The sequence below is a fragment of the Budorcas taxicolor genome, chromosome 2 (assembly GCF_023091745.1).
Source record: "Budorcas taxicolor isolate Tak-1 chromosome 2, Takin1.1, whole genome shotgun sequence".
Taxonomy (NCBI): domain Eukaryota; kingdom Metazoa; phylum Chordata; class Mammalia; order Artiodactyla; family Bovidae; genus Budorcas; species Budorcas taxicolor.
The window spans coordinates 175,108,024-175,168,971 of NC_068911.1; the positions used below are offsets into that span (position 1 = coordinate 175,108,024).

The 60,948-nt window shown below is 40.1% G+C and overlaps 1 protein-coding gene and 1 non-coding gene across 3 annotated transcripts; both read right to left on the minus strand.

Annotated features, from left to right (window-relative positions):
- Positions 1-6,190: 6,190 nt before the first annotated feature.
- Positions 6,191-6,297, minus strand: LOC128044122 (U6 spliceosomal RNA). The gene has a single exon (XR_008199090.1). It is a non-coding gene; the product is annotated as a U6 spliceosomal RNA (small nuclear RNA).
- A 4,948-nt stretch (positions 6,298-11,245) lies between these two features.
- On the minus strand, positions 11,246-60,535 carry CDC42 (cell division cycle 42). Of its 2 annotated transcripts, none has more exons than XM_052659440.1 (6): positions 60,462-60,535; positions 30,973-31,127; positions 28,172-28,244; positions 17,736-17,845; positions 17,406-17,603; positions 11,246-12,775 (listed from the first exon to the last, which is right to left on the minus strand). In XM_052659440.1, the coding sequence occupies exons 2-6, from the start codon at positions 31,075-31,077 to the stop codon at positions 12,686-12,688; spliced, it is 576 nt and encodes a 191-aa protein (XP_052515400.1). In that variant the 5' UTR covers positions 31,078-31,127; positions 60,462-60,535; the 3' UTR covers positions 11,246-12,685. The 2 variants fall into 2 exon arrangements, with proteins under 2 accessions (XP_052515400.1, XP_052515409.1); XM_052659449.1 differs by lacking the exon at positions 11,246-12,775 and adding an exon at positions 14,122-14,263.
- Between the last annotated feature and the right edge of the window lie 413 nt (positions 60,536-60,948).

The following is a 60,948-nucleotide window of genomic DNA, read 5'->3' on the forward strand; positions in this document are numbered from 1 at the left end:
TTCACAGTCCAACTCTCACATCCATACATGACCACTGGAAAAACCATAGCCTTGACTAGACGGACCTTGTTCCTCACAATGAATTACCATCCTAGTCAAGTGGATGGTACTGCAGCCTCCTCCAGCCACAGAACACATTGGGCAAAGCACTGGCAACTGAGCAAATCACCCGACTCAATCTCTCTGTCTGAAAATTGAGAGGCCACACAAAACATCTACACAAACACTCACAAAATCATTATATATAATAGCCAAAACGTGGAAACAAGAGTCCATCAGGTGATGAATTATACAAAATGTTGTCCATATAGCAGAATATTAGCCATAAAAGAGAATGCATTTCTGATATAAGCTAAAATATGGATGAACCTTGGAAACATTACGTTAAATTGATGAAACCAATCAAGTAAGAACACACAAAACTGTACGATTCCATTTATATGAAATGTCCAGAATAGACAAATCTATAGGAAGAGAAAGTAATATCAGTGGTTGCTTAGAAATGGAGGCATTGGGGGCAGGAAGAGGGCTTAGGCGGCGATAGCAAGATTTCAGGGTTTCTTTTTGAGGCAAAGAAAACATCTTAGGGACCTCCCTGGTAGTCCAGTGGTTAAGACTCCACTCTTCCACTAAAGGGGATGTGGGTTCGATTCCTGATAAGGGAACTAAGATCCCACATGCCGTGTAGCACAACCAAATAAAAAGGTCACAGTAGCACAACTGAACAAACATATGAAAATCATTGAAATTTTCAGTTATAAGTACCAGGGATGTAATGGACAGCATAACAAATAAAACTAACAACACCGTACGTTATATATGAGAGAGCGCATGCCGAGTTCCCATCTCAAAGGAGAAAATTTTTTCTATCTGTATGAGATGATGTTCACTAAACTTACTGCGATCATTTCATGCTGCGTGTCAGTCAGTCAATGCACTGCACACCTAAATTTATACAGTGCCATATTGTCAATTCTATCTCAAAATAAGGGGAAAAAAACCCACTGAATTTGTACACCTTAAATAAACTGTAGAGTATGTGAATTATCTCTCAACTGTCGCATTTACACACACACACACAAAATGAGAGGGTTGGTCTAAATAATCTCTCAAGGCCCTTCCAGTTGTCACTTAGAGGACAGGGTCATCTATCACTATCAGCCCAGCCCTGATCACCTGACCTGAACAGATGCAACCTGATATTAAGACTGGTTCCATCAAAGGCCACCTGAAGAACTTTGCTCCGCCCTCTGGAGCAGCCTCTGCCTCCAAATGGTAGATGCACTCTCTTCCTACCTTGAGGAACCCACATGGTGGACATCTACACACCCACTCATTCTAGGGGGAAAACACAGGGCAGTGCAGCCTGCTTCAGGCTCTGGAACTTTCCCTTTTTACAGAGGTCCTCCAAAGGTGTGGCTCCAACTGGAGCTCAACCCTTCTGAGAATGTTCATTCTCACTTGAAGGGGGCAAGCATGTCTTGTAGGAAACACATTGGCTTTTGGAATCAGACAGCTCTGGAGCTGAAACATGGTTTCATTATTTTGAAGCTGCAGAATCTTGGGCAACTGGCTGAGCTACTCTGAGCCTAGACTTCCAGTTAGATGAGTAAGTCCCCACGTCTGGTACGGCAGTAGCACGTGCATCATTTGAGAACACCATTCCGTAAGCCACGCACACTGCACTCAGAAACCCCCTCCCCTGCGAGCCCTGGCTCAAAACCTCTACCCACTTGAGTCCTGTGTGGCAGCTCCACCTCTCACCTTCAGTCTTCTAAGCACTTAAAGAGAATCTGATGGCCCACAACCTCTGGGGGGAAACCCCATGTCCTCAGACTTCCTGTTTCCCTGTAATTTATTAAATACTATGTTTTGTTACTTTTCATTAATAAGAACTGTTTATCTGGTCTTTCTAAAAAGTGAGTCCTTTGTTGTGTAACAGGGACAAAGTCCTGAACTACCTATAGGATCCAAGTTGGTTCTGCCACCACATATGCTGTGGCTTGTTAGTTAAGCTTACACCCTCCCCTGCTCCGTATGTAAAATGAGGGACTGAAGATAATTCCCTATTTCTTCTAGGTATATGGGACCCTCCCCCAAACCTGTGCTTGCTAACATTTATTTAAAAAACAACTGAATAAACCAACAGCACGTTTGAATGAGGCAGAAAAGATGTCTATAACCAGAATATAGAAACATGCTGCTGAGGACAGACGAGCCGCCTGCTAAATTTCGAGCTGCTATCACTGGTGCTGCACTACCAGACTCTCCCTCCAATCTGTGCTCTAACTTTTCTCTTTCTACAAGACTGGACAGGAATTTGTCACCCCAGTGTAAAAAACAAAAACAAAACTCCTGAGGAGGTAGGCATTATTATCCCCACAAGAAAACATCAAGTAACTTGCCCAAGATTATACAGCAGGTAAACAGTAGAGGCAAGCTTCAAACCCAGGCAGGCTGGCTCTAGAGTCTCTATAATGGCCCCTGCAAAATGAACAGTATATAAACAAGTGTTTCCTGAAGTGAATAAATGCCCAAGCTCAAGGATAAATCACACTGGGTGACTTACCATTTGAACCCACGAATAACATAAAATTGGATGCTCTTCTATGAGAGTAATTCTGTAACAGACCAATCTTTGTCCTTCTGTCTGACACAACATTCATTGGCGGATGAAGATACATTCTTCCTAATCTTTATGACAATTCTGCTAAAAAGTCAGCAGGTGTCACCGGCTCAACTTACAAATGTGTAAATCAATACTGAAAAACTGAAGTATTAGTTTGCTCTGACACTGCTAGTTACTGACACAGTCGAACTCATACTTAGGTTCCCTCTATTACAAAGTATATGTATTTTTCTTTTTATTCCATCCTGTTTCTCTTTAATATTAGCTGCTTAAATCACAGCAGCTCTGTTCCCCATGATACATTTTCAGTCTCTATAACAGGACTCTATGCAAGATTTTACTTGGAATAAAAGAGGCCTACTGCTAAAAAGATATAAACCAAAAAGGAGTTGAACACCATTTTATCTACACATGGAGAAACTGAGGCTCAAAAAAAGGTACAGCAACTTGTCCAAGGAAATTCTGATGCCCCAACTAGAACCTGCACCTCCAACTCCCAATCCAGAGCTTTTTCCAGTAGAGATGTCCCCTACCATGGGAGAAAAGAAGAGGTAAGATCCAACACCATAATGCAAGCTAGAAGCAAAACATCACATTTATCAGGGTTCAAGAATCTTACAGGTTAGGGAAAGATTGGTCTTAAGAGGAACTGGCGTTTAAGACAGAGGAATTTAACAGTAGCAGGCAAGAGAACTACCAATGGCATCCTAGGGTGAGGTCATTCTCACATGAGGCAAGGAGCTCACAGGTGCCTGCCCACCCCTCACAAGCTGCCAAGGGATACACCGAACTCCCTGACACCAATATAGCTGTGAAATACTAAAGTGATAGAGAAGAAGCGGCAGTTCTTAAATGAGTAAGAGATTCAGAATCAAGCCAAACATCCCTCCCCCATTTGACCAGTGCAGATCTTATAGAGCTTTTACAAAGGAGGCCCAGGAAGCTAGCACTAAGGCTCCACTGTGGGCCTGGCACCGAGGACAGCCAGCCCGTGCTACCCCAGAGTAGGCCAGATGTGAGACGGAAGGGGCAACACGATAGACGCCCAAGCTCCCTGCAAGGATTTCCTATTCCTGGCAGTGCGGCGGAAGCCCCCTCATTCACAGCAACCCGAGACCCAGAAGCCAAGAGGGTTCCCTGGCCCTGGTTCAAAGTGAGCCAATGGTGATGAGAGCTTCAATTCATCCCATTTACTCCTGAGTATCTACTACTTCCCCAGGACCATGCTAAGTGCTTCACATATAGCATTTTATTTAACCCTCACATCTTTCAGGTAACAGAATACATTTATTTCACAGAGGAGCATGCAAAGCTCAGAAGGCTTACGTTACTTGTCTAAGGCCAAAGGTCAAGTCAGTGACAGAGCCAAAGCTGTGTAGCTTCAGTCCTGCCATCTGGCAAGTGATGTCATCCACCTTCCCTCCCTTAGGGGTCCCATTAAAGACCAAGTGAAAGCGCTAATATAAACATAAACCCAAATCTGTGAGCTTACTACGTAAACTCAAGACAGATGAGGAACCCTGACCCCTGGAGAGAGGCAGCCCCAGAATTCCAACCGCTTTTCCTTTATTTGGGTCAAGCTAATGAGAATTTCGTTATCTAGTAACAGAGTTCCTTTCTCCTGATCAGGCCCATGCTAGATACATGGAAACAATGGTGTGATTCTAAAGATCATCCTGTGAGTTAAAGAGCACGGGCTTCCCAGGTGGCACTAACGGTAAGAACCTGCCTGTCAATGCAAGAGATTTAAGAGATATGGGTTTGATTCCTGGGGTCAGGAAGACCCCCTGAAGAAGGGCTCGGCAACCCACTCCAGTCTTCTTGCCAGGAGAATCCCGTGGACAGAGGAGCCTGGTGGGTTATAGTCTATATGGTTGCAAAGTTGAACACAACTGAAGTGACTTAGCACAGCACGGCACCAGGTTTCATGGTACTCCCATCATCTCCCTGGCCTTGGTTACTCTCTAAGGTCCAGCTTTCTCATCAACAGACCCTGCTCTGCCAACCCACAGGGCTGCTATGATGAAAAAAAAAATCTCTACAGTTGAGCAGGGACTACAGGCAGACTATCCAAAATCAAAGGCATCTCAAGATCCTCTAAATCTATGCAAAGGAAAAGGGAATCATTCTCTCAGGCCAGAACTGTTCCTAAAGTCACCTTCCCCAGGTCCTACCCAATAACCTGCCATGCTTGCCCTCCGCATTACACGATGCTTGAACTACAGTTCTTCAGCTTTGTAATTAGTCACATACATTTGATTTTCACAATATATGTATGGTTAAGCACACAGGTTCCAGAATCAGGCAGACCTGAGTTCTAATTCTGGTTGGAGATGTTAAGCAATTATGAAGTCTCAGAGTCCTTATCTGTAAAACAAAGTTGCATGTATGCTCAGCCACAGACTGCAGTCCATCAGGTTCTTCTGTCCGTTAAGTCCTCCAGGCAAGAATACTAGAGTGGGTTGCCATTTCTTACTCCAGGGGCTCTTCCTGACCCAGGGATTGAACCTACATGCCCTGTGTCTCCTGCTTGGCAGGCAGATTCTTTACCACTGAGCCACCTGGGAAGCTCCATAAAGCAGCATAAATCTCACAGGGCTGTTCTGAGCATCAAATATGATAATACCGTGGGTTCAACAGAGTGCAAGCACAGAGTCTGTAGTCAGTAAACATCGCTTTCTTTTACCGAAGAGTATGTTCCATTTCTTTTATGAACCTCAATAATTAGAGCCCTCCTGGAGTGATCAGCGCTCCCTCCTTAACACTCAGATGTTTGTGGGGGCCCCTGAGAGCTACCTCTCTTCATACTACCCCCATCCCTAACCTGGGCTCTTGTCTACCCCAACAGGCCAGGTGCCTCTCTTCTGTGTCTCCTTTCCTTCCTCCCAGAAATCCACACTCATGCACCTGACCCCTCCAGCCTCGTGTCTCTCTCCACATCCAAATCAGACCCAAACCTTTTTCAAGAAGCCTTTTCTGATTTACTTCTGCCTCCTACCTTTCTTCTCCCCACCACCACACCCACACAGCTCAATGTGATTTCTCTTCTTGGTGTGTTCAGTTCCCCTCCCTGACTTTCATTCTCATTAGCACCATCCTCATTCGTCCCGCTATCTAACAGAGGGCCTCTTAGTACTAAATGAACATGTAAAACTGACATTACACAAAAGCATGGGGGAGACTTGAGTTCTTAATCATGTTTCTGAATAGTTCTTATCCGTTGATATTCACAAAACGGCTTGGAGCAGCAAGATCTTCACACTTAGCTTCAGGGATATGGCCAACCTGGGACAACAGTCCTGGTAATTCTGGGGCACGGAGGAAACTGCATGGCTGACCTGATCTTCAGAGGGGTTTTTTTGTGTGTTCCTGCCTCCCGAGTGTCCGAGAAGGAAAGCAACTTCAGAGACGAAGCATCTCCAGCTCTTGGGATACAGACCCTATGAACATGAAGTTATTTCTATGAAGTTGAGAAGCTTGGGTCTTAGATTCTTTTTTTTCTTTTGGCGATTCGTTTCATATATGATACTATACATGTTTCAACGCCATTCTCCCAAATCAAAAAATATGGAACGCTTCGCGAATCTGCGTGTCATCCTTGCACAGGGGCCATGCTAATCTTCTCTGTACCGTTCCGATTTTAGTGTATGTGCTGCCGATGCAAGCACTTCGATTCTTCTTAAAGAAAGCTCTAAACTACCTGGAGCTCTGCCACCTGAGCTCTATAAACAGTGAACCTGTACTCCTGTAACTACGCAAACATCAACTCCCCAACATACACCCAGTAGCAATGTCACCATGGTGTTGGTAAATACTCCCTCCCATAAACCTAAACTCTCCCCAGTGCAAAGCAAATCTGGTAGCTGGTAATATCTGCATTGCACTTATGTGTTTACAGAACAGTCACATATATGACATAATTTCTCACACTCACCACCTGAGATGTAGAATTTATCATTATTCCTATTTACAGATGAAGCAAATAGAGCCAACGGACATTCACTGACAAAATCACACAGCTAGTACAGTCTTATAATTCGGGGCAATTATTTCCCACCAGCACACACCACCTCAGATTTTTTCATTCTGACTGGCTACAAATTCTGACTCCTAATGTTTCCTAGATAATTCAGAAATTTCCCTAGTCCACCAGGGAACTGGCTCAGCCACTGTTCGTTTCTACCTCACCACCTTCTCCCTACCTTCTGCCACCAAGACCCTACACTGGAGGTCCCTGGCGGTCCAGAGGAGCCTGGGAGGGTTACAGTCCACGGGGCCATGAAGAATTGGACGTGACTTAGCAACTAGACAACAGCAAAACCAGTGGTGAGGGCCCCACACTTCCACTGCAGGGGATATGGGTATGATCCCTCATTGGGAGACAAAGATCCCACACACCCAGCAGCCAGGAAAAAAAAACAAACACCCACATACAGGGATGTTGTTAGGCAGAGTCCACCTGGAGTCACTGTCAGTTTTAACTTAAATTCACCACTAGGCGGAGTTAATCTCAACAATCCAAGAAATCCATGGGCTACAGAACAGAGGGTCCAGAGTTAAAAATAGCTCAACAAATTGTTTAAAAAAAGAGACAGCTGGATACTGGCACAAGTTTTCCCACTTACATGAGGCTATACCCCAAACAGCCAATGGCCCATTATCAGGGAGTAAAGAAAGAATTTTCAGTTTAGACTTTATGGCTCAAAAGCAATGACCATCTGTAAACCCACCCAGACACTCTGCTCCAGTTGCTGCCTCTGAGAGGACTGGTCACATTGGGCTTTGCATCAACTTACACCTAAACCACAAACCAAGAAACTAAAACCCCATACAACCAAATATTAATGTATCAGAATACGGCTAATACAAAGGAAACGACTACCTATTTAACCACTCAAAAAAAAAAATCAACCCACTTGCAACTATACTCACTGACAAAAGAGGAAATAAAAGCCAAGTGACACTGCCCAAAGGTCTGACAAAAAACCAGGATGGGTGTGGGGGTGGGGTGGAGTTGCAGCAGAGGAAACAAGTGGCCGTGAGTTAGCAAGCGATTTCATCTCCCCAAGTCCAATGTACTCTGTTGGAATAACTTCAATTTATACTCATTTCTCGGAGAAGGCAATGGCACCCCACTCCAGTACTCCTGCCTGGGAAATCCCATGGGCGGAGGAGCCTGGTGGGCTGCAGTCCATGGGGTCACGAAGAGTCGGACACGACTGAGCGACTTCACTTTCACTTTCCACTTTCATGCACTGGAGAAGGAAATGGCAACCCACTCCAGGGTTCTTGCCTGGAGAATCCCAGGGACGGGGGAGCCTGGTGGGCTGCCGTCTATGGGGTCGCAGAGTCGGACACGACTGAAGACGCAGCAGCAGCAGAATACTCATTTCTAGCACTGCCTTATATTCTTGAATCTGGACCTGTGTACTCTCTGCAGGTGAATTAGAATATTCCTGGAAGAGTGAAAAAGATCTCCATCTTCAATGAAATGTGTACAGTACACCTGTCTTGAAGTTATCAGGGAAATACAGCCTTCCTCTACATTCTAGCTTTCACTTAGAAAACCTTAGCTGAACTCTACAATTCAAATACCTGCCCCCTTCTCAAACTGCTGCCTAAGCAACCTAACCGCTGAGATGACTGCCTAAACTATCTCAGTGTCAGTCCACCAGTAAGACTATGACTATGAACTTTGTAAACCTTCTTTCCGACTAAGGCTTACGAAGAACTGAGTGCCAGCTTGGGACCACAAGTGTGGAGACCTCTTCCTCAAAGGAGAAAAAAGCTGTAAAGACTGTAGTCTAAAATTACTCTAAAACTCATGTCAGATATAAATGAAACCTTAAAGAGACAATCCAGTGCCACAGTTCTGAAACCTGGGGCATATTAAAATAGCAAATGAGCTTTAAAGCCATGATGTTCCTACAAAAAATAATTTGAAAAAAATTCTGATGCCCAGACCCTATTTCCAGGGACTGCCTAAAATTGCTGCAGGCATTATTTTCCTTTTTTTAAATAAGCTCCAAAGGTGCCATTCACACAGTCAGAGTTAAGAACCACTGAGGCACACACTGGTCCCCAAACATAACGAATCAAAGGTCTATCTTGGGAATATCTAAAAACTAGATTGATTCCCAGGTCCCACCCCACACCTATGTAGACTTGCACTTGAAACCTCAATGACAGTTAAGTACAGACTTATTTTATACACAAAGGGGCCAGGAGAGTGAAGCTGCCCGCACACGGAGTTAGGACTGTCATTCTCCAATGGCTCCAGAGCCTAGTACAGAACAAGAGCTCTGACGAATGAATCTATGTTGTGGGCATGCACGTGCAGAGAAGTTTTACTCTCTCATATGGTTATTCAAAAAAAAGGCAGGTATCAAAACTGTAAAGGAGAGAAAATTCCAAGCAGAAGTCAGGAACTCACATCTGTTTTATTCTCTGCTAATATCCTCAAGAGCCTTATTAGGAAGGAAAGAAAGAAAACCATACTTTTTAACTACTAAATCTGAGGGAAATGAACGTCTTGAGTGGCAGGCTTTGGGCTTGGCTATGTGGAACCCTCTGGACAATGGAACGTGAGGGATTTTCAATGTGCTTGTTCCTGCACCCACTCTGGCTCACTACCTGATGTCCTCTCCGGAAGAGTCTGGAACAAGAAACATGAAGCCAACCTAAGCCCAATCTGAAGCTTGGAGGCAAAATCCAACTGACCCACAATCTAGAAAAATAAATGCTGTTGCATAAGGCCAGCTGAGAGTTAGCATGGTTTGTAATGCACTATTATTGTAGGAATAGTTAATGGGTTTTTTTGTTTTTTTGTTTTTTTTAAAGAGGAGGGGCACTTCAGAAAAAAATACAAGTAATATATAAACGAAGTATTGTAACAGTCCTGGAAAGAAGAAAATATTAAGGTGAGGTCTTCTGTTGAGCTTTTTAAGTTAAATCACCATGCTCTGAAGTTAAGGCAAACTGGGTAAGTCTTACAGAAAACAATGAGAGCTAAATCAGGAATGTGATTCAAAGACACTCCCCTCACATATTATTCAGATATCCTAACCATGAGGAGCTCAGTCTTTCCTGAAAAATAAGAGTTGCTACTTCTTGGTGAAAAACCATCCAAATTTTCAATGTATGTTAGCTGTACCCAGAGAAGACTAAGTTTCAAACCTCAAGAAGCAGGGTCCCTGTACACCAGTTTCTTAGCATTCAGCACCCTCCAATAACCACTAACAACATCAAAATGGGAGGAGAAAATTAAGAGAATAGTCCAAATCTAACAATGAAGAAAAAGTAGTATCTTATCCATTCTATGAAGATATTGTGAAGATAATTAGAAGACACCAATGATCTAACGACAGCTTTTCAGAAAAAAGCACCACTACACTAAATGTATAACAAAAAACTTTCAGAGGTATTGATTATATTCAATACTATGAAAATAGGCCCTGCTTCAGAAAAAGGAAATATAACATTTTAGAAAGCCGAAGAATTGATGCTTTTGAACTGTGGTGTTGGAGAAGACTCTTGAGAGTCCATTGGACTGCAAGGAGATCCAACCAGTCCATTCTGAAGGAGATCAACCCTGGGATTTCTTTGGAAGGAATGATGCTAAAGCTGAAACTCCAGTACTTTGGCCACCTCATGCGAAGAGTTGACTCATTGGAAAAGACTCTGATGCTGGGAGGGATTGGGGGCAGGAGGAAAAGGGGACGACAGAGGATGAGATGGCTGGATGGCATCACGGACTCGATGGATGTGAGTCTGAGTGAACTCCGGGAGTTGGTGATGGACAGGGAGGCCTGGAGTGCTGCGATTCATGGGGTTGCAAAGAGTTGGACACGACTGTGCAACTGAACTGAACTGAACCTCTTCCCAACCAGCCCAGCTAAGTTCTAGCACAGAATAAAATCAAGTCAAACATGACTCCACATAGAAAACTATGAAAATGAGGCTACACACTGTACCAGCCTTATTAACTGAATTAACAGCCCTTAGTTTCTAAGATTCTCATATAGATCAGTATAATGCTCTTAAAAATAAATGAATCATTCTTGGCACCTACAGAAAATGTGCCCTATATTCAGATACAAGGCATGGAATCTGTAATTTGATAGAAGCAGTTTGTGGTTAACACCTTTGGAGCAGTGATTCTCAAACTTGGCTGCATAATGGAAGTACCTGGAAAGCTTCTAAATAATCCCCTGCTCAAGCTGTACTCTACAAAGCAGCAAAGTTTGAAAACCACTGACACAGAAAACTTGGGAGAAAAAATAGCTGCTTTCCCACTAATCCATGGATTGGAGGTACACTGTCATTTCAACAACATGAGCAGTGAGCTGTCAGAGCACTTCTCTATGGAACCCACTTGATAGTAAAGAGAAGGAGTTGGCAGGCTACCTGTCAAACTTCGGGGAGAAGGCAGAAATCTGAATATGAGGAGAGGAAAAAATATCTCAACCTGAATTCCAGAAAACAAAGTACATTAACTCTTTATGCTCTAAATTTTTATCCTGAAATCTGTTAGAAAATTGATGTCAATGAGAGTCAAGTTCCCACTCCTAAATGTCTAAAGATTAAGAGGCGGAGGGAAAATAACAATCCCCAGGCTGTCTTGTGAAGGGTTTTTTTGTTTGTTTAATACATCTGAAAAGAATGCATATACAAAGAATTGAGACATGAGAAAGCATTGGTTCAACACTAACGAAATCTACAAGAATTAGGATTTGGGGAAGGTGGGGAAGATAACCTAACATTTTTAAAACTTGAAAACTGCAACCAAAATAAGCTGATAAAATCCTTATTAACACTTCTGAAGAGTCTTCATAAGACTCTCCCTAGGATTTTTACTGAACTAGAGAGCCTCACCTGGCTGCTCTAGGGTTCCTTGTATGCAAAACAGAAATAAGGGGATTCCCCTGACTGGTCCCCATGTTGTTAAAGGTTCTCCCCCCACACCCCACCCCCAGCTTCTTAATGAAGCAGGTCTCCATCCTCGAGACTTGGAAGAGGATGTGAATCATCCCAGGCATCTGTCTTCCAGCACCACCCCCTTGGATTTCCTCTATATACCAGGTCTTCAGCTGTGTTCTAGGAACACCATATCATACACTATTAAGCTGCATGTCTATCCTAAGCATATTAAGACAATGACTGACAGGGGGGAAAAAAAAGTTTTTTAATTATGTACTCAATCCATTTGGTGTATTTCAAAAGGTGCAATACTTTTCTTCATTTATCAGTGAAAGAAGTTAGAAATTAACTTCCAAAAAAAATCAGCAAATGGCAAACGAATTTCCTTGAGAGTCACAGTCACATATATAGTGCATCCTAGAAAAGAGGAGGGGCAAGACAGGTTCCACCCACTTTCATGAGTTTCATCAAATACTGGACCTACTCAAGGGTGGAGAGAAAAGGCAACTTTCAAAAAGGAGTATATTATTAAATGAGGCGTTTACTATACTCCTTCCTAAGAGCACCAGGTGGGGAACATGTTCTCTAAACTAGATCTAGGAAGTGGAACATGGAATCAATCCGTCCTCCTCCCCTAAGGGCTGCCCAATGGTTAATGGATTTAAAAAAAAAAAAAAAAGACTAAATATAAACAAATCCCACACACACTCCCCTGCCCAAACAAAAAAAAAGAAAGAAGGAAAAAAAAAAAAAAACACTAGATATCCCAGATTACTCGCCAGAGTGGAACCCGGGAACAGCTTTAACAGCCCAAATTAGTCTGTTACAGAGTCATCACAAGCATGCCTTGCTTTTAAACAAACAAAAAAAATAATAATAATTTTTTTGAAACGACAAAACAAAAAACTAGTACTGATCACTTTTCTGACAATACACAATTACTCAAAATTAACTAGTATTGAGAGGGGAAGGGGCCATACCTACGGGCCTTGTCTCACACAAGTGCATGTGGGTAGGTGCAGGGCATTTGTCATTATTGCAAAAACGAATTTTAATTTTTAATCTTTAGTTTGATTTAAACATTGCTTTTAGTATGATGCCGACACCAGCTGTGCAGAAAGGGCTCTGGAGAGACGTTCATAGCAGCACACACCTGCGGCTCTTCTTCGGTTCTGGAGGCTCCAGGGCAGCCAATATTGCTTCATCAAATACATTCTTTAGGCCTTTCTGAAAAGGGGTAGAAAGAAAAAAATTTGCAGTCTGATATTCAGTATAATAAAATTGAAGATCAAATTTAAAACATTCAAGCCCCCAAGAGTTGGCAAAGAACGAGTCATTGAAAAACCCTGAATCTCAACACAATTATCTCACTTCACCAAGTTCTGTCCAGGCAGGGCACTGGAAGGATCCAGCAATTCAGGAGCAGAGGAGCAGATATTCATGAGTGAGACAGTGGTTCTTTGAGAAAGCTTTTTGCAGACCAATGTATGTCACAAGAAGCAAACAAGCACACGTGTCATTTGCTCATTCAATGAGTTTTGTACAATGTGCCGCTGAAACATTTTCCATAAAAACAACTAAGCAGCTCTGCATTCAAACAAAACAGCTGAATATGGAACAGGAGTGACAGGTCGGGCACTGGGCAGTGGCACCCTTATCACATGAAAGGCGCAGGCAAAGATGGAGAGAGCAATTACAGTGGCTGCATCAAAGGTATTCACTCTGAACTCCCTTTTTCCCACCAATTAAGAGCCAGGGGGATTCAAGGAAGCAGAAATGTGGGTACCTTATACACATGTGAAACTAGAGCCAGTCAGTGCAACAGGAATAAAAAGCTTCATCAGGCATTTATACAAACAATTGTATATTTTTAATTTCAAAATTTGAAGGTAACCACAATTGTACGTTTCCCCTCACAACAATAAAATCAGAAGCAGGAAAATATAAAGGTGGCAGCTTTACATCTCAACATTAACAAACCTTCAGTCAACTGTTAAAATGGATGCTATTCTTAAAAGAGTGTAACAAATGATCTCATAAAGCAGTAGCAGGTACATCAATATCTTTCCCACCCAGACTGACAAAACACTCCACTACAGCACAGACAGCCAAAGCAATAGCAACACAAAGTTTCACTGCACAAAGGAAAACCAGAAAAGAATCCTCCCTTCCCCAGTACACTCTACTAGCAGGCCACCCTTTCCCATAAATTTTGTCATGCAATTACAATTAACAATGGATCACAAGAGTAAAATGATGTTTGTGTTATTTTCTCCATCAAGAACTAAGATCTGTAAGTGTTAAAAACTCTTAATTTTCTCCAAGGACATTCTTAATGCCAGACCAAGTTCCCTTTTGCAATAGTAATCCAAACCAAAAAGCTCTCAGCATCAGGCAACTCAAGCAGCAGAAAGTTAAACAAGTCTACCTTGACTACTGATCACAGAAAATACTCTATGAGATATTGCGTTCTTGATCAAAAACTAATACAGAGGTTGCTCTAAGGTAGAGAGTAAAAAGACGCGGAGGCTTTCAAACAGGATGGTTTTATTCCTTTGTTTTTAAACGATCTTTCTACAGTAGTGGGACAGGAAGCAGCAGCAAAGAGGGGAAGGAGAAAACAGTTTAGAATATACAGCACTTCCTTTTGGGTTGAGTTTCCGGAGGCTCGAGGGCAGCTAGGATAGCCTCATCAAACACATTCTTCAGACCTCTCTATAAGACAGAGGGGAGGAGAGAGAATAGCAGCCAGGTTAGAGGATTAGAAAGACGAGCAGATACAACAGCAGTCCGGATTAAATGGGCTGAATTCACAGAAGCAATGCACCTTTAGAAAAGTAACTGCCAGAAAGCTAGATCTTAAGTCCATTATCAAGAGAGTAAATAACTGAACAAATGTCTTACCTCAAAAAAGGTTAACTGAGCAAGAAAACAATTTTTGTGACAATGCCATATGTTGATTTCTAGAACAATCACACTTGGAAATCTAACATTACAACATATTAATGAAAACAGTGCCAGAGGAAGAAAATGGATATGTAAACACGAGATACATGCCTTAAATTAGGATTAGTACTTGCAAAACACCCAAGTACTTCTAATGACAAGAATGGCACACGCATTTTGGAACTAAACCTACTACAATTTCAGGCTTCTGTGAATTCATCCCCTGAATAACTGAAGGGCACAAACGGCAGACTAACAAGCATGCTACATGTTTCTAGATTCAATGACACATCTAGATGGGATTCATCAGGATCTCAGATTAAACAAGTTTTCCAGAACAACAGGTTCAGGCATTTAGAAAAAGTGTTAATTGTTCAGCAGTACCAACTGGGAGAAGTTTAAAGAAAAGACTCTAGAAACAGCATACACTTCAGTTATTCAGTAATGTGTTAGAACAAGTAACCACCACCCAATAGGAAAACAAAGAATGGGGTCCTAGAATGAGTTTTAGCAAGCACATCAATGCTTTTAATGTCCGCATGGGGTATCAGAGCATAAAGCATGGAGTGAAAACAAAGAATATTCTCAGCTCTATAAGGAGTAAGATGCAGAAATACACTTACACCTCAGCCAGAACTCCAGCGTGACAGTATGACTCAGCAGTACTGGTACCAGGTCTATAGACTCAACCTAAACTCAACCTAAATCTGAAGCCACAGATTTACCACCCAAAGAAGTTTCACATGTCCTTTACGTCAGCTGGATCCCAAGTAAACATGCCCCTCAAGGCCCCAGAGCACAGCTCTGGTAGCAAATGTGCGAGCCCCAGACGGCCCCGCTGGCCCTATTTTGCTCACCGCCCCAACAGAGTATCTTAGAAGACTGGCACCACATATTCCATTAGGTACAAAATAAATGAGAAATAATAAGCACTTGAAAAGAAACAAAGGTTAAGTTTTCTTCCTTCTGTGTCTTTCACAAACTAGAAATGCTAAACAAGTCAAAGGTTCCTCTGAAATTCTTTCTACATATCTAGGAGCAAATTCTGGCTGTCAAACATAAAGGAGGAAAGCTATCAAGGAGAAATAAATTTTATAAGGGGAAAAAAAGAAGAGAACAATTAGTAACTAGGGCATCCCTTAATAAGAAGCAAGTATGTTCCTGCTTATTGACAAAGATCAACTAATCCCCTACAAGACAAACCTAATCTTTGCTTTAATCACACTATCTGATTATATAAAGAGTTCAGTTTTAGAGGAACCAACAAATTCTGGAGTCCTAAAAACTTCCGGCTTCCAAACTGCACCAAGGGACCCCATTTTCTGTATTCTCTTTTGATTTCTCCAAACTTCAAAATCTGATAAGAAAAATATATTTGCTAAGACTTTTTCAAATTTCTGTTCTCTGAAAAGGGACTTCCTAAATAAATCTGCTCATATTGTAGAACACCTTGTATGGAAGCATCCAATTCTCTAAAATAAGCTTCTCTTGGGACCTAAAATTGGGCCCACATGGCTTACCTGCCTCCACTTCCCCCAAAAGCAACCCATATTCAGAGAATGGGGACATGCAACAGTTAGCTGACTCAAGTGTTCCACACACATCCTTCTTCAGTACACACACATTTTTCTAGCAAAACACAGAGGCGTTAGGCATTTTTTAAAGTCTCAGCCAGCTGTACAATTATGCATTTTTTAAAATCTCAGCTGTACATGTAAGAAAATATAAAATCATCTCAACTTGTAAATATCTGCAATGTCAATACAACAGAACTGAACTGTCAGGAAAAACTGGGCTTGGAAGAATAAAATTAGGCCTTGAAGCTATCCTGTGAGATATCCAGCTTCGAACACAAATTTTGTCTTTACATATCCAGCCCAGGGCTAAATTGGAGATTTCTAAGTTATGTCTACACCCTACTTACTACATACCTAGTACATGTAGAATATGTAACTATATGCCATTTACTTTAGTATATATATAATCAAGAATCTGTCTTTTTAACTTAATTTTTAAAAAAAACCTATCTGAAAAAGCAGTGTGAGAAATATAAGTGAACTTCACATAACTGTAAGAAATCTCTACCCTTCAGTCCTGCCTTATTTTAATTAGGCACGTCTGCTCACTGTTCAAACGTCAAAAAACAGAATAAAAAAGTTCTGGGCTAATTATTCACATAATCCTTCCTTCCACCCCCCAACAGAACAATTCTCAAATGGGAGAATAGGTTGGCGATACCATGAAGGCAGAGAAGGTGAAACCACACAAGCCAGTTGTAACTCTCACCCAAAATACGCTCAGCACTGCTCACTGTCCTCAGAATCTGAAGTTTCCCATCAAACTACGAACAGAGTTCCAATTAAATCATTCAGAAAGAAAAGTGAACAGTGTAAGGAAGGAATGCCTCCCAAAATCTAGGAATAGAGACATTATATAAAGGCAAACTTGAGAAATGGCCAAGGTAGCTTTCTCTGAAAGTCTCAATGATTACGATCAATTTCCGATTTCAGATGAATTACCCCAGGAGGCTATAGCATCAACTGTCAGTACTGATAAAAGATGAGATTTACTTAGATGAAATTTTAAGTTGGGGACAGGGGGAAGAGGGGAATCATTCACATACTCTTTTAAATTTGTGCTAATATGGACCTTACCATTAATTAAAAAAACAACACACACAATCCCTGACCACTACAAATGATACATAAAACAGGGAGCTCACCAACACAAGCACTTTATTTAGAGACGAATAATTTTCTTCATAAAAACGGAGACCTCTAACAAGACTTCTAACAGTCTTCCTGGGCAGCTTTCTTGAGCACTGCAGACCACTGTCAGAAATAACCCGTGTCCGAAATGCTACTCAAACCACTCCACTGTTAACAGACATGGGGCTCCGCACAGTCCTCACCTGTGTGAGTGCAGAGCACTCCACATACTTGACAGCCTTCAGGTCACGGGCCAGCTTTTCAGCAGTCTCTGGAGTGATAGGCTTCTGCTTATTCTTAGCAAGTTTCTCAATAGTAGAGGGGTCATCTCTGAGATCAATTTGGGTCCCAACAAGCAAGAAAGGAGTCTTTGGACAGTGGTGAGTTATCTCAGGCACCCACTAGAGAAAAGATATTTTAAAAAAAAGAAAAAATACACCTGCATTAATCCACAAGCCTCCAAAGCTATTTACAAGTCAACAGAAATTCTACGATACCCTTTTTTTCAGGGAGAAAGTATCTGACTAACTCACCTTCTCTTTCACATTTTCGAATGAGGATGGAGAGACCACTGAGAAGCAGACCAGAAACACGTCTGTCTGTGGATAGCTCAGCGGTCGCAACCTGTCATAGTCCTCCTGCCCTAAGGGGGAGAAAAGCAGAGAAATCAGCAAGTGAGTCTTGGTGCCTAACAGCATTAACATCACAAGCAGCCAACAAATTAAGCATGTAGTTAACAGCACACTTACTAATGAGAATGTAACTTATCTAATAAAATGTATAGCTTTGTAACAGAATATTTAAGCAATACTCTCAACTCAGCTAATTCTAGTTAAGAGGTACAAGCTATCTGTGATAAAATAAGTCACAGGAATGTAGTGCTCAGTACAGGGAATATTGTCAGTGACAGCTCAGTAACTTTGCATGATGTGCATAAAAATATCAAGTTACTATGTTGTACACCTAAAACTTATATAATATTGTGAGTCAACTATACATCAGTAAAGAAAAAAAATGGAGAAACTGTTTTCACTGCTTTAGAACAGCAATGAATTTGTTATGTATTATTTGCCTTGTTATCAATTTACAGTTTTCAACAAACTGCTGCCAGAAATGATTAAAAATCAGATCTACTCAGATCTAAGAAACAATGACAGTGAAACTGTGTAGGCAGGGGTCCCCAACCTCCAAGCCATGAACCAGAACCTCCTGTCAGATCAGCGGCAGCATTAGATTAGAAATGAAGTGCACAGTAAATGTAAGGTACTTGAATTATCCTGAAACCATCCTCCCTACCCCCAATCCATGGAAAAATCTTCCCTGGTGCCGAAAAGGCTGGGGAGTGCTGACCTAAGCGAACAAAAACCTCAGTAAAATCCAGCTGACAAAATCCACTGCTCATGACTACCAAATCAGGCTCACATGTTTAGTTAATGGGTACGTGTAAGACACCAGTACTTGAAACTGAAAACACATAGAAAAAAAAGAATTCAACAAGAATCAATGTGATGTTAAATTAATATGGAGGAAACTCTGGTGAAAAGGAGAATATTTACATGGTCTTAAAGATTATTTATAAATCACAAGGGGGGAAAAAAACATAAGCACACTATGAAGAAATGACATCACCTGACTGAGTGATCAAGATTACCACCAATGAGTGGCAGGTGAATATCATATGCCTCTACATTCATATACTAAGGAAGACATCACTAAGGTAATATTCCAACCAAAACAGCATAGTTTGTACCTAATCATGAGAAAAGAGACCAAAACCAAAATGAGGGGAGGAAGGTGAGGATTCCTAGGTCTGTAGTATATTAAAATGTCATGAAACACCAAAAAAGAGGTTGGGGGCAGAAGAACTGATCCAAATTACAAGAAACTAAAGAAACATAACAATTAAATGCAATACATGGTCCTGGACTAAAAGCAGAACAAAACTGGACTTAGATCAATTGACAAACTGGAATCTAGATGTTAGAGTACAGTATCGATGCTAAATTTCCTGAAGTTGATTACCATTATACAAAAATCTCTCTCTCCTTAGGAAATTCATACTTATTCAAGGCTGTGTGTGTTAGTCGTTCAGTTGTGTCCAACTCTTTGAGACCCCATGGGCTGTAGCCCACCAAGCTCTTCTGTCCATGGAGTTCTCCAGGCAAGAATACTGGAGAGGTAGTGATTCCTTTCTCCAGGGTATCTTCCGCACCCAGGGACTGATCCTGGGTCTCCTGCATTGCAGGCAGATTCTTTACCATCTGAGTCACCAGGAAAGCCCTAATTCAAGGATAATGACAACGTACTCTCAAACAGTTCAGGGGGGAAAAAAAGTATGTACAAATATGTTGAAAGAGGAAAAAAGCAGATAAAACATTAACAACTGGTAAATTTTGTTAAGGATATATGTGGGTTCCTGGCACTATTTCTGCAACTGTTCTTTACGCTTGAAATTATTTCCAGATAAAAAGTGTCTTAAAATATCCATACACATTTCCAAAACTGTGAAGGAAAGGGAAGAGTCACAGAGAAAGGATTTCATAATCCAATTTCAAAACTGAACTACAACAATCCTATGTATTAACAAGAACAGTTCACAAACAAAAAACAAAAGGGAATCCCTGGCGGTCCAGGTTGGGTCTCCACACGTTCACTGTGGAGGGCAAGGGTTCAATCCCAGGGGAGGGGAGAGTAGGATGCACACAAATCATGCAACCACAAAACAAAGAGAAGAACAGGAAAGTACTTGATGACACTGAACTGGATGCTAAAAATGATCAAAATGGTAAACTTTATGTTATATGCATTTTACCACAGTAAAAAATATTTTAAGGGGAAAAAAGGAAAGTTAAATATTTTGTTGTTGTTGTTCAGTTGCTCGGTCATGTCCTACCACCTGGGAAAACCCAAATATTTTCTATGCCAGTGATTTTTTTTGCCACCAATGAGAAAGAATATAAGAATTTAGGGTAGCTATCAAAACATGGTAATTAAAGATGTCAAGGAAGCCTGGCATGCTGCAGTCCATGGGTTCGCAAAGTCGGACAGGATTGAGCGACTGAAGTGAACTGAAACAATACATAAGTAGACAATAAAGGTATTGTCAGGAGAATACAGCAAGCAAGTGAACAAGGTTTAAAGAAGTCAAAATAGAGATTACAAAACAACAACTACAAAACAATAAAATCACTTTCAGTACCTCTAGCAATTACTGACGGTTAGAATCAAAGAAGTCAAAGATATGCACTAAAGTGTTTAACTTAATACTTAAATACTATAGCAAGCTACTAGTAACTTAAATACTTACTACAGCAATCTGCTAGGATTAGAATCAAAACAATTCAAAGGTATCCACTAAGGTGTGTAACTATAATGTACAACTGTAGACACAGAAGGGATTAAAAAGGAAAGAATGGGGGGGGGGGGGTGAAATTAGCCAAACTCTTTAATTCTCTCAATCGTAACTGCCTGAGCTCTAACACTAGCTGCAGCTCTGAGGTATCACAACCAAAGCTCCAAAAGAACAATAAAACAAAAACTAAATTTAGAAAATAAGAGGATGATACAGTTAACCAAACTGCATAAAAAGTACAGATGTTCACACACCTTTTCTTAGCCCTAGTCCCTATTCAAATAGAATATATTTCATGAAAATTAAGGCCGACATAGACTAGAAAAGGCTACATTTTTAGTCATCCAGCCCCTGCATCAAAAATAGACTCCTAAGCAACACTGGGAGCATCTAAATAAATGCCCAATGTTTTACATGCAACCAACCTTCAATTCAGATGGACTGGAGGCAGAAAACAAGTAACAGTCATTGTTTTTTAACACAAGACCCAAAGAGGTATTGGTCTGTCCATTTACTTGTAATAAACAAGCCCTCAAAGCTATAAATCTTTCTTTTCCTTTGCTAAGGAGAAAAAAAATTCAAAAGTAAAATTGTTCAATAAACAAAATGTAGGTTACCTTACATTTGCTGCAAGTGCTACATTTAAGGAAACAGAGTGAGTATGATCCCTTAGATGAGCAAGTCTCTTCAATATCCAAGCATAATTTATCCAGCTAAAATCTATTTTCTGCGTTTGTCACAAGCAGTCATTATTCACTCAGGATAGAGGTAGCAGTTTCATTTAACATCCTCTAAGGTACACAACATAATCAAAATCTCTCTACTATGTAAGACAGGTTTTGACTAAAAGTCTTAAATTGTAGTTAGCAGCACACCAGCTCACCACTTAATTTTTAACACTTGACAAAAAGCAAGGGTACATCTCATAGGTTGCTGGTTTTGTTCCCTGCTCACAATCTCATATTCAAAACTTGAATTCAAGAGGAATTTAAGTCAACTTAAACTGAGGACTCTGGTCCATATGAAATCTGAAATGTTCTCACGATATGAAAAATAAGAATATGGCTAAAAAACAATTTTCAGAGAATTTCAGGAGGACATTACCAATTTCATAGAATATACAACTACAAATTAAAACTTTAAACATTTTTTTCTACACACACTTTCTCAAAATTCAACAGCATTTAGTGATCCCTGCTCCATCTATGCCGTGGAGCTTGTGTGCGTGTGCGCGCAGTGGCTCAATTAAGTCCAACTCTCTGCAACCCTATGGACTGGAGCCCACTAGGCTCCTCTGACAATGGAACTCTCCAGGCAATACTGGAGCAGGCTGCCATTTCCTCCTCTAGGGGATCCTCCCAACCCAGGGGTCAAATCCACATCTCCTGCATTACAGGCAGATTCTTTACCATGTTACGGAGATTATTCCTAAATAATTTCGTAACTTTCACATCATGAGAAAAAAAAAAATCCAAAAATAAATGGGGACACTGGAACCTGAGATTCCTACCAGCTTATATATAACATCTGTAAAAATCTATACCATTGCATGTTAATGCAGAACTTACTGAAGACTCAAAGAAAGATTCTACAATAACACTAGAGACCAAAGCGGCTATGAATATCTCTGTGGACAGCATTGCCATTCCTGACAAAGTAATTGATCAATAACTACAAAAGACAGCCAGATGCTAGAAACACCTCAATGAAAGGTTTAATTGCAATATAATTGCTTCATAATGTTGTGTTAGCTTCTGCTGTACAACAACATGAATTAAGAACAGCAACAGCTAAACCAGGTCAAAGTACATCACTATGGCTTGTTCTGAGTATTATTCTTTTGCTAAGGAAGAGAATAATATTAGCTCTGCACCAAACACATTCCAGTCATTGTGCTGGGGTTTAATTGTAAAGTGAGTCATGTAGGGATGTGAGAGTTAAACTATAAAGAAGGCGGGGGAAGGGAGGGGAGAAAAAAAAAAAACCATAAAGAAGGCTGAGTGCAGAAGAATTGATGCTTTTGAATTGTGGTGCTAGAGAAGACTCTATAAAGTCCCTTGGACTACAAGCAGATCAAACCAGTCAATCCTAAAGGAAATCAACCCTGAATATTCACTGGAAGTACTAATGTTGAAGCTGAAGCTCCAATACTTTGGCCACCTGATGTGAAGAGCCGATTCACTGAAAAGACCCTGATGCTGGGAAAGACTGAAGGCAGGAGGAGAAAGGGGCAACAGAGGCTGAGATGGCTGAACTACCAAATTTGGGCAAAAATTTGAGCAAATTCCAGGAGACAGTGAAGTTACAGGAAAGCCTGGCGAGCTGCAGTCCATAGGGTCACAGAGAGTCATACAGGACTTAGTGATAAACAATGAACCATAAATACACAGCTCCTCAGGTTTTACGTATGTATTCACTCCATTAAACTATCACTGAATCTTTACAACACCTCTGAGGAAAATATTTTAAACATTTTATACATCAAGGTAATTAAGCTCCACATAGTTAGGTAACTTACCAACTATCGAGCTAACTGGTCTATCTAGCATCAAAGTCCAACCTTTCTCTCGTTTATTGCTACGGTAGTGCCTGAAGTGACTGATTACAATTGTTAGAATTCAAAAATGAAGCTATCTTCTGAAAACTGAACCTAACAAGAGAATACATAAATAAAATAAATGAGAATGGAGGGAAACAAATTTAATGTGAACATAAATGAACTGAACTGTCTTCCAAATAACATAGCCACATGGGGGCGGGGCGGGGGAACAAAATCCAAGAAACTTTGTATGTTATTAGACCAAAGGAAAAAGGTATTGCAAACCAATCTTGAACTCTTATTACATATTTGCTTTTCACAGTGGTATGGTATAAAATTCTGAAATTGCTTTATGTGTGTTGCAGAAGTGAAAATGAGAACATTTTACTCATCTTTCACGGACTCAGTATCTACCTATAGAAGACATGGAGATGACAACATGGAGTTGGTGAAGGCGAAGACGACAGCTTGAACTGGACTGAATTTGGAGTTATCAACAAAAACTCGCTATCCAGATTAAACACGCCTCCCTAGCTGGAAGAATGATATTCAAGACAAGTCACTGTGGTTCAGGACAAGTCACTGTGGTGCAAAACAAGTTGCTACCCTGTTATAGCTGTTCTGTTCTCTTATCTATGTCCAGAGCTCTAAAACAATAAGCACGTCTAGGACTTAAGATTCCCATTTTGCAACATTGTAGGAAAAATTGATTCAGGCAAAAAGTGTCAGTGATTATTAAATCTAGAGAGAGTGCTAAAGAAAGAGTATGTTTATACCATTTTAAAGTATCTCCTCACAAAGTGACTATTAATTATAAAAGGAAATATTCTAAATATATAGTAGGAAAACTGGACAACTCCACAAAAAGTGATCAACATTACTTTTACCAAAAGGTGATACCCTGAGATGGACAGACTTACCAACCTGGTATACTAACCAAATACACCTATCTTGAATCTACTCATGAGGAAATGGACAAACTCAAACTGAGAAACATTCCAGAAAATAAACGGCCAGTTTTCTTTAAAAAAAAAAAGGCAATGGTATAAAAGGCTGAGGCTCTATACTAAAAGATATTAACCAAAGACAGTGGCAACTACATGCAATGTGTGACCCTAGGTCAGATCTTGTAGAAGAAAAATTGCTATAAGGAAGGAACAAAATTAAGACAACTGACAAAATCAGAAAGTTGACAACAGGTCAAAGCTTAGAATATTACACACACACACACTGCTAAATTTCCTAAATTTGGTAAGTGCACTGTAAGAATTCCTTGCTCTTCGGAACTGCATACTGAAACATTAAGACACAAAAGGGCATGAGGTATGCAACTGAGTCTACTAATGGCTTAGAAATAGAAGCGATGCGCACACAGAGCTGGAGAATGTCACAAAAGGCTAAAAACTGGTGAATCTGGTCAGGAGTTCTTTGTAGTAGTAACTTATCTGTAAGCTAAATCAGGATAAAACACACATAAATCCTGAAGCTAAATCAGGATAAAAAGTGATAAAAGACAATGTGCATCCAAATACTAAAGTGTTTCTCTAGGAAACATAAAACCACAAACAGACTGCTGTGTTAACTAAAGAAGTTAAACTGTGCTGTGATCAGACTACTGTGTAACCATGAAGACTATGACACACAAGTACAACCCTGAAAGATATCATCGTACTTTTCTACAAAGAGATAAAGGCAGGTACAGAGAAAAGGGGGGGGAAGAGTATCCTTTTCTTTTCCCTATGTATAAATACAATGAATGTACAGAAAGAGCTCTGTTTTGAACATGCACTAAGATGTGATTGTCTCTGGATATAGATGGTTTTTCATATTCTCCTTTTGCTTATCTATATTCTGTTTTTCCTATAATAAGGAAAAACCTGTATCTCTATAATAAACAATAACATTTTAAATTCTGACATAGAAAGGAATTGGTGGTGGAATTGGAATTATTCAATATGGAAAACAGACTATGATAAAATACCTAAGTGTAAAAAGCTAAATATAGAACTATAAACACAAGGGTAAAAAGCATTAAAAAAAAGAAAAAAGAAAGAAAGAACAAAATAACTGGAAACTCATTAAACAAGAATTTGGTGTTGCAACCACCGAAGCAGAAATAAAGCTATGAGACAGAGAAAGAGCCCTATCTCTGGTCTTAAACAGTATGATTTTAAAACAGCTGTAAGAGTTGTAGCCAAAGATAGGAATAGTATAAAAAAGAAGTCAAAACGACTATATTCAATACACTGTAATAACTTAAAATGGAAAAAAATCTGAAAAAGGAAATACATATATATATATATATATATATATATATAAATAACTGAATCACTTTGTAGTACACCTGACACTAACATGACATTAAAAATTAATTATACTTCAATTCTAAAAAGTTTTTTAAAAAAAATAAATAAATGAATTAAAGAATTCGAAACAAAATAACACAGTCGACAGGTTAAAAGTAACCAAACAAATAAAGGAAATCAGAGGCTATCTGAGCATGGATGAAAGCTTTAGCAGAAAGAACACTGAGTTAATGAATGACTCCAACCAGGATTCTGAGATTAAGGCCTCTGGAGAAGGATATAGAGTCTCCTCTTAAGTCTATCAAAGACAGGAGACTCAATCTGGATGCCTAATATCCCAGGTCTCCAGCACCTGTCAAAAAAGATCTTAGGCTTACAGTGACCTTAACCAGTTGAGGTGAAAACTCTGCAACTTGCCCAGTACAGTAAAATAATTTCCTTAGTAAATGTCTTTCAACCCCTATAAAGATTGAGAATCTAATACAGAAATGAAACAAATCAAACATTATTATTAATTTTCAATTACATTTGGGAATAACCTATTCTTACTTAACACTCAGTGTCTATAATATTTAAAATAATCACCATGTTAAAGAACATGATAGATTAGTTTTCTGATTCCAATTTAAAACGTGTCACAGAGTAAGTGATCTTGAGTTTTCACTGAAAATGTTAACAATTTTATGAAAGTTGTAAATAATACTGTTTAAAAGATAAATTAAAACAAATACAGAAAATCATAAGTTATCAGGTTTATTCAAGTTATATACGTCAACACTTGGGTATGTTTCACTTGTCATGTCAAGCAAACCGAATCACTTAAAATAAAATCTGAGTATTTTAAGTTTATAAATGCAATCTAAAGTGCTACAAGAAATTTAACAGGTGTAAAGGAGGCTAACTAGGATTAAAGTCTGACCAACCCAAGTTAAATAAACCAATATTAATCAAAGGACCCTGGGCAACTGTGAGAATGATTTGTTAAAAAAGAGATGTTTTAATAAAAAGAAGTAATAAGTTGTGCAACTATTAATAAATGTAAAGGCTTACTCACTTCCAAACTGTGACCATACAAAGACATATATATAAAAGTGTTCACAGCACCATTATCCATCATAGCTTAAAAACGGAACCCAAACCATCACCTTGTTATTGGTGGATGAATGGATAAAACAAACTGTGCTATATTCATAAACTGAATACAAAAGAAACAAACTACTGACAAACATAACAGATGAATCTCAAAAAAATTATGCTACATGAAAGAAGTAAAACACAAAAGGCTACAGATCATTCCAATGATAATGAAATTCCAGAAAAGCAAAACCATACTAACAGAAAGCAGATCTGCAGCCACCTGGGGCCAGGTCAAGGGATGGGCCTGACTGTACAGGGCACAGGAAGCCCTTAGAATGGCATATCTTGAGGACTGTGGCAGTTACACAGCTATATGGGCTTCCCAGGTGGCTCAGCAGAGAAGACTCTGCCTGCCAACACAGGAGTCGTGGGCGGGTTCAATCCTTGGGTGAGGAAATCCTCTGGAGAAGGAAACGACAACCCACTTCGGTATTCTTGCCTGGAAAAAGCTCATGGGCAGAGGAACCTGGCAGGCTACAGTCCACAGGGTTGCAAAAGAGTCAGGCAAGACTGAGCGAAAACACCACCACCACAACTATAGTCAGCAAAAATAATCAAACTGAACACTTAAAATGAGTGAATTATATTGTACTATACTTCAAAAAAGATTTTTAAAAAATGATTTAAGACATAAATGTTTATAAAAAAATAAGTTCTGAAATTTGAAAATAAAGATTAAAATTAATTTTCAACCTCAGATAGCCATATATTGCCTCTTCTCTGTACACAGATTGTCTCCGAAGGCACACAAAAACAAAAAAATCCTTCACCAACTGTGAGATGTAGGTCATTAACTTACTCTGTCCATCTTCCAAGTTTTCTCTAATATACCATTACTCTTAGAATTTTTAATTCATAAAAATTTTCAAGGTCTAACACACCATTAGAAAGTCTCTAAACTTAACTGTTTACCACTGTCTCTCCACTTCACCCTCCCAATTAAATCTAGACAGTTCCTCAAAGTGGGCAGTATGATATACTCCGTAAGAGCAATATGTCATCTGGCAGGCAGTGAGAGGATTACTCATAAACAGCAAAGAGGTTAGAATTCCTACATACCAAAACAAATTTCTGAATATTTCTTTCGCCTAACTGAACTGATAACAGAAATAATAGAAGTCAGAGATTAAGATGTGTAGTTACTGTTAAAATAAGGAAAAAACACTGAGAAACTGTAAATAAAGAAGAAATTTATTTAAATTTGAAAAGCTGACTGCAAATATCAATATTGTGAGCTAAACACTGGTTTGCCCTAAAAATTTTTCAAATGTAATATAAAACAGCAAGCTGTAATATGATACTACAGAAGCTACCTATATATGTAATATACAGACACATATACTAAAGACTAAGTAAGTCTTCAAACACAAGAGTGACAGCAGAGCCTGTCCAATGTACTCTGCTCTCATCCTACTTGGTCCCCTTCCACACCATCCAGTGAGGGTACTCCAGACACCTATCTGCCATTCCAGGTCAGGGGCTGCTTCTTGGTCAAGCATCGACCATCATAATATTCAATCCTGCTATTAACAAAAGCAAATGGTTTGCTAATACTCTAGTTTCCCAAAATGTCCCAAAAAAGACAACCAGCAAGTGTTACAGACGAAAACATTATAGAAGACAGCAAGTTTTCACCTGCAGTATCAAAAAGTCCAAGAGTATATGGCTCTCCACCAATCATAACTGTGACAGCATAGTTGTCAAAAACCTAAAACAGAAAAATATGACATTGTTAGTGTGCAAGAGGATGGTCAAAACAGGACAGGACAACTCTTAAGCTAAAACAAAGTTTCCTTCCCAAGACTCAGTGCTCTCTCAGTCCATATCTCTTCTATGACCAGTCATGCCAACTAAGCCCTTGCATGACCTAACAGTTCTTCCCAAAAAAGTGACAGAAGATGCACTCTGGCATGTCTGCTCTACCCCAACCGCCCAGATAAAAAGCCACAAAAGGGTTAGCGGAGTGGAGTCCCCTGGCTATACGAAATGATACGGTTTGAAACTTTTCAGACACTAATTTAAAGTTTACCTAAATTTTCTATCTAATTTCTAAGCAATTATTCTTCACAGGCCATTTCCTTTTAATGTAGAATTTAAATCTCCTAGATCCACGATAATCTTTTTCCTTTCAGGGTTCAAGACAAGAGCAGCCTTGTTGCAAATATGCCCCATTAGAGAAAAATATAGGTTCCCTCAAGTTACTCAAGGAAAGTGTCCAAAAAGGCTGGCAGATCTTTTGTTGGGACTTCATGCATAAAACTCACGTTACTGGGTACAAATCACATGACCTAAGATACCTTCTTTGAACTGAGTATACTTAAGGATAGTATATAGGTGTGTGTGTACACTTAAGGATACTGAATAGGGTATACTACTTATAAATAGACTGCAAAACCCATAACAAACAAACTCAGTATATACTAATATATATATATATATATATATATATAGGTGTACTAAGTAATTTGTAAAAATGGGAGGTAACTAAAGGAAATGAAAGTTCCAACAAATGAAAAATGAAAAAATGAATGAAATGATAAAAGACCCAACACTAACTCATGGACTCCTCTGAATTATTAGTAATTTACGATTGAAAAGCAAGGCTTTCCAGCCAAGAGAAGGATGGTACATTTTAATATCGGCTCTGCTTAACACCAATTCTCTGATTCATATTTTAGTGGACTGGATTGTTGGGAGCTTGTTTAAATGTTTAAAAAAAAAAAAGTAGACTGGAAAAAAGGCCTTGGGAGAGGCGGCAGTTAAAAGGAAACTCAGTTCTTGACCGCAAGAACAAGGAAGTAAAAACAATATGGTTAAGCTCTCATTTAGGTTATTTTCTGAAGCCATACCTAACCCTTTTCCAGAGATCCACACACAAACACATACATAAAACACCCACAAGCTCTCCTTAAACACTTAAGACTCAGATATCCCATTTGTATGAAAATAACTTTAAATGGAAACTGAAACACGAACATTCTGATAGCCTTCGCTCAAGATCCACAAAACTGACCTATCTCTAAAGGTCCCCTAAAAGTCCCTTTCAACCTCAGCACTTCTTTCACTTCCAAATATCTCCAAAAAGGCCAATTCAAAAATACTCATGTTTATAAATATGATTTCTCCCCCTTCAAGAAACCCTAGTTTTTCCTCCTATAGCCTAGGCCTACCTCAATCACTATCCGCCCTGGGACATTACAGACTGCCAATTACAATCAAACATAATTACCAAACCTTTAACCTGTCACCACCCTCTTAAAAATACTCTCATCTCTGAAGATTAATCTGAAGTAATCGTACATTTTCTTCCTTTTCACTTCCAAACAATACTCAGTTCAGTTCAGTCGCTCAGTCGTGTCCAACTCTTTGCGACCCCATGAATCGCAGCACGCCAGGCCTCCCTGTCCATCATCAACTCCCGGAGTACACTCAGACTCACGGCCATCAAGTCAGTGATGCCATCCAGCCATCTCATCCTCTGTCGTCCCCTTCTCCTCCTGCCCCCAATCCCTCCAAGCATCAGAGGCTTTTCCAATAAGTCAACTCTTCGCATGAGGTGGCCAAATATTAATCATACATAGGTGCTCTATAACCTCTAAAACAGCTCACTTAACAGAGGTGGTTGCGGCCAGGCCAAGCCAACACTAGCTCCTCTCTCACCACAGAATAGACATCTATCTTTAACATAATTATACCACTGGATTGGTCAACCAACCTGGGACAAACACTGGATCCCCAAACACATTCACAATGAGTGTTACTCTAAATAACTCTCCCTCTCTGACTTCAAGATCTTTGTTATCCCCATTTTCCTTCTACTCTTCTAAGGAGCTGATAAAAAGCATTATGTGCGAGCGAACCTCCATAGGCTTCTGTTGATGTTCTCATTAAGAAAAACAGGTCTTCTCTGCCTCTAAACGCCAGTCTGGAGCACCATTTCTGTGAGGACAACAGCTCCATAAGCTTTTCTTCTACTCCCTAAGGAGAATGTGTAGACACACACTACTTTCCCTAAGGAGAATGCATAGACACACACTACTTTCCCTCAAGTTACAAGGCCCCCCAAAATCATCCCGAAGAACTCCAAGCACTGATTAATCATTGGCCAAGATAATCAAAAAAAAAAAAAGTCACCTCATTCCAAGATGTAGTGCACACTCCTCCAAACTGAGACCACCACTCTTTAGAAGCTTGTCTACTGGAGTTTTGCCTCCCAGCACTTCTTGCAAACCCTTCTGTCACCCCTTCTGACTTTCCACTGATTTTTCAGCTGTTTAATTTTAAAGTGTACATAATTTACCCATGAGAAGTCAAGATCTTTAAAAACAGGAAACAAAGGCAGACAACAGAAAAATTTCAGTACACACATGAGAAAGTTTTCAAAAGGATATCAAATTATAATACATTTCACTAACAGATGGAAGCTTTATACTTACAGTTGGTACATACTCAGATGGAAATTTGTTGGTTGTGTAGGATATCAGGAGACACGTTTTACCAACAGCACCATCACCCACAACAACGCACTTAATTGTCTGCATTGCTGAAACAGTTTTGTATCCACTTTAAATATTTCAAATCTGATGATGACCTACAAAAAGATTAAAAATAATTCTCTCAATTATTTGTACTTACACATATATTGTTTTTCTTAAGTTTCTGATCCTTGGTTGTTTTTGACTTAAGTGTTTTTCTTAAAAAATCAAAAAGAACATAAACAGCAGCACAGATCTTTTTATAATGAAAGAGAAGAAGCTATTTCAGAATGAACCCCACTTAATGTCAAGCGTTATTTTGTGCAACTTTTCCTTCAGTTGTACGTGCCCCCACATGCGTGTATACACATATATGTGTACTAGACTGCAACAAAAGGCCACTGCTTCAGAGAATGGTCCCTTTACCCCACCTAAGATGGCTACTCAGGCATAACTAATAAGCAGCAGAGCATCATCACCTGCCCCGCATAACAGATAGGCATGAAGAACCGGACAAAGATCAGGGTGATCCCTGGTCTCAGTGGCTGTTTCAGCACCAAGCTGTCAAGCTACTAATTCAATATTTATGGTATGAAGAGATCAAAATCTAGACTTTTCAAATGAAAATGATCACTCTAAAGCATTCTAACTTATAAACAGATACAATTACCTTAGCTTCTTTTACTATAGTCCTCCATTCTAAGACACTATTGATTACAAATACACCAAAGATTTATTAATTTTATCAATTCTGAGATGCTTGTTTTTATACTTAAGCATTTCTAAAATCAGAACATATCTTTACCAAAGGTTCCTTACACTTGTTACCAGCCATTTTACCCCAACATGTTGCCATCTATGAAACTGGGATATATGACATCCTGTATCAGCGAAAATCTTAAGTTTTTCTGAAAGAATAAAAAACACCACTACCTATATATCTATTTTTTAAGATTAAATTCTTTTTCTTATAATTCTGAAGGGATTACAATTTCTTGTTAGCTAGAGATGCCACCTTATTAACATAAAAATGTCAACAGAATTAGATGCCAGGCCTATATGCTCCTATAGTAACCTCCGCAACTCTTAAGCATCACTTAGGCCTGTTAATATCTCTGTATATATATGCGGAATGGGTAACATACAGGAAATATACCTTCTTCCATTCTTCATCAAAATCATCTTGACTGCACCTCTCTTTATTTAACCTCCTTTTATCTTTCTCTTTTCCCTGTAATGCACTAGAGAACAACACACTAGCATACTCATACTAGGGTAAGGATCTTGACCCCTAAACTAAATCATTTATCAAAATAACAACACTACACCAAGTACTAAATTAATTCTAGAGAATTATTCTAGAAGAATGTCTTCTACTGATTAATAAAACCAAGAAGAGAAAACAGAAATGGCTATCTTCTCATAGTTCCTCAATCCACCTCTGAAAAACAGGATGTGCTGTGCTTAGTCGCTCAGCCATGTCTGACTCTTTTGCAACCGCATGGACTGTAGCCCACTAGGCTCCTCTGTCTATGGGGATTCTCCAGGCAAGAACACTGGAGTGAGTTGCCATGTTCTCCTCCGGGGGATCTTCCCAACCCAGGGATCAAACTGGGGTCTACCTGTATGGCAAGCAGATTCTTTACCAGCTGAGCTACCAGGGACTGCTAAAAGACAAGGTCTTCTGTAAAATTTATTTCCAATTCAGAGTGAAGAAAAAAAAGGTAAGCAGAGACTTCTGATCATCCTACAGAATTATCTTCCTAAAAATAAATTATGCCTAAAAATAAATTTCAAGTTCGGTTCTTGCATCTTCCATGTCTCATGACCATTATGGGTAATTTCATTTTACATAGAGTTTAATCATAAACACTGGCCAGAAAGTAAGGTTTGAGCAGGGTGGCACAGACTGCTAGCAACTGCTCCTCTCTTCTTTAGTAAAAGAATTTTACTAGTGCATATGGCTCCTAGTAAAGACAACATTTCCTAAATTCTTGTGCAGCTGCTGCTAAGTCACTTCAGTCGTGTCCGACTCTGTGCAACCCCATAGACAACAGCCCACCAGGCTCCCTCGTCCCTGGGATTCTCCTGGCAAGAACACTGGAGTAGGTTGCCATTTCCTTCTCCAATGCATGAGAGTGAAAAGTGAAAGTGAAGTCGCTCAGTCGTGTCCGACCCTCAGCAACCCCATTGACTGCAGCCCACCAGGCTCCTCCATCCATGGGATTTTCCAGGCAGGAGTATTGGAGTGGGGTGCCATTGCCTTCTTAGATGTGACCAAGTTCAAGCAAATGGGGATGGAAGCAAAGCATGTAATTTTCAAGACAAGCCTTAAAAACAAGGGAAACAGTTTCTCTGTCCCACCTGGCCTGTAGGCTAGAATGCATCATAACAGACGTGAGAGCAGTCACAGTGAACCAGAAGGCAGAGATTACAGCTAAGGATGAGGAACACAGTAGGAGAGGCCAGCCCTGTATTGCCTTCGAGGACTTTTACAGGAGAAAGAAACTTTGCCTTCATTAAGTCCCTAGTATTTTGGACTTCTCAGTTACAGCAGCAGAACTGAAATCCTAATCTCTGTATTTTACAGACTCTAAGACAACGATTTTTAAAATACATCCTAAATTAGAGATGTTAAGTGTAGAAGATATAGTCTTACAATTAATAAAATTATAGTAATATTTGGACTTATCAAGTAACTTTATAGTAAACTTGACCACTTTTGAACTTTGTCTTAAAAACACCTAAGATAAATACTATTGTTAATATAAATTCTATTGTTAAATTTTAACTGTGGTTAAAACTGCCATCCTTAAATATGATAATCCTTATCTTCAGTCCACCTATGGTATTCACTTTTAAGACTTATAACTCATACAACCTAGCAAATACAAAATCATCAGACCACTTCTAAACTTGAAACTTCTCGTAAATGAAGAGCTAACATTTCTTAAAACTTTCACTAAAATTCTCTAGGAAATAAAGAAGTTTAAAACAAAAAGTTTCCATGACTAAAGACACAAATATCACTGCCACATGGCTAAATCACAAACTATCACAAGCTATGATGGAGAAGGTTAAACCTGGCCTACAACATTCCAAAGAAAAGAGAAGCTATCATTAATAAATGTATTAAAAGAGAAACATTTAAATCTAATTCAAGTTGAATTCCTCTTTATTATAGGTATATTAGGAAATTTATCAAAATGAACTGTCTTCAGGACAGACATTTCACAAATAACAGATTTAGGATACTGGTTCTTCGTATGCTGCATGCATGCCAAGTCATTTCAGTCGTGTCTGACTCTTTACAACCCTATGGACTGTAGCCCACCAGGCTCCTCTGTCCATGGGATTCTCCAGGCAAGGATACTGGAGAGGGTTGCCACTTCCGACTCCACGGGATCTTCCCAACCCAGGGATCGAACCGGTGTCTCTTATGTCTCCTGCACTGGCAAGCAGCTTCTTTACCACTAGCACTATCTGGGAAGCCCTCTTTGTATGGTGAAAACCTAAACTGTGGTACCTCTGTATTTGATACCATTAAGTGTAAGAAAATGCTAAAAATGCCCACCAGGAAACATAACTGTTGAGCAAAACATACAACACAAGTTGTATTAGATTAAGTCTACAATGTACGTTTAGAAACAAGGCAACAATATTTCAAATTGGCTAATTAGGCTTATCCTCCGAATGTAATTTTTAAAAATATCTCTGCATTGTTAAGAACAAAATCACTATCTAAGGAAGATCTTTAAGCTTTTCCACTGAAAGATAATGGAGACTGAAACTCATGTGAGAGAAATGGGATCACAGTTTGGCCAGATCACTAAACATTGCTGCTTTGAAAACCTGCAGAAGTCTGGATCTTTTTTGAGCAGGAAAAACAGCCCCTAAACCAATCAGGCCCTTCTTTGGTGTCCTGCTTAGTAAGCTGGAAAGAACTTCCAAGCTACATAAACTTAACACATAACGTGACAATAATTTTCCTAACTCTGAAACCAGGAAAACCTTCAGTTTTAATCTCTGCTCAGCGCTTACTAGTGACCTAGGCAAGTTTCTTAAATCTCTTTTTGCCTCAATTTTCTCATTTAAAAACAGAACTAATTATAATTTAAACCAACACCTTGCAAAGTTATAAAGATTAAATAATATTAAAGAACCTGGCTCCTAGCACATACTCAAGATATATGAATTCCTCTACCAAGTATGCCAGTTAAATCAATCCCATCACACCTGTTTTCATCCAAAGGCGCAAAACGAGCACCACACTTTCTTCTCTCTTTAGAAGGCTGTTACCTAAGCAAAACTTCTCACACTTTACCCAAAACATGCACATCAAAAACAGGCTAAAATAAACTGATTATATTTGCTGTTATTTATTAATAGTGAGTGACACACACACAAAAAACAAGAAATCCACCCAAATATTTCTTCTGAAGACTCCCATATTATTTCTTTCTGTATTTCCTGCACTTTTCTCTATTTACAGAGCAGTCCTTAAAACCAAGGTACTTAACAGGTGTTAACAATATATTTTAGGGGACTTCCCTGGTGCTCCAGTGGCTAACATTCCATACTTCAAATGCAGGGGGCCTGGGTTTGATCCTTATTCGAGGAACTAGATCCTGCATGCCACAACGAAAGATCAAACAATCCCACATGCCACAGGCAAGGCCTGGCACAGTCAAATAAATAGATATAATTTTTTTAAATGGAGCTTTAAAACAAAACAATATAATTTTGGTATGGGAACAGACCCAGTCAGGTTTCCCTGCTGGCTCAGATGGTGAAGAATCTGCCTGCAATGCAGCAGACCTGGGTTCCACCCCTGGGTCGGGAAGATCCCCTGGGATTACAAATCATCACTGCCCACATGCAAACTGATGAAAATCTGAAAACTGTTCATCTAAAACAATAAAACAGCCAGTTATTTTACCTTCTCCCTGCTGGAGATAAAAAATTTCCAGGTGGACAATTAAAATCTAGTGGTAGGGTGTGAGAGCGCCCCCTTCTGGTCACCTCTTGTTGTGCTCAGTTCAGTTCAGTCGCTCAGTCGTGTCCAACTGTGGCACGCCAGGCCTCCCTGTCCATCACCAACTCCCAGAGTTTACTCAAACTCATGTCGATTGAGTCGGTGATGCCATCCAACCATCTCATCCTCTGTCGTCCCCTTCTCCTCCCACCTACAATCTTTCCCAGCATCAGGGTTTTTTCAGATGAGTTAGTTCTTCCCATCAGGTGGCCAGGGTACTGGAGTTTCAGCTTCAGCATCAGTCCTTCCAGTGAATATTCAGGACTGACTTCCTTTAGGATGGACTGGCTGGGTCTCCTTGCAGTACGTGCTGTCGTGTTCAACTCTTTGCAACCCCATGGACTGCAGCCTGAGACCCCATGGACTGTATCCCACCAGGCTCCTCAGCCCATAGAATTGTCCAGGCAAGAATACTGGAGTAGCCTGCCATTTCCTACTCCAGGGAATCTTCCTGACCCAGGGCTCGAACTTGTGTCTCTTTCATCTCCTGCACTGGCAGGTGGATTCTTTATCACTAGTGCCACCTGGGATTCCCCTGATAGCTCAGTTGGTAAAGAATCCCCCTACAATGCGGGAGACCTGAGTTTGATCCCTGGGGTGGGAAGATCCCCTGGAGAAGGGAAAGGCCACCCACTCCAGTATACTGGCCTAGAGAATTCCATGGACTGTATTGTCCACAGGGTCACAAAGCGGTGACTTTCATTTCAATTCAGAGCCACCTGGGAAGCCTGACTCCAGCTTAAATGAGGTTTCTGTTATCAATGTTCACACTGTTAATACCTTTTATAAAAATCTCTTTTTCCCATTATACTTGAATTCAGCCTCTAAATCAGCAATTCCCAAACTATTACCTCAAGCAATCACAGTCAGGATTACCCAAAATGAATGTTATCAATCAGACTCCTGGACCCTCACCCCAAATCTAATAAACCAGATCTCAATCCTCCCTATGTAATTCTCATGTACAGAGAAGTCTGAGAACCACAATCACATATGATAACCAGACAAAAAATACCAGTAACAAAAGAATGCAAACTAAGATAAACACTACAAGCATTTAAATCTCCAAGAAGTGAGTTTCTTCAAAGTAGAATCCAAATTATCACTGTAAATTATCTGTATCAACCAGGTATTTACTAACACAAAACTCATGTTGGATACTGAGAGATCATGAACCAAGATACTTCAGAGATGCTTTAATACTGGTTTAACCTCAGTGTTCTCAAATAACAGTGCCACCACTTATATAGCACTTACTCTGTGCCACATACTGTTCTAAACATATTACACATATCTGCACATGCCATCCTCTCAACAACTCTGAGGTATGTGCTATACATCCCTGTTTCACAGATAAGAAAAGAAGGGTTCAGTGAAGTTAAGTAACTAGATCAAGATGACTGAGCCAGTAAACGGCAGAACTGGAATTTAAGCCCAAGCAGTCTGTCAAGGTTCTGCTCTAAAACTCTATACACTATACCACTTTCTCCTGAGAAGTGACATTAATAAAAACAAACATGATCACTACAAATGAAGCGGCACGTATATGACAGTTGCCAGCATCAGGCAGAGGAAGCTAGAGGAGGAGCGAGGAAGAGGGATTAAGTTCATTTCCGATTTCTTCACCCTGCAGACAACCACTCAATCTTTATTGGGGAGAAGGGAAGCGACAATTTGTAAGATAAGAGTTTGCTCTTCCTCTTTCTATCTCTATACTCACAAATCTTCCATTTCTTAGGCTTCCTAACCTGACAGTTCAGCAATCTATCAGAAATCGGTTGTGGGACCCCAGCTAAGAGCACTGGTTCAGAAGTCAGGCTGGCTCTACCACTCTAGCTTATGTGACCTTAGTCAAGCTATTTAACTGCTGTTTTCACTTCTCTCAAAAATAAAAATAATACCACTCTCATAAAGTTGACTGAAGAAGATAATATATGTAAAGAAGTAAAAGTGCCTGGCCTCCAATAAATGCTTACTAAATGTTTACACCTACTCTTAAATGAGTAAAGTCTTTACTACAAATGTAATCAAATTTAGAGTTATCATTACAAAGGTGGTCATTTCAGAGTCAAGTTCCAATTTAATTAGGGCTATTCTGAAAAGCATTTGACATGTATTATTAGTATTAATAATATCACATATTAAAATGTCACCAGATGACCCACAGATGGGAAGGAAGTAGGGGACCAGGGGAGAGACTGTTTTTGCAACATACATAATGGCAGCTTCAACAACATGCGCAAACTAGGCCAGACATGTTTGTAAATCCTATACTAACTCTCTATTTAAACCATGTCAAATCACTGTAACAGCAAAGAGGTTATGTAGTACCAATTTACCATTCTGCTATCCAGAGTGGCTAGAAAGTCATTTTGGACCAACAGCTAAATACTATTTCTTTTTAATAATGAAGTTCATTTGTACCATAACTTGGAATTGGTTGGTGTTGAGCAACCTTAGGCACAAAAAACAACTGCCAATCCTAAGGAAGAAAAATTGTGAAATAAAGTAATCATCTACATTCCTTCCCAGTATCTATCATTCTTCCTGACAACCACACCAAAACCCTTCTCTTAGGTTCTTAATTAAATGCTTTGGTGGTTCAAATTACCTTTCAAGAATCTCTAAACTAAAGTCCCTTTAGTTTTCTGGGATTCCTAAGCTCTATCTAAATTTAAAGAGACGATGGGGGTCTTCCCTAGTGGTCCAGTGGCTAAGGCTCTGGGCTCCCAGTGCAAGGATCCTGGGTTTTATCCCTGTTCAGGGAACTAGATCCCACATGCTGCAACTAAGACCCAGCACAGCCAAATAAATAAATATTTAAATAAAAATAAAGAGACTTTGGAACTCTCTCTTTAGCATTATTATTAGCTAGATGCCAACTAAACTCCACCAACAATGCAATCCGCGAGGAAAAGAACTCACACAGTGGAAGGGAACAAAGCTCCCGGCCACAGATGCCTTGACGTCCCGTGCACCATCATTCATTCTAGACATAAGGCACAAAGAGCATATGAAAAGATCTGGGGGTTAAGCATTTGCTAATAAGCATGTTTTGCAAAAAAAAAAATGTATTCTCAATCAGATTACTATCTCTCTTATAAAACGATGTGAAATATTAACAGTAAACAGTGTGAATAAAACCCACGTCTAATTTTTGCTATTCACTGTGGTAAAAATAACTAGTCTTTGTGCAGCATTCCTGTCATAGAACTCCTAAACCCTTGAAATTCCCCTAAATGATAGCAGTATCTTTTGTCATTCATACTGAGCTCCTTCCTAACAGTGACTAGGAAGGGGCCCCTGGATAGCCTTGGGATGGGACTGCTCATCAGAAAGGCCAAGCAATGAGAGGGTTAGAATTTTCAGCCCTACCTGTCAACCTCAGCAGTAGGGGACGGGGAAGAGAGCACTGGAAACTGAGATCTGTGAAAACTGTTGAACAAGAAGATTTAAGAGAGCTTCCAAGTTAGTCACCATATTGTGCTGGACAGTGCCTGCCTGGAGAGGACCTGTATCCCATACCCCACATTTGCCATCAGCCAGGCAGCAGGGTGGATAGCCTCGGCACCCCATCTGCAGCTGCTGCCTGAAGCTGAGGCAGTCTTGTGGGGCTGAGCCCTTAAGCTGTGGGGTCTACGCTAATTCTGGGAGTTAGTGTTAGAATGGAATTGACAGAAGTGATATCAGAAAAAAATACTACATTCACACTAACACAAAATACACCCAAAGTAATACTCTTTTCATCTGAAATACAGTTCTCCCTGAAGCAACCCATTTTCATACTTGCAGGAAAGAGACATCAAGAATCAAGAGAATAAGAACCCTGAATAACAAGCCTTCCTTACATATCTGATGACACGCCTGCTCTGGTTACAGGGTTAGACAGAATGAATAAACTTGGTGCCACTTGTCTCTGCTCTCACATCCAGTCGCTTTTGGAGAATACGGTGCATACAGCCTTTTGCAGCTCTTCCCAGAAACCCTACTGCACCTCTGCCCTAGATGCCTTTCTCCCCCAAAACAAGCAATATACATAAAACCTTGAAAAGGGACACTTAGTTTCAAACTAAATTTAAGAGTTCATCCAATATTACTTAGAAGAACCCAAATAAAGAATATTATTTTCCTTCAAAATTGGAATATTCCTTAATGAACTGAATCTCCCATCACTTTGCAGACATTCTGGCCTAAATGGAAAGGACTTGCCCCAGTGCCAGACAGTTAACACCCATGTATCCTGATAGTCTTTCCCAACTCTTCAGAATTCAGGCAAACACAAAACAAGTCACATAAATACAGTTCTTTTCGAACTTGATAATCTGTTTTCAGAGTCCTAAGTAAACAAGGAATCATCTTAGAAAACTTTGGTGCTCATTCAAAAGGTCAAAATGATTCAACTACTGCTCAAACTTATCTGCTCTAATAAAATCCAAAAGAAGCTTAATATGATCACACGGTTTGCCTCAGTTTTCAATAATAAATGTGTGCATTCCAATTTGAACAATAAATTAAAACCAGAATTCTATAAAGTAACTGTTAGTAAAAAGCAGACAACCCTGTGTCGGGAGAGACAGTCTTCATGGGTCTCTTGTGGTCCTAAGCATCTTCTAGGTATGCTAAGTGGGCAAGGCCCTGATCACTCTACCCAGACCATGTCACAGGGTTGTTTGCAGCAAACCACCTTGACGGGTACAGTAAAGCCTCCCTCTAGGACAAACAGCAAGGCGGCCTTCTGCATGCTACTAAATAGTAGGTGCCCCAAGCTCGGAGCTCCTCAGCTATGACACAAACCCAGTGTGTCACCCATCCGTAAGTCTTAGGGGTAAGCGACCCAGCACACAACACTCTCATCTCCTGCTGCTGGCTATGGCTTAATTAAATTCGTTGTCTCTGACCCATGTTTTCTGCCAGCATCCGTAAAACAATACAAGGCTAACATATTAGCTTTTAATGGGAGCAAAATAAAATCCCCAACCCTGTTTACTTAATTGACTGAGCTCTATGAGAATGATTTTGTTGTGCACTTGAGTTGTGGAAGTAAAGAACAGAGCAATTAAATGATTTCTTAGAATAATTAAGAGAGTAGAGGCTAGGTTACCAGGTCTCATATCTTCTGCAGTATCCAAAGGTGTTCTTTACAGAAAACCCTCCTGAAATAATCAACATTTTTTTTACACCTTGGTCTCCTCACTCAAGCCAGTACATGTTCCCTAAGAGCTGACTGGTTGTTTCACTTGTTTATGTTCCATCTTCCAGGAGTCTGTTCTAACAGGAAGAAATGTGTGAAGGCCAGAATCCTCTATCAAGAAAGGTGGTAAAATAAAAATAAGAATGTATTTGTTTTGCTTTGAATAAAGCTAATAAATCAGCTATTTTTGCAAAAAGCAAACCTTATTTTGTTCTCCTATCCTTAAACAGCTGTGAAAGTCAAAGTATTAGTCACTCAGTCATGTCTGAGTGCAACCCTATGGATTGTAGTCCGCCAGGTTCCTCGGTCTATGGAATTCTCCAGGCATATGGAGTGGGTTGCCATTCCCTTCTCCATAAGATCTTCCAACCCAGGGATCAAAGCCAGGTATCCTGCATTGCAGGCAGATTCTTTACAGTCTGAACCACCAAGGAAGCCCCTAAATAGCTGTGAGTATGCTTATTTTCCCCCCAAATTCTACTTATTCACTTCTAAAATTAAGTCATTATATAAAGTTAAAGGACAAAGTCTCCTGGTACATGTCTGAGAGCCCTGTTGTTGCTTTTTTTCCTCTCAAATGTTTAACATGAGATTGGCAGATATATGTAAAATTCACCCCAAAATTAGTCAAAGAAATCAAGGAAACAGACTTGGGCAGAATGTGATAACACTACAAAAGCCTTTGATTGCTGGAAAAGATAATGGGTTTTTCTCCCCTCTCCTAAATGTACTTTCCAGATGTTACATAAAACAAAAGTATCTTTGGGCAAAAACATCTCAAATTCTTCATGTATCTCTCCCCCACAAAATGGCTGCAAAATTTCTAATATCTCCAGCTGACAATTAGATGCATTAACATATGCAAAGTGTTGAAAGGCAAACATTAGGCATTCATTAAAGCAACTACTCAATTCTTCCATTCTCTGCCACTTGTGAAAGAAATTAAATATATTGTGAAACTGCAACCTACATGAGACAGTAGAGAAGCGGGTGCCAAATTACAGCTCTCTGGGTCCTTGAAAGGACAAAAAAATGAAGCAACTGTCGGGAAAGCGCTGACAGCAGCACCCGTAACATGAAAAGATTAGATCCTGTGTGGCAAAAAGAAGTTTTCAGCAGGGCTCGAAGTCTGCTGTCAGCTTCATTTCTGAAAATGACTTCATTCAGAAATGTCTGATCCAGTAAGAACGGGAGTCCTTATTTTTAGAACCTTACTGAATTTTCCTTCCTCAAACTACCAAAAATTAAGGGATGCTAGCCAAAGTAATCATTTTTTATTATCTTTGTGACTCAAAAAAAAATTTAGTCCAATTAATAAGTATCTACTAAGGTAAATTAATTTCTGAGTGTAATATACTTCAAAACAATTTGGAAAAATTGAAGAGTATGCCAAAATGTATAAGAGTACTAAGAATCTGATTAGAAAAGAAGGGAAATTACAATAAGATTTTCCCTCAAAATATTCAAGACTTGTAGATTTATTCACTGATTCAACAAACACTTAGTAAGTGCCGAGCACTGTCCTATACATAGCCATGGCCCCCCCATGCCTGGAACAAAGTTCCTGTCCACTTGGGACAATAATCCTAGCGGTGTATACATACAATAAGGAAATCAGCATCGCCCCCGTACAGCCTTCCTCATAATATTACTAATACGGACACCCTTCTATGCAGTTTTCCTATTCTGTTCTCTTAATTAAGAAAGGGCAAGGAGATATTAAAACACACTCAAATCTACCCTCAGTTTCCTGCAAAATCAGACAACAAAAGACAGCATTTCACAGATCCCAGATCTCAAGTCTACATTTGCTACAGCTCTGAGGCCTGACAACCTAGGCAAAGACAGGACTGAAATTGCTCAACTAAGTTTGCGTCTTACTCGGCCCATCTAATCAACTGCAAATTGCCTGATATTATTTAAATTATCTAATACAGTATGGTGCTTATTTCAATGTCTATGCTTTTATCCATAAACTCTCTCCAAATCTTGGATGTCTAGCCTTACAACTCATCCTGTTTCTATCCTAACTTCCAATCCCACCTTATCTGAAACACATTCCCTAACTATTTCAGCTATCAGAAACTGCCCAAATTCTCTGAACTTCCATGGCAAGGCCCTTCTTAGCTCTTAAGTTTCCTGTCTCATACTCTATCCCTTTCACTCTTCATGCTCTAGCTATACATGTCTTACTCTATTCCTCAAACATGTCAAGTCCTGTCCTGCCTACAGGTCGTTATACTTGCCAAATAGTCCTTCCCCGTTCACAACACCGTTTGACTTCTCATCTTTCAGATCTCAGCTCAAATCATCTCTTCAGAAAATTCTCCCCTAAACACACTACGTGGAGTACTATCCAGCCACCTCCCTCCTCACTTCTATCGTATTATCCTGTTTATTTCCATTATAGCATAGTCATAATCTATAATTATCTTGTTTATGGTATATTGCAGTAAAGGAAGACAGGTAAAAAATAAGGAAATCTCTGTGAAGGTGGGGACTCTGCTGTATTCCCAGAACATAGATCAATACTGGACACAGCAGGCACTCAGTGAACAAATGTGAAACACCACTGAGCACTCAATTATCTTGTTTTTATTCACAGAAGTGTGTGCTTATTCTAAAAGAGCTTAAGCTCTCTGAGAGGAAAAACTAGGCTTATACTTTTTTATCTCCTTCCCAAGGCACTTAATACAGTACTGAGCTAGAATTGAAAATTTTAATGTATGTAATCCCAGCAAGTTACTTCACGTAATACAGCAAGTTATTTCACTTCTATATCTTTTCTCTACAATAACATCTAACTCACAAAACTGCCACAAAGAGAAACAAAGCAATGTGTATAAAACTATTGATTATCACCTGGTAGAGAGTAAACACCTAATCTGGCACCTTATTTTTATCCCCAATTATAATCTGCAAAAACCAAAATGGCGCTATGAAAAAGATCAGACCACTGTTGTGAAATGAAAGCATCTAAATACTATATATAAGAAAAATCCTTGCTTCTACTTGACAGGGTTAGGGTTTCCTTTCTGAAATCCCCTCACTCTAATCTCAAAGAACAGCTTAAACTAAATGTCACATTTGTAGCAAGAGCTTTTGAATGTTACAGAAAGGGTTGCAATCCACTTTACTTAAAGAGACAAAGTAACAATTAATCATGCAGCAAATATCTAGCCAGACTAATATGCCCAGGAAAACAACACAGAGCAGGCAGGCACAAAATCTTTCAAGTCAAGCAGCCCCTTAGGGATTTGGGGGCTTGCGTGGTGGCTCAGTTTGTAAAGAAACTGCCTGCAATGCAGGAGACCTGGGTGCCATACCTGGGTCAGGGATTCCCCCAGAGAAGGGAATGGCAACCCACTTCAGTATTCCTACCTTGGAAACTCCATGGACAGACGGGTCTGGTAGGCTACAGTCCATGGGGTCCCAAAGAGTGGACACGGCTGAGTGACTAACATTTTCACTTTCAGCCCGAATTTTACATTTCCATTCCTGTGTGACTTTGGGCAAGCTTAACCTCTTTTCAAGACCTTGTTTCTCCATTAAAAACAGAAGTAGTACTTACATCACAGGTTGTAATAATGAACTCTGTTACTCCTCTGTACAGCACTTGACACTCAAATATGAATGCTTTTTATCACTGTGAAGTGACCCAGTGTGCTATGTCCAAAAGTGCGCAAAAGTTGCTTCACTGGTGTCTAGCTCTTTGTGACCCCATGAGCTGTAGCACACCTGGCTCCTCTGTCCATGGGGATTCTCCAGGCAAGAATACTGGAGTGGGTTGCCATGCCTTCCTCCAGGGGATCTTCCCAACCCAGGGATCGACCATGTCTCTTGCATCTCCTACATTGGCAGGCAGGTTCTTTACCATTAGCACCACCTGGGAAGCCCCGAAATGACCCAGATAAGCAGTTAATTCAGAATCTGATTAAGCAGTCTTCTATAGGGGGTTGTGTTTATACCTCATCAAAATGCAAAGTGAAAGTCAATGATATACCCTTGAAAATAAAATGTGGTTTTTACATTAGGACATGATACACAAAGTAAATTTTTGCTTTCAAAAAATATCAGAAACAATAAGGAACAAGGTTCCCATGTCTAGGCCAGTACCTACCAAAATTTAATATATACATTCTTTGATCAGCAGTTCCATTTCTAAGACGTTCTCCAAGTATGCAAAGAGGGAGGCACAAACATATTTACCACAGCCTTGCTTGCAGGAGCAAACTGCACACCAACAGGGGAACAGTAAAACAGGTCATATTACGAAGGAATATCATGGAACTATTTAAAAAGAATGACCTATAGTGCCTGTTATGGACTAAATTGTGCCCATCCCCCAAACTGATATGCTGAAGTCATAAACACCAGTAACTCAGAATATAACTGCCAACAAGATGAAAGGCAACCCTCAGAATGGGAGAAAATATCTGCAAATGAAGCAACTGACAAAGGATTAATCTCCAAAATATACAAGCAGCTCACACAACTCAACATCAAAAAACAAATAATCCAATCAAAAATTGGCAGAAGACCTAACCAGACATTTTTCCAAAGAATACATACAGATGGCCAAGAGGCACATGAAAAGATGCTCAACATCACTCATTATTAGAAAAATACAAATCAAAACTACAATAAGGTATCACCTCACACTGGTCAGAAAAGCCATCATCAAAAACTGTACAAACAATAAATGCTGCACCGGACACGGAGACAAGGGAACTCTCCTGCACTGTTGGTGAGAATGTAAATTGATGCAATCAATCACTCTGGAGAACTGTATGGAGGTTCCTTAAAAAAAACTAAAACTAAATAAAAATATGACCCAGTAATCCCACTACTGGGCATACACCCTGAGAAAATCATAATGCAAAAAGACACATGTACTCCAAAGTCCACTGCAGCACTATTTACAACAGCCATGACGTGGAAGCAACCTAAACATCCACTGACAAATGAATGAATAAAAGAAGTGATACATCTGCTGGATCATCGAAAAAGCAAGAGAGCTCCAGAAAAACATCTATTTCTGCTTTACTGACTATGCCAAAGCCTTTGACTGTGTGGATCACAATAAACTGTGGAAAATTCTGAAAGAGATGGCAATACCAGACCACCTGACCTGCCTCTTGAGAAATCTGTATGCAGGTCAGGAAGCAACAGTTAGAACTGGACATGGAACAACAGACTGGTTCCAAACAGGAAAAGGAGTACGTCAAGGCTGTATATTGTCACCCTGCTTACTTAACTTCTATGCAGAGTACATCATGAGAAACGCTGGGCTGGAGGAAGCACAAGCTAGAATCAAGATTGCCAGGAGAAATATCAGTAACCTCAGATATGCAGATGACACCACCCTTATGGTAGAAAGTGAAGAAGAACTAAAGAGCCTCTTGATGAAAGTGAAAGAGGAGCGTGAAAAAGTTGGCCTAAAGCTCAACATTCAGAAAACGAAAATCATGGCATCTGGTCCCATCACTTCATGGCAAATAGATGGGGAAACTGTCAGAGTTTATTTTTCTGGGCTCCAAAATCACTGCAGATGGTGACTGCAGCCATGAAATTAAAAGACGCTTACTCCTTGGAAGGAAAGTTATAACCAACTTAGCGTATTTAAAAGCAGAGGCATTACTTTGTCACCAAAGGTCAAGGCTACTAGACAAGGCTATGGTTTTTCCAGTGGTCATGTATGGATGTGAGAGTTGGACTATAAAGAAAACTGAGCACCGAAGAATTGATGCTTTTGACCTGTGGTGTTGGAGAAGATTCTTGAGAGTCCCTTGGACTGCAAGGAGCTCCAACCAGTCCATCCTAAAGATCAGTCCTGGGTGTTCATTGGAAGGACTGATACTGAAGCTGAAACTACAATACTCTGGCCACCTGATGGAAAGAGCTGACTCATTTGAAAAGACCCTGATGCTGGGAAAGACTGAGGGCAGGAAGAGAAGGGGACGACAGAGCATGAGATGTCTGGATGGCATCACTGACTCGATAGACATGAGTTTGGGTAAACTCCAGGAGTTGGTGATGGACAGGGAGGCCTGGTGTGCTGCGGTTCACAGGGTTGCAAAGCGTCGGACACAACTGAGACACTGAACTGAACTGAACATATGTGGAGTATTACTCATCCATAAAAAGAAACGCAATCGGGTCATTTGTTCATGTGGATGGACCTAGAGTCTGTCATACAGAGTGAAGTCAGAAAAAGAAATATTGTATATTAATGCATACATATGGGATCTAGAAAAATGATACTGATGAACCTATCTATAGGGCAGGAAGAGAGACAGATGTAGAGAACGGACTTCTGGACACGAGGGGACGCGGGGGTGAATTGAGAGAGTAGCACTGACACATATATACACCACTTGTAAAACAGACAGCTGGCGGGAAGCTGCTGGATGGCACAGGGAGCTCCTCTCGGCGCTCTATGACGACCTGGAGGGGTGGGATGGAGGGGGTTGGGAGGGAGGCTCAAGAGGGAGGGGAGATATGTATACATATAGCTGATTTACACTGTTGTACAGCAGAAACTAACATAACATTGTAAAGCATATATAACATTTTCATTAAGGACTCATGGTAGGTTTTAGTGTAAGGAGTTTAAAGGAAATATTCAAACTGGGTCTCGCTGTCTGCCAATTTTGGCAGGAATGGGTTTGTGTCATTTCAATTACAAAGATAAAAGTATGCCATGTAATTTATATGAAAATTTATTTTTGTAGTGTACATAGTAGTCATCAAGTCTTTTGACAGAAGTAAATTTTTTAAGAATTTATATGTGATAAATCCATAATGTCTGGAACTTTGCTGAGACATCACTGGGGCACACTTTTCATTGTAAAGTACAGCAAGAAAAAGAAAATGTCTTAACAGTGTTAAGAGAGTGAGACTGAGTGAATATTCATGCAGTTGCGGAATGTGTTGTATTAGTTACAATCTGTGACCTAGTGTGGTTCTCATTTTAAACCTCAGAAGGCAAAAATGTACAAACACTCTAAATATTAATGTTCAAACACTGATAGAAATTCTAACATGAATAAAAAATAATATAACTTGTTGGTTAAAAAAATGTAAAGCAATTATACCCCAATTCAAATTTTAAATTAAAAAAAAATTTTTAATAATACAACTATATTTCGAGACAGAGCTTTTAAAGAAATAATGAAGGTAAAATGAGATCATATTGGTGGGCCCTAATCTAACTTGGTGTCCTTATAGCAAGACTGGGACACTCAGAGGGAAGACCAACTGCAGACCCTAGAAGTCGGCCGTCTAGAAACGAAGAGGAGAGGCCTTGGAAGAAACTGACCTGCCCAGAACCTGCCTTTAAACTCCCAGCCTGCAGGACTGTAAGGAAATAAATGTCTGCTGTTTAAAATCAGCCAGACCATACAGTAACCCTAGCAAAAACTACCAATACAGTGCAAGTGTGGAAGATCTCCAAAATATATTGTTTTTGAAAAGAAAAGTGCAAAGAGTACACATAATATAGCAATTGATGCATGTGAATTTTTTAATGGAGAGGAGATACTTATATACTGACAGGTCCAGAGACTCTACAAAAATACATCTGCTGGACAAGTGACCGCTTCTGGGAAGAGGACATGGGTGTGTCTGTAATGGGTAGACATATTTTTCATCATATTCTCTTTTGTACTGAAGCTCTCACCATGTACATGTAGTATTTTAATTTTAAAAACAAAGCTATCTATTAAAATGAAAAGATCTCCAAAAGCCATTCAACAAGTAAGGAAAACATTTTGATCAAACCTGGTCTACAAGCTATCAAGTACCAATAAACCAAACCCATAAAAATCTGTGATCTACTTCATGAGCGTAGGCTTTTTTTTTTAACATATTGTATTGTATTCTAAGATCCATTAAATATTCACTCATTTGCCTCAATAATACCCTTCATCTACTTAGTACTAAAATGTACCAATGTATTTCAACAATTAAAATATTTTTATTCTTGTTTTTAAAAAAATAATTCCACTTCAGATAATTTATCCAAAATAAAGAAAATTCTTCATTAAAAAACAATGAAATACCTTAATGTTAAACAGAAAAAAACGATTAAGTAACAATACACCAGAGAATGACATGCAATACATATTAAAAATAGTTATGAAGAATACCAACAGAGCAAACAATAAAGAAAATATCAGCTATGCTAGAGTGAGTGAGTGTGTGTGTATATCAATTAATGAACAAGAACCAAGTGCCTAACATCTTTTTCAATCTTCACTGCATCGGGACACAAGTTAGAATCTAGAACATGTTACACTTCTGTTCTTCCAAGAAACAACTCTACATACTGTAAAAGTCAGCAAGATATTTAAGTGCTTATTATAGCACTACATTGGGTAAGGCAGAAACCCTGACTTCAACACAAATTTAGTAATTTCCTCAATGCCTACTCTGTGTCAAACACTATGCTAGATAGCTTGACATACATCACCTTGTATACTTCATTGGTTATAAGCAGAAGAGACTAACACAATTGCAAGTCTGCTACAACTTCCAAAGATTTTCAAAAGTAATAAAACATGGGAGTGGTCAAGAATGAAAGAAACACACACACAGAGGATGAGTTCATGTCATACAGACTCTGAAAGCTAAGGACAGGAACTTTCATTTAATAAGAAGCAGCTACCATTTCTTTCTGATCCATGAACCAATTTTTTTTTAAGCATATCAATCTTGTATCTGTACTCCAAGGTGAACTGTCAAAGGTAACCAGATAAAATACAGGAACTCAGCTAAGAAACTACTTTAATAATCCAAGGGCCTGAACTAGGGAAGTGGCTGTATGCCAGTAGAGAAAGAGCTGACCAGTTTGGGGGTGGAGGAGGGGTTTATTTAAGGAGGTGGTAAATTATGAGGAAACTTTTTTAGTTCGGGAAATTACAGGAGAGATGTGTAACACAGACAAATGGAGAAGTTGGAAAAGAAATCTTAAGGTCAAGATATTATGTTCTTTTGTAAGAAAACACGCAAAAGAATAGCCTTTTCAGAATCAGAACACAATAATTTGGTCCTAAGTCCACCAAGGATGAAATCATGTGCCAGTATGTATCAGAAGTCCCACATACAAGCATACATTTGCAGCAAAAATGTCTGAAGCAAAAAAAAAAAAATGTTACTATATAACCTGGACAACACACACACCATAAAATGAGTGACAAGCTGAGAACCTTTCTCTGAATAGGTTATCAGGTGAGAGGCCACCATGGTTACAAAACTAACCATGATCATTTAAATTTTGTTATATCTAATGAGGCAGAGGTACCTACATTCAGATACTCAACAATCTATTTTACAAACTACAAGCCTTTTTTTTTTAAATAAGATTACCAAGATTCTGAAGCAAAGCAGTCTACCAATTGTAAAATTAACAGGGTGAACTTCTACAGTAGCACTCAGCTGTGCACTTGAAGAAATAATTCAACAAAGAATAAAGACGTTATAACACTTGCACTAAATTCTATGTAAGGCAGTACAGCTGGCATGACTGCAGATGTTTCAGCCTGGCTGCACAGCAGTAACAGTACAGTTCTATCCACTAAAAGAGATCAAGAGAAACAAAAACAACGAAGATAAGAGTTGCAAAGACCGAAAAACAACCAGTATGTGCTGGCCACAAATATGCCTTTTAGAGCACACTTTGCAACCAAAGATAACACCATCAAAACACAAACTTCTACTTTGATTATGAATTCCGTCTATGGAAATTATATACACATACCGCATTTTGAGAAGCTAAGCTCCTATAATGGTATTCCAGATGCATTAATAATACACTTCTTTAAGCAATTATCCTTCTATTAAAAAATAAACTTTTAAATAATGAAAAAAATTAATTTGTTTAATGTCTGTTTTTAAAGACTTCATATAAAATCAGGTGGAACAGCACTGGTCACTGATTGAAGACTGACTACAGTAGTTCCCTCTACTTAGAATGCTCTGGCCTGGATGACTCATTCAGTCATCTCCCCTACAGGTCTTTGCTCAAATGTCATTCTGAAGTGAGAACTCCTCACTTACCTTACCTTAAACTGCACCACAAGTTCTACAAACCCTGAAACACTCCACTGTACCCTGCCTCCCCTTCTTCATTTTTAGCCACTTATCTGCAACCCACACACTAGTGTGCCAACTTCATGGGGCCAGAGATCTGTTTTGGTCTATTGCATTCACTTCTATCGCCAACACCTAGAACTGTCATTTCCAGAGAGCACACAAAGGGTTGCTGAAATCACTAATTAATAAAACAGTATGGGTTAAAGATGAAGCGAGTCAAAAAAAAACAAAAAACCTTGTTCTTTGAACTAAGAATATGTCCATTAGTCGATCCTCTAAGCTCCTAAACCCTCATCTATCACTATCCGGAGAAAAGAAGGGAGGGGGGAACAAAAAAAAAATTTAACTCCCTCTGAAAGACAAGAATCCTATTCCCAAAGCTTAAGTCAAGGCCACAGCCCAAACTAGCTACAGTAGTTAACATCAAACTGCTTAAAAGCCACCCAATATCATTTTGGAGAATAAATATCCTGAACCATCATGAGCAACTGTAGTCTGGGAATGCACAATTCTACTTTTTTTTTCTTTTTGTGGCATGGGGGATCTTAATTCCCTGGCCAGGGATCCCCCCACCTTGCACTGGAAGCCCAGAGTCTTACCCACTGGACCACCAGGGGAAACTCTACTGAGTTTTAAACTAGCAAAAAAGGATACTTTTCTATAAAACACAAGATCCCTATAAAGAATGCATACCACATGATGTTTCCAACTGTATCACAGTGAAACAGTTAATGTAGCCAATCTTAGGCTCAGTAGCTTTATAATTAAAATGTGCTTCTAATTTTGGAAAAATTCACTCAGATTTAACATCAATTAAAATAGTACACTTAAGGAAACACAGAACTGCCAAAAAATTATTTCCAGAATCTAGGTTTTCACAAAAATCTTTGTTATTGATTAGCAATGGCACCCCACTCCAGTATTCTTGCCTGAAAACTCCCATGGACGGAGGAACCTGGTAGGCTGCAGTCCATCGAGTCGCTGCGGGTCGGACAAGACTGAGCGACTTCACTTTCACTTTTCACTTTCATGCATTGGAGAAGGAAATGGCAACCCACTCCAGTGTTCTTGCCTGGAGAATCCCAGGGACGGGGGAGCCTGGTGTGCTGCCATCTATGGGGTCGCACAGAGTCGGACACGACTGAGGCGACTTAGCAGCAGCAGCTCTATTTTAAAAGCTGTTTGTAAGTCTTACGTTTCTTTTAGAGTGTGTGTTAATATTTGCAAAGAATCACCTCATCTTTGTATTGTTAAAAAAGACAGAACATGAGAGATCTATGTTTTATAAGAGCAGAAATGACACCAATTTCTAAACTGAAAGTAGCAGAGGTAAAAAATTTGATGTCAACAGAAAACAAACTTTTGTATCTTCAACATATATCACATCCAAGACATGAATTGTGATCCTAAAGAAAAATTACCCCACTACCAAAAAATAGTAACTTTCTAAAAAGAACTAAAACAGCCCAACCCGAGTCCTTAACCCTAATCCTGACCCACAAAATCATCTTTCCCCATTCCCCCACCTCTTTTGGTCAACTATCCAACACTAAGTAAAATGATTTTTTCTATTCCTGGCTCTGAACTAGAACCAAGGACAATTTTTTAGGAGAATACATCTTCATTTCCATGTAATATATGAAACTAGGGGGAAAAAAAAAATCAACGTAAAAGATGGTATCTGGGCCAGGTTTTTGTTTTTGTGAGAAGGGAGAAGTGGACTGGGCAGTGTGTATGACAAGAAAAAGCAAAAGAAAGATGTCAAATTATAAAATACCAAAGATTACTGCCACAAACTCCTAAAAAACTTGTTTAAGTTAACAATTATTTTTTAAACATAAAACTTCTTTGGATCTCAAATAAAGTAGTTTTGAAAATTACATGACTTTCAGAGCTTTTAAAAAATGGCTTTGAAATTACTGCAAGCTTTTCAGAATATTGGAAAATAAATACTCAAACTAGGATTACTGATCCAAGAACAAAGAAAACTGGAGACAGAGACTCCATTTCAGAGATTTCCTTTGCAGCCACTAGACAATCACTTTCCCAGTCCCTAATAATGGACTGCAACCCTTCCAATACCTTGCCTGATTTTTAAATTGAGATGGAGCTACACCCCCATGTTGTTACTGTTAAGCTAAGTTGTGTCCAACTCTTTGCAACCCCCGCCTGCAACATACCAGGTTCCGCTGTCCTCCAATATCTCCCAGAGTTTGCTCACACTCATGTCCATTGAGTGGGTGATGCTATCTAACTATCTCATCCTCTGCTGCACCCTTCTCCTTTTGGCTTCAATCTTCCCCAGCATTAAGGTCTTTTCCAATGAGTCAGCTCTTCACATCAGATGGCCAAAGTATTGGAGCTTCAGCATCAGTCCTTTCAATGAATACTTAACTCCCCTATCGATACCCCAAAGATGTGTTTTATACATAACATGCCAAGTTCCATCTTAAGGAAGTGCATATTAGCAATTTCTGTACAAAGATCTTGAGCGGCGTTTAGGTTACAGCAAGAATAGATAATCTATGGCCTCTGCTAAAGTCTCTACCTTTCACTTGCCTCAGGAACTTAAGAAAGTTTTTTCCATTTTTCTACCCATAGCAAAGCCACACCAACAGCCCCTGAACCTAATGGAGATTAACAAGCCACCAAATACCACTTTCTCCCAGTCCACTTTCTCAAAGGTGGAACTGGGTGTTCCATGGGTTGGGGAGATGGGGCCATCACCAAACAAGTTTAAAAAACACTGAATTAAACAGATCCTGACAATCTGTGATCAAAGGTAAATAACTTCTATGAACCCTTAACAAACTTACATATCATAAATTTCCAAAATGGGGATATATTAAGTAGGGGTTCCAACCCATCCCCATGGAAACCTCTTCCAGCTATTCTGAAACACACTAGAGAATTAACATAGGCATTACTCTTAAAAAAAATTTTTTTTTAATTTATTTATTGGCTACACAGCATGCCATGGGGGATCTTAGCTCCCTAACCAAAGATTGAACCCATACCCCCAGTATTGGAAGGGCAGAGTTCTAACCACTGGACCACCAGAAAAATCCCCACTCTTAAAAACTTAAAGTATCCCTTATCCCCATCTCCACTGATTTATAAATGCTTGAAAGTGAAAGTGAAGTCGCTCAGTCGTGTCCAACTCTTTGCGACCCCATGGACTGCAGCCTACTAGGCTCCTCTGTCCATGACGAACTAATATTTCCTTTGGCCCTTTAAACAAATAAACCATACAACCGAAAATGATTCAAACATTTTCATAGCTTATATTTATACACTTTCTGAAACAAATTAGAGTATTAGATACTGATTTAAAGCCCCAGCACTCAACATTCACAGGAACTATCCATTCATTCCTAGTTATCTGAAGAATGAAATTTTATATTTAAAATCTAAGTTTACTTTTGAGTCGTACTGTTATTCTTAAACCTCACAATAAAAATATGGTTTTCTGGCAAAGTAATAAATAATATAGATGGTTTAACTCCACTCCAAAAAATTCTAAAATTGAGCTCCTCTCACCTTCAGCTGTTTTACAAACACTAGAAGCTACAGTGAAGCTGTATTAGGATGAAAATCCTTGAAACCACATATAACAAAGATATCTTTCTTAAGAAACTTGACTCTCGCATCCTATTCCTCTTCATCTGCTTTTAGACAGATTTAAAGTAAACCCAATGAAAACAAAAAAATTACAAATATCCTTAAACTGCCTACCAACAAAGTAAATGGATTGTAGCTGAAATCTTGCTCGTTTTCTTCTACAAAATTTATCATCTCACAGTCTTTAACACTAATTACAGTATTCTTTAATTCCACCTCCATTTCTCCCCCTGGTTTCATCTGCTCCTCATTTGACCTGTTATCTTCCATCTCTTCTGTTTACACAAGGAGTAACAAAAAGTGATAATCTTTTTAGCTGAAAATGATGGCTGTGGCTTAATATCCAACAGCAGATGGCTTCAAAGTGCCCCTTGGGACACACAGAACAGACACAGGTGTGCCTAAGGCATTGATTCCCAGCTCTCCTGGGGCTGCAGCACCTCCAGCCAGCCAAGAGTAGTCTTATCCTTTTACTCCAGGGTGCCATACTTTTTTTATGTCTCCATTGGTTTGAAAAAGGTCACGCAACGCTGCTCTAGAGCACACACTGCACAGGGATATTACTGGTGAATCTCTTCTACATCAATCAGTATTAAGAAAAATCAGAAAATGTAATCAAGTCCTTTAAAAATAGCAATAATTTTTTCAGGATGGTAGCTAAATAAGACTAGATTTTAGTTAAGATTTTCCCTTGAGACTGGAGATATGGTTTATTTTAGTACCAAAAAAGCAGCAAAAATTTTTTACATTTGATCAGCTAAATGCCAACTTTGTATTTAACCTGTTTTCATAACCAACAATTATGTGAATGATCCTAATCATATGCTCTTCATAACAGCAATTAGTTTTCCATAAAAAGTCACTGAGTTCAAATGTGTAACTGAACTCAAGTTCAAGCAGTTCTAAAACTAGAATTTAAGATTAGTTATTACTAAGCGGGTAATGACTCTTTAGAAACTAAACACATTAGTTCCTGATGATGAGCACAGACATGAGGCGATTCTACACAATAGGCAGGAAACTATAACTCAGAGGGTGCTTCAAACTTCAATGTGCACGAAAATCACTTGGAGATCGCATTAAAATATAGATTCTGATTCAGTAGGACTGGAATGGAGCCTGAGATACCTAAGGAGCTCCAAGGTGAGGCTTATGCTGCTAGTTCACAGGACCACATACTTCACACTTGAGAACTTACACCCTTAGCTCTATGACACTGCTTAAGATAATGAATATAAACGTAAAGCAGACACCAATTCCCACTTCATTTAATTTTTATGGTTTCATGAGATTATCTGGGAGAGGGATGGTTATTAAACTGTTGATGTTTAAGAGAAATGCATGTAAATTCTCAAAAATGGGGGCATTAAGCAAGGCTGTAATAATAGCAAGAGCAAACACCTACAAAGCACTGCTGTGCCCCAGTTAATTGCTTTAAGTACTTCATTTAGAATACTCCTAACAACACTGTGGGGCTTCCCTAATGGCTCAGCAGTGAAGAATCCACCAGCAATGCCCGGGACACTGGTTCAATTCCTGGGTCCTGAATTGGGAACATTCCCTGGAGAAGGAAATGGCAAGCCACTCCAGTGTTTTTGCCTGGGAAATCCCAATGGACAGAGGAGCCTACCATTGGGGTCGTAAGAGTCGGACACGACTTAGCGCCCAACCACCACCACCACTGTGAGGTAGAGACTATTGCTAGAACTTTTCTATGGAAGGTTAATCCAGTCACAAAGACGTTACTCAGGCTGCATGGAGCTAATAAATGCCAAAGCCAGGATGTGAATCCAAGCAGTCTGATTCCAGAGTCTACACTATTAATCACTATACTCGCAGTGTCTCTCTCAAAACACACAGCAACAGCAAATCAAAATGGCTCACTCTTACAGAAAATGATGCAAGTGTAAAGTGTTAAAGAACAGAATGAGCAACCGAGGTTCTCTTCAGGTGACTGACCACTGACGCTTGGTAAACACCATAACTTGATACGTAGATTTTTGCTGTTAGAAACTGTTCTGGATTTCAGCATAATAGCTAAATATTTTAAGAAAAAAATGTTTCTAATTTTTTCTAATAGGACACCATTTTGGTAGCAAAAATGGGGTTTCACTTCATGGAATGAGCAATTTGAGACCAATGTCCCACGGGCAACCAGTAAAGAAGAGTTTTGACATCCAGGACTTATAACAGGAGTGAAGGCCAAAACAACAAGTAATGAAAATTGATTTGCTTTAGCAAAAATATTTTGGAATGAAGGGGTGAGTAACTAAAAGTAGAAACGTAAGGGACAAAACATAACATGACCAAGAATTTTATGCCATTAAACTGAGGAAAAGAAGTCGCATAATTAAGCGACTTTTCAAAATAGAAATTGGGGAAGGAAACACATTAAAGTCTGCATAATTTTTAGAAGAATAAAAACCAGTCATCAGAAAAGATTTTCTAAGCAACTGTTAATTGTTCAGATAGTACACCTGCAGCAAATATAGGAGTAAACAGATGGATATGGTTAAGCAAAAAAAGATTAGTAATCATCACTTCAATGAGCCCAAATACGGATATGGCTGACCAAGCACAAAAGTCATCTCAGGAAACAAAGTACATACGCCTGTAGAATATGCAGAAAATGTTGACCCTCAGACATCACAATCATTCATTTGACAAACATTTCTTGAGATACATCATGGTTTGGTATTAGGGATCGGGGTGATCACACCAGGTCAAAAGTCCTGCCTTCATAGATTTACATTCTAGTGGGTGAAATTAACAGACTTGGAAGAGACTACCGAATACTGAAAACCTAGAATGCAACCTTTAATAGAAAACACACAGGTCTATTTATGGGACAGAAGTGAACATACTAACCCCCTCGTCCCCCAGCAGAGGAAGCTCTGTGGCCTTAAGTGTTTCTTGTTAAGCATTCCTTGTCCTCTCAAAAATTGACCCTAAAACGATAAATGCATTTAAAATAAAAAGTACAATTTTACTTTTACTTCCAAGAATGGCTATAAATACTACTCCCAATCAGGCACAGTAAACTGTACTTGGAAGTTTTCCAAATGGAACACATCTTGAATCAAAACATGTTATTAGTGAACCATTTTTAAAGTAACTAGAAATGCTTCTTTAATAAACCATGAAATTAAAAGTGGAAAAAGTATCCGAATAAAGAAAATCTTGAAGTTACAAAAAAGTCAAGACGTGGGTTTGGTGGGCTTTAGAAGAATCTCACTGATGTTTCATTTCAGCCCCTGACTACCTTAGGAGACAGGGGAGGACAGGGGAACTTGGCCACGGGGTTACAAAGAGTCCTACACGACTTAGCAACTGAACCACCACCACCCTAGGCTGTAATACCTGCCTCGGGTGCCCAAAATATTAAGTTCAACTGAGTAGAGGTGTTGATTATTACATACAAACACTTTAAGAGGTTGTGATACCTTTTGAGTCTTGAAAAAATGACTGACAAAGAGCTCATTTTTAATACTCAATCACCAATCTCCTTGCCTCAGTATAAAAGCTGTAAATCCAAACTATTCTCCCATACTTTTAAAAGGGAAGAAGACAAATGATATTTGTGTATTTAAAGCTCTTAAGTACAGAAGAGTCGAGAAATATGGCAGATAAGTACTTCGATTTTATATTCTTAAAAAGAGATACATTATAACAAATGTATTTCAGAAGATCCAAGCTCCACACCTATATAATCATCTACCAACACCTACAAACTACCAAAAGCTGCTTTAAATCGACCACTTCTATTAAGTGTTTAACAAGCAATCTGTTCTCTCTATAGAAACGAGAAACAATAAGAAAGTACTTGTTCCAACATGAACTATCCTTATAACAATGCATTACACAATTGGATCTCATTTGCTTTACAATGCTAATATTTTTCTATGCTACTGTACCCTGTAGTCAGTGAAGGATATACAATTCAAGACGTGCCTAACATTCTGAAGAATGAATACTGTTATCTCCAAAGTCTGAAAATGTTATTCACTTAAGGGTTTTTTTTGGTTAAAAACCCAAAACTCATTTTAACAAAACTAAAGTGACCAGCAAGCAAAGAACAGGTGTAAAATGAACTGACTCTCTTTTCACCACACCCCTGCCACAAAAGTGCACGTGAGTCGACTTAGGTACGTACTCTGAATCAACAAGACACACTTATTAAAGTTAAATAATCTGAGAATGTTATTTTGGAACAAAGAAAGGCTTCCACAAATAAATTAACTTCACTCCAATACAGTCACAGGAATCTTTAAAGTTACTGCCCACGCCAAGTGGCTAAAGAAAAGTGTTGTCTTGGCATTAAGATCATCTTGAGATTTTAAACCTCCCTGGCTTTCAGACGCTTATGAGACGGCCAGGATTTCAAAAGATCATCTCTGAATACCAGTAGTTGGGAAACAGGCAGGATATGCCACTGGGTGGCCCCAACAGAGGCTACCAAATGCTGTCTTAATTTAGCGAGCCCCTGACTTGCAAGAGTTAAAAACTCTCACCCCTTATATTGCAATGACGTAATCTTCCCCACTGCATTTCTCTAGGACTTAAAGGGAAAGCGGGGGGGCGGGGGGGAGCAAATGAACAAAGAAAAATTTCCCCCTAAAGAGAGGAATCAGGCAAAAGGCAGAACGACAGTTTCGGGAGGTGGTTAGGTTAACTTCCAGCAAGGGAAGCTTCAACTGAAGAGGCGGGGAGGGAGAAGAGTTGGGAGAAGCCAAACGGAAATGGTATTGGGAGGAACTCGACCTAAGGCAGGAATCAAGGAGACGGGAGAAGCGGCGACTGAGCCGCCCCCCACCCCACCCTCCCGGCGCGGGACGAGGCGTCGGGCGGCCGCGCCGCAGAGAGAGGGCGGCGCGCGGCAGGGCCGAGCCCCCGCCCCGGACCGCCCGCTTCCCCGACCGCGCTCGCGGTCCGCTCCCCTCCCCCGCCGCCGGCCGCAAAATGTCCGCGGCGAAGCAGGAAGTCGAAGCCGGGGCGCGCGCTGGGGGCCGGCCGGCCAGCCAGGGAGCCCCGGCCCCGCCAGCCCGCGGGCGCCTGAGAGAGGGTCTGCGGCCCTCGCCGCCCCGGCCCGGCCCGGCCGCCCGCCCCGGCGGATGGGGGCGCTGGGCGGCCGCGGGGCCGCGGGGGAGGAGAGCCGGGCGGCCGGGATGGGTGTGACCCTTTCCTTCCGCCGCTGCCCGGTGACAGCCCGGCCGCGCCCTCGCCCCGGCACCTCGCGCCCCGGCCGCGCGCTCCGGGCCGAACCCGCGCCCCCCGCCGCCGCCGCCGGGCCCTCCGCGACCCCCTCCCCTCAGTCCCCCTGACAGAACCCGGACCCGCGCCGCGCGAGCCCGGCAGCCCTCCCCCCGCGGCGCCCCGCGCCCGCCCCCCGGGGTCCCAGAGCAGGAGGTCCCCGCGGACGGGGAGACGCCAGGGGCGGCGCGGCGGGGGGACGAGGACGGCGTGAGGGGGGAGCCGCTCCCGCGGGGCAACCTCGGGCCCCACACTCACCTCAGCTCCTCCGCCGGGGCGTTGGCAGCACTGCGCGGGGTCTCCTCGGCTGCCGGACAGGGGCACGCGCCTGACGTCAGCACGCAGGCGACGCACGGTTGGGTTATCCGCGGAAATGGGAGGGGCCGAGAGGCGAAAAGAGGCCGAGCGGTTCCGGGCGGGGCCTGAACTCCTCCCCCCGCTCCCTTCAGGCCCCTGGCTCGGGCCGCCTAACGCGCACGCGCCAGTCACCGCGGTCGCTAGTTGGTGGCTGCTCTCTGGACTTCTTTCTACAGTTCTTCTCCTGGATTTGTAATTTACGCTACAAACGATCTCTTGCAAAGCGCTGCCCCTAACATGTCTTTTGATCCTTGCATCCTTACAAAGTGTTAGCATCCCGATTTTGCAGAGAAGACAGTGGGTACTCAAACGGGCAGTGACTTGCCCGAAACCACACTACAAGTGGGACGGCCTCCTGACTCCCCCAGGCCTGTATTCAGTACACCTT

Excerpts from the sequence above, each read along its gene's own strand:
- CDC42 (XM_052659440.1), bottom strand. The coding sequence starts at position 31,077 with ATGCAGACAATTAAGTGCGTTGTTGTGGGTGATGGTGCTGTTGGTAAA. Across the intron at positions 17,604-17,735 it reads TCGAAAATGTGAAAGAGAAG|TGGGTGCCTGAGATAACTCA; the intron begins GTGAGTTAGTCA and ends TCTTTTCTCTAG. Across the intron at positions 12,776-17,405 it reads AGTGCTCTGCACTCACACAG|AAAGGCCTAAAGAATGTATT; the intron begins GTGAGGACTGTG and ends ACCCCTTTTCAG.